The 72,089-nt window shown below is 46.2% G+C and overlaps 2 protein-coding genes, 1 long non-coding RNA gene and 2 pseudogenes across 3 annotated transcripts; 1 reads left to right on the top strand and 4 right to left on the bottom strand.

The window, feature by feature from the left end:
- Positions 1 to 19,215: 19,215 nt before the first annotated feature.
- LOC123050300 (uncharacterized) lies at positions 19,216 to 20,651 on the bottom strand. Its single transcript, XM_044473116.1, has 3 exons — positions 20,618 to 20,651; positions 20,451 to 20,521; positions 19,216 to 19,976 (listed from the first exon to the last, which is right to left on the bottom strand). The coding sequence occupies exon 3, from the start codon at positions 19,959 to 19,961 to the stop codon at positions 19,329 to 19,331; it is 633 nt and encodes a 210-aa protein (XP_044329051.1). The 5' UTR covers positions 19,962 to 19,976; positions 20,451 to 20,521; positions 20,618 to 20,651; the 3' UTR covers positions 19,216 to 19,328.
- Positions 20,652 to 42,679: 22,028 nt separating this feature from the next.
- LOC123054862 (uncharacterized) lies at positions 42,680 to 45,041 on the bottom strand. Its single transcript, XR_006426345.1, has 6 exons — positions 44,908 to 45,041; positions 44,513 to 44,774; positions 44,164 to 44,398; positions 43,938 to 44,088; positions 43,268 to 43,824; positions 42,680 to 43,186 (listed from the first exon to the last, which is right to left on the bottom strand). It is a non-coding gene; the product is annotated as an uncharacterized lncRNA (long non-coding RNA).
- Positions 45,042 to 45,244: 203 nt separating this feature from the next.
- Positions 45,245 to 47,739, bottom strand: LOC123056024 (putative receptor-like protein kinase At4g00960). The gene is made up of 8 exons (XM_044479794.1): positions 47,638 to 47,739; positions 47,033 to 47,294; positions 46,834 to 46,920; positions 46,692 to 46,758; positions 46,467 to 46,614; positions 46,042 to 46,356; positions 45,421 to 45,528; positions 45,245 to 45,334 (listed from the first exon to the last, which is right to left on the bottom strand). The coding sequence occupies exons 1-8, from the start codon at positions 47,737 to 47,739 to the stop codon at positions 45,245 to 45,247; spliced, it is 1,179 nt and encodes a 392-aa protein (XP_044335729.1).
- Positions 47,740 to 48,205: 466 nt separating this feature from the next.
- On the bottom strand, positions 48,206 to 56,490 carry LOC123054861 (putative inactive disease susceptibility protein LOV1; annotated as a pseudogene).
- Positions 56,491 to 63,074: 6,584 nt separating this feature from the next.
- LOC123054860 (putative disease resistance RPP13-like protein 3) lies at positions 63,075 to 71,301 on the top strand (annotated as a pseudogene).
- Positions 71,302 to 72,089: the final 788 nt, after the last annotated feature.

Below are 72,089 nucleotides of genomic sequence, written 5' to 3'. Positions count from 1 at the left end.
TCCATGCTATTATATTATCTGTTTTGGATGTTTAATGGGCTTATTCATACACTTTATATTATTTTTGGGACTAACCTATTAACCGGAGGCCCAGCCCAAATTGTTGTTTTTTTACCTGTTTCAGTGTTTCGCAGAAAAGGAATATCAAACGGAGTCCAAACGGAATGAAACCTTCGGGAACGTGATTTTTGGAACAAACGCAATCCAGGAGACTTGGAGTGGACGTTAAGGAAGCAACGAGGCGACCATGAGGTAGGAGGGAGCGCCCCCACCCTCGTGGGCCCCTCATGGCTCCACCGACCTACTTCTTTCGCCTATATATACTCATATACGCTGAAAACATCCAAGAGCACCACGAAACCTAATTTCACCGCCGCAACTCTCTGTATTCGTGAGATCCCATCCTGGGGCCTTTTCTGGCGCTCCGCCGGAGGGGGAACCGATCACGGAGGGCTTCTACATCAACACCATAGTCTCTCCGATGATGTGTGAGTAGTTTACCTCAGACCTTCGGGTCCATAGTTATTAGCTAGATGGCTTCTTCTCTCTCTTTGTTTCTCAATACAAAGTTCTCCTCGATTCTCTTGGAGATCTATTCCATGTAATCTTCTTTTGCGGTGTGTTTGTCGAGATCCGATGAATTGTGGGTTTATGATCAAGTTTATCTATGAACAATATTTGGTTCTCCTCTGAATTCTTATATGTATGATTTAATATCTTTGCAAGTCTCTTCGAATTATTAGTTTGGTTTGGCCTACTAGATTGATCTTTCTTGCTATGGGAGAAGTGCTTAGCTTTGGGTTCAATCTTGCGGTGCTCGATCCCAGTGACAGAAAGGGAAACAACACGTATTGAATTGTTGCCATCGAGGATAAAAAGATGGGATTTATATCATATTGCTTGAGTTTATCCCTCTACATCATGGCATCTTGCTTAATGCGTTACTCTGTTCTTATGAACTTAATACTCTAGATGCATGCTGGATAGCGGTCGATGTGTGGAGTAATAATAGTAGATGCAGGCAGGAGTTGGTCTACTTGTCACGGACGTGATGCCTATATACATGATCATGCCTAGATATTCTCATAACTATTCGCTTTTCTATCAATTGCTCGACAGTAATTTATTCACCCACCGTAAATTATGTTATCTTGAGAGAAGCCACTAGTGAAACCTATGGCCCCCGGGTCTATTTTCCATCATATAAGTTTCCAAACTATTTTATTTTGCAATCTTTACTTTCCAATCTATATCATAAAAATACCAAAAATATTTATATTATCTCTATCAGATCTCACTTTTGCAAGTGGTCGTGAAGGGATTGACAACGCCTTTATCGCGTTGGTTGCAAGGTTCTTATTTGTTTGTGTATGTACAAGGCGACTTGTGCGTAGTCTCCTACTGGATTGATACCTTGGTTCTCAAAAACTGAGGGAAATACTTACACTACTTTGCTGCATCACCCTTTCCTCTTCAAGGGAAAACCAACGCATGCTCAAGAGGTAGCAAGAAGGATTCTGGCGCCGTTGCCGGGGAGGCTTACGTCAAGTCAAGTCAAGATCCAGCAACTAGCCATTTTTGGCGCCGTTGCAAGTCAAGACATACCAAGTACCCATCACAAACTCTTATCCCTCACATACATTATTTTGTCATTTGCCTCTCGTTTTCCTCTCCCCCACTTCACCTTTGCCTTTTCTTCGCCTTCTTCCCGTATGTCTTTTTGTTTGTGTTTCCACGTGCCTTCTATTTGCTTGCATCTTTGCTTGCTAAAAATCTATTGATATGGATCCACTTAAAGTGTTCTACTTGGATCATCTTCAATCCTTATGTGCTCTTGCTGAAACCCCAACTAGTTTAGTTGAGGGAAAATCTTTAGATGAGCATGCTCATTTTGTGCGTCATCGTTTGTCTGAAAAGGGGAAGCTCTTATGGTATCAAATAAATAGTTTGCTATGCTACGCTTGGAATCTTTGTGAAATTTATGATTTTACTTGTTGCTCTAAGAACCCTAAAAACACCTTCCCTACCTATGTGAGTTTAATGATAATGAAATCTTATCTTCTTATGCAAAGTGTGTTTATAGTTATTATGATATCGAACAAATTGAAGAATTTTTCATTTTTAAGGGTGCTCATGAAGTTGCTTATTTGATTGAAAAATATGATATTACTTTCCACAAATCTGAAAATTCTGACATACTTAAATATTGCGATGAAAACTATGCCCATAATGTCTATGTCCAAGAATTTATTGAAAGAGTGACCGTTGCTTTGGAAGAAAATAATGATATGCATGAATCTATAGATAATGATTCCAATGATTTGATTGAAATATCCCTTGATGAACACGATGCTTGCTATTCTTGTGGCCATGATGCCAATATTTATGAAGACGAATTTGCTATAGTTCCTTATGTTAAAAATGAGATCGTTGCTATTGCACCCATACTTGATAGTTCCTTCGATGAAAGCATGATTGCAATGACTTTACTATAAATTCTCTTGATGTCAATTGTGCTAATAATATGCAAAACCCTAAGCTTGGGGATGCTAGTTTTGCTATGTCTACTATTTGTTGCAATGATCATGATTGGGGTGATTCTTCTTATGATCTTGAAAATTTATTTAAGCCCCATGATGAATATGAGATTGATAATAGTGTTATTATTGAAAGTGGATTTGGAAGAGTGTCAACTTTAGATCCCACATATTTGGAGAATGTTCAATCTTATGAAATTTTTGATAAAAGTGGGTTTGGAGAGGTCATGACTTTAGTTAATATTAATCCCACTATTTTGGAAGAGTGTCAACTTCGCATGCATGTGGATCGTGTTGAAAATATTTTATGTGATGGATATTTTTTGAATTTTCTTATGATCCCACATGTAATTATTATGAGAGAGGAAAATATGGTCGTAGAAATTTTCATGTTACTAAATTAACTCTCGTTATGTTGAGATTGCTATCATCTCTTTCTTCTTCCTTGCATATGCTAGTTTTTGCTTGCCTTGATAATTTGTTTGCTTATAAAATGCCTATGCATAGGAAGTATGTTAGATTTAGATGTGTTTGTCACGTGTTTCATGATGCTCTCTTTGCGCTTCAATTCTTGTCTTTCATGTGAGCATCATTAGAATTATCAATGCCTAGCTAAAAGGCTTTAAAGAAAAGCGCTTGTTGGGAGACAACCCAATATTTTTCCTTGCTGTTATTTAATAAATAATTCAAATAGCCTCTGATTAGATGTGGTTTTATGTTTAATTAGTGTTTGTGCCAAGTATAATCTTTGGGAAGACATGGGTAAAGTCTATATGATCATGCTGTAAAAAACAGAAACTTTTCCGCTCACGAGATTAGCTGCCATTTTTTACCAGAGAGTGCTTTTGAGTTGATTCTTTTTGCACCTGATTAATAGACAAATTCCTCACGTTCACCAATTTATTTCATAATTTTTTGATTTACATAAGTATTCGAAAGTTACAGATTGCTACAGACTGTTCTGTTTTTGACAGATTCTGTTTTTCACGTGTTGTTTGCTTATTTTGATGAACCTATGAGTAGTATCGGGGGTATGAATCATAGAAAAAAATGGAATACAGCAAGTTTAACAACAATATAAATAAAGAATGAGTTCAATACAGTACCTTAAAGTGGTGGTTTGTTTTCTTATACTAACGGAGCTCATGAGATTTTCTGTTTGAGTTTTGTGTTGTGAAGTTTTCAAGTTTTGGGTAAAGATTTGATGGATTTTGGAATAAGAAGTGGCAAGAGCCTAAGCTTGGGGATGACCAAGGCACCCCAAGGTAAAATTCAAGGACAACCAAAAGCCTCAGCTTGGGGATGCCCCGGAAGGCATACCCTCTTTCGTCTTCGTCCATCGGTAACTTTACTTGAGGCTATATTTTTATTCACCACATGATATGTGTTTTGATTGGAGCGTCTTATATGATTTGAGTATTTGCTTTTTAATTTACCACAATCATCCTCGCTGAATACACCTTTTGGAGAGACACACATGAATCGGAATTTATTAGAATACTCTATGTGCTTCACTTATATCTTTTGAGCTAGTTAAATTTTTGCTCTAGTACTTCACTGATATCTTTTTAGAGCATGGTGGTGGTTTTATTTTATAGAAATTGTTGATCTCTCATGCTTCACTTATATTATTTTGAGAGTCTTAAACAGCATGGTAATTTGCTTTGGTTATAAAAATAGTCCTAATATGATAGGCATCCAAGATGGGTATAATAAAAACTTTCATAAAAGTGCATTGAATACTATGAGAAGTTTGATACTTGATAATTGTTTTGAGATATGAAGATGGTGATATTAGAGTCATGCTAGTTGAGTAGTTGTGAATTTGAGAAATACTTGTGTTAAAGTTTGTGATTCCCGTAGCATGCACGTATGGTGAACCGTTATGTGATGAAGTCGGAGCATGATTTATTTATTGATTGTCTTCCTTATGAGTGGCGGGCGGGGACGAGCGATGGTCTTTTCCTACCAATCTGCATGCGCTTAGTACTTAGTTTCGATAACTAATAAATTTTTGCAATAAGTATGTGAGTTCTTTATGACAAATGTTGAGTCCATGGATCATACGCACTCTCACCCTTCCACCATTGCTAGCCTCTCTTGTACCGCGCAACTCTCGCTCGTGCCATACACCCATCATTTACCTTCCTCAAAACAGCCACCATACCTACCTATTATGGCATTTCCATAGCCATTCCGAGATATATTGCCATGCAACTTACCACCGTTTCTTTTATTATGACACGCTCCATCATTGTCATATTGCTTTGCATGATCATGTAGTTGACATCGTATTTGTGGCAAAGCCACCATTCATAATTCTTTCATACATGTCACTCTTGAGTCATTGCATATCCCGGTACACCGCCGGAGGCATTCACATAGAGTCATATTTTGTTCTAAGTATCGCGTTGTAACTCTTGAGTTGTAAGTAAATAAAAGTGTGATGATCTTCATTTTTAGAGCATTGTCCCATGTGAGGAAAGGATGATGGAGACTATGATTCCCCCACAAGTCGGGATGAGACACCGGACGAAAAAAGAGAGGCCATAAAAAATGAGAGAAGGCCCAAATAAAAAAATGAGAGAAAAAAGAGAAGGGACAATGTTACTATCCTTTTACCACACTTGCGCTTCAAAGTAGCACCATGATCTTCATGATAGAGAGTCTCCTATGTTGTCACTTTCATATACTAGTGGGAATTTTTCATTATAGAATTTGGCTTGTATATTCCAATGATGGGCTTCCTCAAAATGCCCTAGGTCTTCGTGAGCAAGCGAGTTGGATGCACACCCACTTAGTTTCTTTTGTTGAGCTTTCATACACTTATAACTCTAGTGCATCCGTTGCATGGCAATCCCTACTCACTCACATTGATATCTATTGATGGACATCTCCATAGCCCGTTGATACGCCTAGTTGATGTGAGACTATCTTCTTCTTTTTTGTCTTCTCCACAACCACCCTTCTATTCCACATATAGTGCTATGTCCATGGCTCACGCTCATGTATTGCGTGAAGATTGAAAAAGTTTGAGAACATCAAAAGTATGAAACAATTGTTTGGCTTGTCATCGGGGTTGTGCATGATCTAAATATTTTGTGTGATGAAGATAGAGCATAGCCAGACTATATGATTTTGTAGGGATAACTTTCTTTGGCAATGTTATTTTGAGAAGACATGATTGCTTTGTTACTATGCTTGAAGTATTATTATTTTTGTGTCAATATTATACTTTTATCTTGAATTTTTTGGATCTAAACATTCATGCCTCAATAAAGAAAACTACATTGAGAATTATGCTAGGTAGCATTTCACGTCAAAAATTCTGTTTTTTATCATTTACTACTTGAGGACGAGCAGGAATTAAGCTTGGGGATGCTTGATACGTCTCCAACATATCTATAATTTTTTATTGTTCCATGCTATTATATTATCTGTTTTGGATGTTTAATGGGCTTATTTATACAATTTTATATTATTTTTGGGACTAACCTATTAACCGGAGGCCCAGCCCAAATTGTTGTTTTTTTGCCTATTTCAATGTTTCGCAGAAAAGGAATATCAAACGGAGTCCAAACGGAATGAAACCTTCGGGAACGTGATTTTTGAAACAAATGCATCCAGGAGACTTGGAGTGGACGTCAAGGAAGCAACGAGGCTGCCACGAGGTAGGAGGGCGCACCCAGGGGGTAGGCGCGGCACCCACCCTTGTGGGCCCCTCGTGGCTCCACCGACCTACTTCTTTCGCCTATATATACTCATATACCCTGAAAACATCCAGGAGCACCACGAAACCCTATTTCCACCGCCGCAACTCTCTGTATCCGTGAGATCACATCTTGGCGCCTTTTCTGGCGCTTCGCCGGAGGGGGAACCGATCACGGAGGGCTTCTACATCAACACCATAGTCTCTCCAATGATGTGTGAGTAGTTTACCTCAGACCTTCGGGTCCATAGTTATTAGCTAGATGGCTTCTTCTCTCTCTTTGTTTCTCAATACAAAGTTCTCCTCGATTCTCTTGGAGATCTATTCGATGTAATCTTCTTTTGCGGTGTGTTTGTCGAGATCCGATGAATTGTGGGTTTATGATCAAGTTTATCTATGAACAATATTTGGTTCTCCTCTGAATTCTTATATGTATGATTTAATATCTTTGCAAGTCTCTTCGAATTATTAGTTTGGTTTGGCCTACTAGATTGATCTTTCTTGCTATGGGAGAAGTGCTTAGCTTTGGGTTCAATCTTGCGGTGCTCGATCCCAGTGACAGAAAGGGAAACAACACGTATTGAATTGTTGCCATCGAGGATAAAAAGATGGGATTTATATCATATTGCTTGAGTTTATCCCTCTACATCATGTCATCTTGCTTAATGCGTTACTCTGTTCTTATGAACTTAATACTCTAGATGCATGCTGGATAGCGGTCGATGTGTGGAGTAATAGTAGTAGATGCAGGCAGGAGTCGGTCTACTTGTCACGGACGTGATGCCTATATACATGATCATACCTAGATATTCTCATAACTATTCGCTTTTCTATCAATTGCTCGACAGTAATTTGTTCACCCACCGTAAATTATGTTATCTTGAGAGAAGCCAAGAGTGCAACCTATGGCCCCTGGGTCTATTTTCCATCATATAAGTTTCCAATCTATTTTATTTTGCAATCATTACTTTCCAATCTATATCATAAAAATACCAAAAAATATTTATATTATCTCTATCAGATCTCACTCTTGCAAGTGGCCGTGAAGGGATTGACAACGCCTTTATCGCGTTGCTTGCAAGGTTCTTATTTGTTTGTGTAGGTACAAGGCGACTTGTGCGTAGTCTCCTACTGGATTGATACCTTGGTTCTCAAAAACTGAGGGGAATACTTACACTACTTTGCTGCATCACCCTTTCCTCTTCAAGGGAAAACCAACGCATGCTCAAGAGGTAGCAGAGCGCGGCTGAAATAGTCGTGGCCAAGCCATGCGAAGGGCCGGTCTACCGCTTCAATGTGGCGTAGCTGCCGGAGTTGGTTCCCCAGGAACCTGCATCCGCATTGAAGCGGCGGCTACCGAGAGGTCACATAGGTCAGCGCCGCCCTCCCCCCTTTGGTCACATCGCGGCATCAATGCCGGCGTTCGCGTGCTCTGGCTGGCATGAATGCGGTGAGGTAAGCGACACATGCATCGGAAGGAAAGCGCGGAAGGGGCGGGTGATGGGTTTTGGTGGGCCAGGACAGTCGGAAGCGGGCTTGGAAGCGGGCCGAATTCCTGCAAACCTCCCCAACATTTGTCTCCGGTTTTTGGGAGAAATCACGTTTGGATCGCTCCGCACACCGATACAAGTCGGCGTTGGATGGCTTCCGTGGTCCGGACAGCCCATTCCAAATGGTTGCGGTAGGTTTGCGGGTCCGCCTTGGAGATGCCCTAAGTGCACCAACAACTTAATGTAAACAAGGTGAGCACAACAAGCATATTGACAAACACAAGTAAGTTACACAAGCTTACTTGAGCAATATATCACAATATATGGAAGTATATGACACAAGTTAACAATTCACACTAATCACAAGATATATCAAAGTAGCAAGTATAAATTGCGGAATATAAAGTGTAGTCTTAAATAATCTCTACAAGGAAATAACCGACATAATATAATGAGGACAACAAGATATAGTGAATGCGAGGTCAAGTGACCAAAGTAACCACAAATAAGGAGATATGGTTAAGCATAACTAAAGTCACGGAGACGAGGATGTATCCCGACGTCCACTTCCTTGGAGGGAAGTTAATCAACGTTGGAGGGATGGGTGTTACCACGAAGGCACAACACCATGAAAGCTCACCTTGTTCTCCTTGAGATATCACCATGAAGGCGATTCTCAACCACTATTGGTAGGACTCTCAAACCTCTAAGAGTAACAGGATCAATGGGAAAATGCTCAAGACTTGCTCAAATCACAAATTGCTTTGGTCAGAAGGAGAGAGAGTGGATCTATCACTTGGTGGAATCTCTCTCAAGAACACTCACTAATATCTTGTAGATCTAAAATTTGGTGCAGGAGAAAGTGAGAGGGAGCCTTTTTGTGTTCTAGGGTTCATATAAGTGTGCTGCTCGACCCCTCCATGAAGTGGTCAAGGCGTATATGTAGTGTGGCCTCAAAACTAGTTGTTTGATTGTAAAAGGTTGTGTAAGTACTGGGACATATGGTAGTTACCAGACATATGGTATGTACTGAACATCTGGTCGCTGTACATTTTGCACAGCTAAATGAACCAGGAGAGACAAAGTAATAGGGGCACCAGAAATCTGGTAGGTACCAGACATCTGGTATGTACCGGACATCTGGTGGCTCAAGGAGCATAGGACGTCTGGTAGGTACCAAACTTCTATTAAAATTTTGGCTATGTATAGGTTTATCGAATTTCTGGTGTTTTATCGAACATCTAGTCGCACAGACATCTGGTCGCTGGGGATAGCAATGGCACTTGAGCTTGATGTTGACATTATTCTTGGCTCAAGTTGGAAAGGCAATCCTGATCACGACTCTTGGTGAAGACATCAAATAGACCCCACATAACCATGTGGAAGCACAACTTTATATTCCATCTTCAAATACCCATCATGTGATCAGTCGCAAGCATCAAGCATGTAATCCTTTGGTATGCCAATCTTGAACGTTCCCTTTTCAACCATGCTCATCATCACTTGATGCATCCTCTCATGGGAACTTGGAATATTTCTCTTGATGCAAGCCCATGAGAAACACCTAACCCTCATAGACATAGACAAGCACATATCATGGGTTAGTACACAAAGCATATTTGACAATTTTTTACCATACCACCCATGTGGTATATTAGTTGCGCTTGTGTGTTTACCATTTAGAGTTCGATCTTCAAGCTTTATCTCGGTCAACCTTTATCTTTACTCCACGATCAAAACCTGATACTCTCTCCACCTTTTCCTCACTCTCTCTCTTCTGCTCCACACCCACCCATGTCAGTGCACACCACCTCCACCTACTACATGCACTGTCGCGGCATGCAGTAGCTCCTCGGCGAGCCTGGTTGCTGTTGTGGACGAGGCAGGGCGGGGCGCGCGTGGTGCGAGCTCGAGGCGGCGACGTCAGGACGAGGCGGGGCGGGGCGAGGACGAGGACTACGCAGCTTCCTCTCTCCCCATCGATGAGAGCTCGCGCTGGAGCAGGCCTTGGCGCGGGCGGGCACACGCGGTGGCTGGCGGGCAGGCGGGGAGGGGCGTGCGCGGTGGCCGTCGAGCGCGCGGCGGCAGGCGGGGCCGGGCGAACACTCAGGCCGCAGTGAGGCGGCACGGGCGTGGGTGAGGCGGCGAGCAAACGTGGCGGCAGGCGGTGGTGAGGCGGCGCGGGATGGCTAGTGGGCGGGCACGCGAGCGTGGTGCGCAGGCGAGGCGACAAGCGGGCGCGCGCTGGCAGGTAGGGTGCGGGCGCGGCCGAGGTGGCGAGCGGCGAGGCGGCGCGGGTGGGCGCAGGCTGCTGCTGCAGGGCGTCCGTGGGGCCCAGCGCGCAGGCGTGGCACGGGCGTGGGCGAGCTTGGCGGGGCGCGAGCGCGGGCTCTGAGGGAGGCAGGCGCATGGCCGAGGCCGGGGCATGGCGGGTGAAGTGCAGGCGGACGTTTTGGGGATGGTCGGCCGTGTTGGGCGCCTCCAACAAAAGCCGGACGTGTAAGTGTTAGAATTAATGGGCTAGGCCCATAGCAATTTCTTAAATCTCAAAGCCCATGTGTAAAATGGCAAGTGGTGGTGCTAAGTTTAGTCCCACCTTGGAAGTTGAAGAAGAGTTGGACCTCTTTATATAGTGGGTTCTCTCCACCACTCTAAGTGGTGTGTGAGAAGAGAAAGGGAAAACCACACGCGCGCGCTCGCTCGCCTCGCCTGGCCGGGCCGGGCCGGGCCGTGACAGACAAGTTTTTGATTTCTTGTCCGGTAAGTATACGAATTAGAAACCGAGTCGGTTTGGGATTGTGGTCGCAACACAATACCGCCTCTGGTCCTAATATATAAACAGCTACCGGCTGCGGCCAGAGACACACCGAAAAACACCTAGGGTTTTGCCTCATCTCACAACTTGTGCCGCCATCGTAGTCTACTCCATCCCAAACGCCGGCGTGCATCGGCGCGTGGGAGAGCAGGTCTCCGGAACCGTTCGTCTTTGCGATCCTGCACCGGGAGAGGACGAATTAGGTTTTTGGGAAGCGCTGTGCGCGACTGCTCAAATTCGTCATCACGGGTCGTCTTCCGTCCAAGTCGGGCGGTGCTACTCATCGTCGTATTCATCGCCGTCAGCAGCAGATCGTTGCCAACATCGTCATCAACCCTGTCGCACCCATAATAGCTAACGATCAGTACGTCCAACATCCTCTGTTCATGTCTGTTTCTACAACTATTGTTACGTGTTTGGTGCTGTTATGCATGTCTTGCTGTTCTTCTAGTTTGCTAGATTTTTGCATGCTAGTATCTCTTCTACTCATGAATTATTTACTGGAATTAATCATGAACTTGCCTAATATTCCAACAATCCAAAAACCTAATTATAGGCAATTTCCTGAGTTAACTATGGCTGGATTCGCTGATGCACTGAGGCCGGATAAGTTTACCGGTGTGCACTTTAAGAGGTGGCAGGTGAATACCACGCTCTGGCTTACTGCTCTAAAAGTTTTCCATGCCAGTGTTGGTGCTCCAGAGGGAATGACCGACGAAGATCGGAGAAAATTCCAGGAAGCCAATACTATGTTTGTGGGATGCATTCTGAGTGTTCTTGCTGACCGTCTGTGTGATGTGTACATGCACATAAATGACGGAAAGATTCTGTGGGATGCACTGAATGCAAAATTCGGTGCAACAGATGCAGGCAGTGAACTGTACATCATGGAGAGTTTTCATGACTACAAGATGGTGAATAACCGTTCTGTGGTTGAACAAGCTCATGAGTTACAGTGCATTGTGAAGGAACTTGAACTCCTTAAATGTGTTTTACCCGACAAATTCGTGGCTGGGTGCATGATTGCAAAGTTGCCTCCTTCATGGAGAAATTTCGCCACAACTCTGAAGCATAAGAGACAGGAGATATCAGTTGAAAATCTGATTGCATCTCTTGATGTTGAGGAAAAAGCTCGAGCTAAAGATACTACTGAAAAAGGAGGTGAGGTTCAGCCTACTGCTAACATGGTGCAGAGGTACCCACAGAACAAGAACAAAGGGAAGAACAAACCTGTTTTCAACAAGCCTACCAAGACTACTACCTTCAAGAAGAAGAAGTTCAACAAGGCTGAGCTAGAGTGCTACGCCTGTGGGAAGCCTGGACACTTTTCCAAGGAATGCCCTGAACGTGCAGACCGCAGAGGGAAAACAAGCTCCAAGACTGTCAACATGGTGACCGCTAGCAATACTGATGGGTATGGTAATTTACCTATTGTGCTTTCAGTATTTCAATCATCTTCGTGGTGGATTGATTCGGGTGCTAACGTTCATGTGTGTGCTGACATCTCCCTGTTTACTTCTTATCAGGTCGCAAGGGATTCTTCCGTCCTAATGGGGAATGGGTCACATGCTTCTGTTCGTGGCATTGGCACGGTGGATCTGAAGTTTACTTCGGGAAAGATCGTGCAACTAAGGAACGTGCAGCATGTCCCTACTATGAACAAGAATCTAGTTAGCGGCTCCCTTCTATGTCGAGATGGATTTAAGGTAGTTTTAGAGTCCAATAAAGTAATCGTGTCAAGATTTGGACAATTTATAGGAAAATGCTATGAGTGCGGAGGCTTGTTCCGCTTTTCTCTTTCAGATTTTTGCAATAAGTCAATAAACCAAATTTGTGCTAGTGTTAATGATGATGCAAGTATTTGGCACTCTCGTTTATGTCATATTAATTTTGGTTTAATGTCTCGGCTATCCAGCATGAGTTTAATTCCGAACTTCACAGTTGCCAAAGGTTCTAAGTGCCATAGTTGTGTGCAATCTAAGCAACCTCGAAAGCCTCATAAGGCTGCCGAGGAGAGAAACTTGGCACCTCTAGAACTCATACATTCTGATCTTTGTGAGATGAATGGTGTGTTGACAAAAGGTGGAAAGAGATATTTCATGACTTTGATTGATGATGCGACTAGATTTTGCTATGTTTATTTGTTGCAAACTAAAGATGAAGCGTTAGACTACTTTAAAATCTATAAAGCTGAAGTTGAAAATCAACTAGAGAGAAAGATCAAGCGTCTTAGGTCCGATCGTGGTGGAGAGTATTTTCCAAAAGTTTTTGATGAATTTTGTGAGGAACATGGTATTATTCATGAGAGGACGCCTCCCTATTCACCTCAATCAAATGGAGTGGCCGAGAGGAAAAACCGCACATTGACTGACTTGGTGAATGCCATGTTAGACACTGCTGGTTTATCTAAGGCATGGTGGGGGAGGCTCTATTGACTTCATGTCATGTCCTGAATAGAGTTCCCAACAATAATAAAGAGAAAACCCCTTATGAGGAGTGGGTTGGGAGAAAACCATCATTTTCTTATTTGCGCACTTGGGGATGTTTGGCAAAGGTCAATATTCCTATTCCTAAGAAACGCAAACTTGGACCAAAGACAGTGGATTGTGTCTTTCTAGGGTATGCTCAACGGAGCATTGCTTATAGGTTTTTAGTGGTAAAATCTGAAGTACCTGATATGCATGTTGATACTATAATGGAATCTCGTGATGCAACATTTTTTGAGAACATATTTCCTATGAAAGATATGCATAGCATTGCTAGATTTTCTTCTGAGATAATTCCTGAATCTAGTACAACTGATGAATATTTCGAACAATCACATGAGGAAGTCCTTGAGAAGGATAACAATGAAGTTCCTAGAAGGAACAAGAGACAAAAGATAATGCAAAGTCATCAAGACACGTGAAAAGACGTTTGAAGTCTGTCAGGAAGTTGAGAAACTCCGGAGTAATAACTGTTACGTATATACAAACAGACAAAAACCTGGCAGATCCCTTTACAAAGGGACTATCACGAAATGTGATAGATATTGCATCGAGGGAGATGGGTATGAGACCCATAGATGTTACACCATAGTAGTAACCCAACCTTTGTGATCGGAGATCCCGTGAATTAGGATCTGGGAAGAACAAGCTATTGGTTAACTGAGGAGAGTAATAACTTATGATTGTCTCCAAGTGAAGATGCAAAACTCTCAGAGCTGTAAGGCTCAGATCTGTAAGGCAGGTTGGCAACATGCCTTAATGTGGTTCTATTGGCTATAATTAGCAAAGATGCTGTCCTACAGAGCAGTCTTGAAAGAACACACCTATATGAGTTCTGACTGTAAACGTCGCAGTCTATGAGGTTTGGGTGATCTCTAGTAAGCTCACGAAGAGACCAGGGAGTATGACGTATAAGCTCCAAACCGCGGGGTAGCCTACTGGCAGTCAGGTACTGGTTAAGACTTTGAGTGAAACCTGTTCACACAAAACTAGCAATTCAAGGCATAGTCCATTGTCAAGTTGTGAATGGATGTAGCTTAAAGTTCTAGGCAGAAGTTCAACTTAACAGTCTCTGCTAAAACACTGGTATATTAAACAAGTGGTGAGAGAAGGCAAATCTCTAAATGGGTATTTGAGATCTGGTGGGGGATTGTTAGAATTAATGGGCTAGGCCCATAGCAATTTCTGAAATCACAAAGCCCATGTGTAAAATGGCAAGTGGTGGTGCTAAGTTTAGTCCCACCTTGGAAGTTGAAGAAGAGTTGGACCTCTTTATATAGTGGGTTCTCTCCACCACTCTAAGTGGTGTGTGAGAAGAGAAAGGGAAAACCACACGCGCGCGCTCGCTCGCCTCGCCTCGCCTGGCCGGGCCGTGGCGAGGCGGCGCGTACATGCGACATGCGCGTGAATGGTCCGCCGAAATCCGGCCCGTCTCCTTGCAGGAGCGCAGCTTCCTTTTGCCGTTTTATTTTTATGTCTTGGCAAACAAGTTTTTGATTTCTTGTCCGGTAAGTATACGAATTAGAAACCGAGTCGGTTTGGGATTGTGGTCGCGACACAATACCGCCTCTGGTCCTAATATATATACAGCTACCGGCTGCGGCCAGAGACACACCGAAAAACACCTAGGGTTTTGCCTCATCTCACAACTTGCGCCGCCATTGTAGTCTACTCCATCCCAAACGCCGGCGTGCATCGGCGCGTGGGAGAGCAGGTCTCCAGAACCGTTCGTCTTTGCGTTCCTGCACCGGGAGAGGACGAATTAGGTTTTTGGGAAGCGCTGTGCGCGCCTGCTCAAATTCGTCATCACGGGTCGTCTTCCGTCCAAGTCGGGCGGTGCTACTCATCGTCGTATTCATCGCCGTCAGCAGCAGATCGTTGCCAACATCGTCATCAACCCTGTCGCACCCATAATAGCTAACGATCAGTACGTCCAACATCCTCTGTTCATGTATGTTTCTACAGCTATTGTTACGTGTTTGCTGCTGTTATGCATGTCTTGCTGTTCTTCTAGTTTGCTAGATTTTTGCATGCTAGTATCTCTTCTACTCATGAATTATTTACTGGAATTAATCATGAACTTGCCTAATATTCCAACAGTAAGTCGATTTTGTCACCCATTGTCACCACAAACAGACGTCGAAATCCGAATGAAACAGACGTTCTTTTGGGATTGTGCGTTGGAGTTGCCCTAAGTGGTGCAAACATGAGGACATGACGAGAACATGCTAAAAACTATGGGCCCGCTTGCAACTTCTTTATGTAGCCCACAATGGAGCATCTTTAATTAGTAGAGTCCAGAGAGCATGCTCAAAAGTTATGAAGGGGTTGACGAAATTCATTTCCAAATATGTACTGTATTTCTTACATAATCATAATAATTCTATGGTAATCTAGAGTTCTAGACCAACCTAGTGACACCTTCAATGTAGTATGCACTAATCCAATATCGAACTGCCAAACAAATGGTCTAGAAAATTTCGTATTGACCTTTTAAATCTCTATTAAAGGTATGTGCAAACGAGGAACACATTGAAGAGCGCCATATCATCAACAGTACTACTCCCTCTGTCCTGTTTTTCTTGTCGCAGAGGGAGAACTATGGTAGTACAAATCGGGTATACAAATGGCGACAACAAAAACGGAACAGAGGGAGTATATATTTCTTAGGAACAATAGAACTAATCATGTGTGTCATTTGTGCTCGACCGATGTGCTAGGCTAGTAATTCTCCTACAATGCTTCAAACAAATACTTTGCATTGACAAGAGCTCCACTTATGACAGATTTTCTCAAGACAAAATTTCATGAAGATATGAGGCATTTCCCTCATGTTCTGCTTACAATTCTATATTATTTGCAGATGCAGAAAATACCCTACATACTAGTATAAATCAACATATTTTTTATCCAAGACAAAGGGAACATATACAGTAAGCTGTTTTGTAGAGCACCTAATTTGCAGGTAATGTAGTAGGATCTTAAATAAACATGTAAGAGAGATTATTCACCTCAATGGCAGAAGAAAACACAACGAAGGTTTATTGCAGGACAGCAGCAGGACTCCCGATCCTAATTAGCTCGCTGAGTATCCATCAGACAAAGATGCAGCACCGGTTGATTTGGGTATTGTGGTTGATCAGCAAACTGGCCACTTGTGCCCCGGGACCATTATATCAGAGGCTGCTGAGGAATCATCCTTCTTGCCGAGCCCATTAGCCTCTTGTAAGCTTCTCCTCTTTGCTTTACGGGTGATTAGTTGATTAATCGCTAGATTACCTGCCAAGCAAAGTACTAAAGCTCAACGAGAGGATAAATTAGTCGTTTGCTTCGGCCGCTGCAGAACCAGAATCTTGGGAAGACAAGAACCCGTCCTGCTCGAAGCAAGGCATAATTTTTAGTTTGGAGCACGAAAGGTATATCATTAATTCCCCTGATAATAATAAGAAAAATAAGAAGCACGGTCTAATTAGCAGACGGCATTACAATCAAGTTGGCAGGACCCAGCTTATACCTTGCGGACTCGTCTCCTCTGGCCACCGGTGGAAATGTGAACGCAGTGAGCTCCATCGGCTGGATCCAGGGCCGATTCTGCTGCAAAGGAGGATCCGGCCATGCGCCGTTTGGGGGCCGGCGCGATAAGGCGGAGAGGCGGGCAACCGGGAAGGAAAGGGAGGGAGGGAGGAAGCGGGGCGGTGGAGACCACATGGAGGACGGCGCACGGGGTTGGCAGAAGCGGCGGCGGCGGCGGCGTCGGCGGCGGCGGCACTGCCGTGCGCCGGGGGAGGGGAAAGGCGGAAGAGGGGGGTCGTCGGACTAGCCAGAGCCAATGGCCGCTGAATGGCATCCGCAGGATTTGCATATATTTTGTCGTTTAGAACTCAATCCTGTGTATTTTGGAACTTAATAGAAATTTCTTTCATATGTAACATATGCTGCTTCATATAAAAATATTTACCATGACATTAAATGTTATAAAATTATATATCAAAATATAGAATATGAGTCAATGCCATCAAATTCATCATGGCACTTTTCGCAAAAAAGAAAAGAAAATTCATCATGGCATATATTGTTGTACAATGCATATTTGGTGATGTAGATATACATAATTTTGTTTATAAACTTGGTCGAAGTTTGTGAAGTTGAATGCATACTGCCAAGGCAATCTTCGGCTTTGTTTCATCCCGCAAAAAAAAATATCTTCAGCTTTGTTTCGCCAAAGAAATTAAGCCGATTCATATCACTATGATTTAAAAAAAAGATTATTACATATCACAGTTATTGCCTGCGTGGATGCCCGACATGGCGATTCTTGTTTGAGCGGCAATGGTTGTTGCAGGCAGGTTTTATGGAGAGGGTTCACCACTTTTGGGAGTCGGGCAGATGGCGTCTGCCACACCGTATGGTCCACTTTGTGATGGAATGGATGTGTGGTAGCATTGCATTAGGCGGCTTCACCGTCGCCTTAGGGATAGGGAGCAAAGTTGGCAGAAAGGTTATCAAAATCATGATTTTGTTGTACGATTCTATGACTTTACGGTCCAAATTAACCCCTCTGATTCTACGATTAGTTTATAGAATCTATGTTTTCTACGATCCTGATAGTTAAGATTCTGTGATTTGCGATCTTACCATCGAAGCTTCGATCCGACTCGAGATAGCGATCTGGCAACCTCGGTTGGTACTGACCTGAAAGTGAGAAAGGAAAATTTTTAACAGAGGAGGGGATGCTAGATCACTTATATAAAAATTGATTTTAGTCATTTCAAAAAACGGATTCCCCTTATTTACAAAAATGAGTCACTCATCTCAAAAAACTAATTTTACTACATTCAAAAAACTGATCTCACTCATTCAAAATTTTTGAGTTCACTCATCTAAAAAAAGTGATTTCACTTCAATATAAAATAATAATTCACTCATTTCAAAAACCAAGTTCACTCATATTAAAAAATAACTGATTTCACTTCATTCAAAAATAATAATTCCACTCATTTATAAAAAATAATTTCACTCATTTCAATTAATTGAAAAAGACTGAAATAGTGAAATTTAGACTAATTTGAAATGTATCCGAGATTGATCTTGTTATGAAGATCTCGTTGCCAGGAATTCAAATTTACAAAACATTTCAAGAACGGAATTTCAGTTTCAAAGATATGAATGATCTAAAATATCAATAGGAAATTAAAGTGTATGGACTTTATGTGGGGATAGATCACATGCAGGCGTACCATTCTCTCTTTGCATGGGGACAAAAAGTAGTGTTGTGAGGCTGTCGACAAGACAAGCCGAATTGGCATATGGGAGGAAAAAATACTCACGCATCTCAAAGCATTTGTATGATGGATGCTTCGCCGGTAGGTGCTGGTTTCGTTGGGAACACCTTTGCAAGGAAGAAGAGCCCTTGGTGGCGTGGAGTTTCTGCACACAAGACATTTGCTCCTGGTGTAAACAGTAAAATCAAATCAAAAAATAGAAAAAAAAATTCAAAAAGTTCTGAATTTTTTATGACATACTTTCACAAATGTCTGTTATGCATGGGAAATTTCACCGCGAAATCACATTGGTCGAATGCGTGGTAAAAAAACAAAATCGATGCTCTGAAAATGTTACTTACAAAAGCATTTTGGAGCTCTGATTCTTTTTTTTGCACTTCCACCAATATGATTTCATGATGAAATTTTGCATGCACTAGAAATATTTGTGAAAGTATGTCAAAAAAATTACAATTTTTTTATGTTACTGTTCACACCAGGAGCCATTTGCTCCTGGGTGTAGAAAGATACTTTCGTTGGGTATATGTGCTGCGTGTGCACTCGTGCGCGCCCTCATCTCATGCACCAAACGTGCATTCACACGCGTACGTACATAGAATCCATGTCATTGCTTGATGAGCTGCAGTCATCTCCCTTTTCCAGGAAAAACACTGGTGTCGATTGGAAAAATTCGAAGTTGAAACACATCCGAAAACTGACAAATTCACGGAAACGATGATGGAAACATACGATATACCTTGTATGAAACAAAAACAAAAAGGATCTCAGGCATACATACAAATTCAACTAACATGATAGCAAAATGAAAGGGACGATTTTTTTTTCTTTCGAAAAGGGGACATCCCTATGGATCCTTTGCATCAATTAATCGTTTCGTTGCACATAACCATATGTACTTGCAGCGAATAAATGATGTATCATTCATAGTCTCTGCACAAATTAAGTGCACAAATGGATACAGATTTGTCATCAAGAAAGATAATATTACGCCAGATGCAATGAACGAGCACTAGCGGAATCCATTACACACATTGTCAAAGATCTTGTTGACGGTTGGAAGGGTGTAAAAAGAAGATAGATTGTAACCCGAGGCCGAGGGGGCTGGAGAAGCATGGTAGGGAGACAGAGCCGGAGTCCAGTGAACATTGACGGGAGCGTGCTGAGGCGGGGGGTATCCAACACAGGCGCTGCTGGAGGCACCTCCTCCTCCTTGTGCCTGATGCTGATAGTAGGAGCCGTGGTCATAAGTTTGAGCAGGGAGTGGGACTGCGCTAGGTGCTGCTACGTGATTTGTGCGAACTTGTCTGATGAAATTGAGGTCCGTGATGCAGTCGTTGATCTTTCTGTTAACCCCATCTAATTCGGCGGCCTTCCGGCTACGGGAGAATACAGTTACAGTCTGGCAGGACTGGATGAGCGTCAACGCTTCGTCGAGGGTCTCCTTGAGCCTCCTCATCACTGTCTCCGTCTCCTGGTCGTTCGCCGCCGGGTATTTGTAGTAGGGCAGTACGTTGGCTAGAGTGTACGTGCGCTCGGCGAGCTCCCAGCACTTCTTCTTGTTCTGCTGTGCCATCTTCGCGGCGCTTGCGATCAGTTGCACCATCGTTAGGATCATGCCCACCAGGCTCACTGTGTCCACCATCTCGAGGCGATCAAGCTGGCACAAATTTTGGTTAGCAAGACCCTGAGGAAGAGGTATAGAATCACGAGAAAGGTGTAACAGCTCCCGGGTGCCCCTACACCCTCATAAGCAGTAGTTTTGTAAAAAAAAGATTAAAAAAATTGAAACTTTCAGAGATCAACGATTTGATGTTCTTGCAAAGTTTCGGCAACAAATAACCTTCGTGGAGCCCTCACAAACAAAAACAAAATCACCGCTTAAAATGTAAATAAACTTTGAACAATGATTTTGCTTTTTCATGTGAGGGCTCCTTGAATGTTATTCTTAACTAAAACTTTCAAAATCATCAAAAGTTCGATCATGTTTGATGTCACAAAATTTTAGACTTTTTTTAATTTGTTTTGAATTTACTGTTCATAAAGGGTGTAAGCCGTAGGGGGCACCCGGCTGCTGAAAATCCTGCCTCATAGAACCGCCAATGGAAAAGACGATAAGGAGAGAGACACATACCTCGCTGTGCTCCACGACGGTCGGTGTGGGCGGTCGCCTACCTCGCCGCCGAGGGGGTAGTAATCAGCACTCTGAATACATAAAAATATATATACTCGAACTCAGTAAGACTTTGATGAGAGAGATGGAAAGGGAAGAAGAGGGCTAGATCGATGAGGAACACTGGCCTGCTGGTGACTACTGCTTTGCTTGAATCCCCCTACATTTCATAGGGAGTGAGTATCATTCATATATAGGGCCGGGTCCTCTGGAGTGCAAGTTGGGCATCATGTCACGTCAAGGGGCGTACGCGTACGCGTACGCGTAATTGCCTCGTGTCTACGACACAGCAAGTCAGTCGTCTCTCTGCCTGTTTCTAAAATCAACGTTATTCTGAAAAATTGATCACTCCTTGTCATTGTCTAGGTAGTTATCCGTCCGACTACTTAGTGGCCAGTGATCCGGAAAAAAGCAAGCCAACTCCCTAGAGCAGCCCATAAATCCGTACGAGAACCCAAACCTTGCCAATTCATGCGCTCCTTTCACCCCAATCCAGACGGACACTTACTGGGAACAAGAGTTACATCAGGTGTTGCCTTGCCACAACAGTGACCTAATGCTAGGTCTCGAGTAATTCACTAAGGCACAATAGTAACCTTAGTTTTGAACTAAGGTTAGTTCAAAACCACGACACTTATTATGGATCTGAGGGAGTAATATTTTTCTGTATATAACATTGGTCAAACCTAGATGTCATTGACTTTTGATAAAATTTATGCCACCTCCGTTCGGAATTACTTGTCATAAAAATAGATTTATGTTGACCTAAAATACATTTAGCTACATGCATTGCTCCAACCAGTGATTCTTAAGGAGGGAGTACGACTTATTCATTGGAACGGAGGGAGTAATTGAATAAATAGTAGTACGGTTCCTGGAATATAATACCTGATATCCTCTCATCTGTTTTTATTAGCCGTAGCTGACTACCATTTGCGTGAAGGAGCTAATCAAGCAATAGTGCATTTATATATATAGAAAATAAAAAATATATTAATGTGCTAAGAGCAAGTCTAGCAGACCCCGCATCCCGCCTCGACCCGTAAAATAACCGCCAAAATGCGGGTCGGGGCGGAAAAACCAACCCGATCAGACCCTGCATCCCGCCCCGGCCTGCAAAAATTTTTAGGGGGCGTGGCAAAATCCCGTCCCCGACCCGGGAAAACGCGGGTTTCCCCCTCGCGGCTACGGTGCCCTGCATATAGGCGGAAGCGGTCGGTGGGGGACATTTCATCCTGCGCTTTCTCCCACCAACCAAGATTCCGGCGAAAGCAGCCGGCAGGAGCACGCCAGAAGGCCGCCACACGCACGAGGCCTCCCCTCCCTCCTCCCCCCCCCCCCCCCCCGCATCGATGGGCCGCCGGATTTGCAGATCTGCGGCAATTCATCACGGGCCGCCAGATTTGGCTTTTTCCGGCCGCCGGTTGCTGCCCCAAGCGATGGAGTGGTCGGGGAGCCTCTCTCGCAGCCCAGGCAAGGGCGCATCGCCGCATGCAGGTACGGGTTCGTCCGCCCGCCGCCGCCGAAGGTTTGCGGGCATGGACTCGTCCGGGCGTCCACCGGACTCGGCGCTCGAGCAGTGTCTTTCTGGCTTGCCGATGCCGCTCATAGAGTGCGACGACTGCACGCAGAAAGTGCTGCGGCTCACTTCGGGCACGCCGAAGCACCCCGGATGGGTGTTCTTCAAATGCGAAAACGACGGGGTACGTGCACTTGCGGTAGCTCGTTTCATAGTTCATCCTTTATATCAATTGCGATAGCTCACTTCGAGCTTGCTCCTTCTTTTGTGTAGGATGATGCATGCTCATTTTAGTTTTGGGAAGGCCAATACATTGATTTGTTGATAGAAAGAAACTTAATAGATGTTGGTGCACTCCTTAGTTCAATCGTAGGCAATGATGCGACTGCATGTGCAATTAGAGGGGAAGCAACGTCTACTTCTTTCGAACCAAAGATGAAGAAAGAAGATTGCAAAATCAAGAATCCGCAGATAAACAATGAATGCATGGAGAATATATTAGTCCAACTAGTGGGAGCAGTTATGGAAGTTGGAAATCTTCTGAAATGCATACTTGTGGTTCTTGTTTTCTTTGGTCTTACTATTCTAGCAAAGATTTGGTGATGTCTTATGTATCAAATGTTGTTGCAAAAGCAAAGAAATGCATTATGCTAGATCAAATTAAGTTGCAAAGATTTCCAACTTATTTCTTTTCAAGTAGAATAGCAACTACTTGGAGTCTTATAGTGGTGAGTCTGGTGACCAAAGGAAACTATCCATACATGCAATTATTTCTTTTCAAGGAGATGCACACATATTGCTCAATTCATTCTCTACACAGAAAAATGTTACCCATTAATTCTTATTACACACATGAACGATATGGAGGAACTGGCTGGTGCCATCGTCGTAAATTTCTGAGTAAATAGCATAAAACTACTAGTTTACAGGCTATGGTTCCAAAACACTACCACTTTTTATTTTTTCTCAGATAACTACCAAATGGGCGGTCGGCTGTTTCAAAAAACCCAAATCATCGAGTCTTTATAAGTTGATCACGATTATGACAGGTTGGGCCCACAGCTAAACAAACCGTTAGTTTGACCGTTAACTTACATGTGGGGCCCACATGTAAGTTTCTTCTTCCTCTTCTCTTTCTTCTTTCTCTGCCTCCTGTACCAGACCTCTCTTCTCCCGAGCCGGCGACCCCCTCCCCCTCCCAAGCCGGCGACCCCCTCCCCCTCCCAAGCCGGTGAACCTCCCCCCAAGCCGGAGCTCCTGGTGGCGACGGTTGCAACAAGGCCGGCCTCGTCCGCGACACTCCAGCAGCGGCGCAGGCCATCTGCGTCGAGCTTGAGGAGCTCGGGCCAGGGGATGGCGGCGGCCGCGGGCGAGGCACGGCGTGGGGGCGGCGTGGAGACCTGAGCGGAGCCCCATGGCCGGCGGCGCCCCAGGCGGCTCCCATGGCGCGCGGTGGCACGGCGACCCGAGCCGGAGCTCCATGACTGGCGGCGCTCCAGGCGGATCCCGATGGCGCGCGGCGGCGCGGCGACCTGAGCCGGAGCCCCACGGCGGCGCGCCCGGCGACCACCCCGGCCACCCAGGCTGCGGGCGCGGCGACCACGGGCGAAGCCCCATGGTGCAACGGCGACCACGGGCAGAGCCCTTTGGAGGCGCGGCGGCGACACTGCAAGGACCCGATTGCTTTTTTAAAATGATTCCAGGGACCCGATTGCTTTTTAAAAATATTTGTAGGGGCTAATCTGTAAAAATTCTGTTGATGAGGCACTGACATGTGGCCCCACAAGTCAGTTAACGGTCAAACAAATGGTCAACCAAACGGTGTGTTTAGTGGCGGGCCCGACCTATCATAAACCTGTTTAATTTTTTAACAAAGAGAATATGGGGTTTTTTAAAACAGCCAACCCCTGACTTGGTAGTTATCAGCGAAAAAATAAATTCGGTTGTTTTTTGGAACCATAGCCTGTAAACTAGTAGTTTTATGCTATTTACTCTAAATTTCTAGAGATGTACGTGAATAGAATGAACAATCAGTATGATAAAGCATTCACCCATGGCTTACATGTGCATAACTTCCTTTGCTTAGTTGTCATCATCCTCACCTTCTTGCACCTACATGCTGCTATGAGGTTTTGAGTTGTGCTAGGAGGAAAGCACCAGAGTCGTAGCATGAGGCCTTCATGGTAGCATGTTCCTTTCAATCTTAGTCATGTCCATTGCTGAGGTTCAACATGGTTTCCTTGGTTGCACCCTGGCCTTCGCTAGAGCATCTGATACAGCTCCATAGTTCATGTCGTCTCTCATTGAACATGGATCGTTCCATCTCCACATGTTGCCTCGACACACAAACCGATAATCCCTTCACGAGCCAGATCCGCGCGCTCTGCCACCACCTCACGGCGGATAGCAGCTAGCTTGTCGGCCGAGCATCCGGAGTGTGGTCGCAGAACGAAGACATCCTTTCTAGCCAGTTGCTTGATTGCATCGAAGCTTCTGCACTTGCCGCCCATGGTCGGAAGCTTCTTGTTCCCTCACCTATTTTAGAAGCAGTAGGTGCAAATTCACCCGGGATGACATGAACCTATTGTCGCTTGTATAAGAAGAGCGCGGAGTACTCAGCAAATTGCACATAGTACAAGGAATGTGGGTAATAGAATGTAGAGGCCGAGAGTAAAAATAATTTGAGAAGTAGTGGCCGATGGTGATGAAAACTTCCTTTTAGAATCAGGATATAATATAGGCTGACAGGTCATGCTACATAAGCATATTGTTTCCCAAACACATAAATAAGGATCAACCTGTCAAAAAAAAATCCTAATAAAATATTGTAAGATACTACTCCCTCTGTTTCATAATATAAGAACGTTTTTTGACCAACGCACTTATATTATGGGGCGGGGGGAGTACAATGCTTGTGCGTCTAGGCGGAAGATCACATGCCTGCGACCTTCCTCCTTCCACGCGGTGTGCTGGAGCACACGGCAAGTCCATTTAGCGACTTTGGCGGAGACTTGGGAGTAGACGCAAGGTTCAACTTATGGCGGTCCAAACGCCCCAGGTTAATTGGACCGTAGCTTAAGATGTCCACGTCCGGATTTGTTGTATTACGTGGAGGAACAATTCGTGTGTGTGTGTGTGTGAGAGAGAGAAGACGTTGACACTAGTTTTTGACTCACAAAACTGTTCGATGAACTCAAAAAGTGCTTAACATGAAAGTTGTGTGTTTCGTGGAGTCAAACAACTTTGCTTTTTGATCATCTCATTCTAAGCATCTCTAGCTGATTCCTCAAAACTGGTTAACTCCTTGAAATTTTCGTTTTGAGAAGTTAAACCGGGCCTAGCTGATCACATATCCGGGTTTAACTTAAAAATTTTACTCGCCACGTCGGCCGCCGCTTATATTTACTCGGTCGCGGCTCGTTCTCAGGATAAATTTTCCACTCACCCCGCACCCGCCGGTCTCCTCGCTGGGCCGTATCCATTCTAGCGCCACCCTCTTTGCCTCCGCCGGCCATCACGCCTCACCGCTGACACCCTGTAGCACCTGGCGCTCCTCCGCCCACTTCAATTTGGTCGCTAGTCATCGCCGCCGCTGGAATCAACGCATCTACGCATGTCGCTGCTGTTGCTAGTTTTGGCGCACGTAGGCCCCTGCACCGCCTTGCGGTATGCCTTCCTCCTCTCGGCGATCACATCTCGTCGTTCGTCCGACTACCGGCACATCCTCATCCGCCGGTCGGCCAGACTAAGCCCTCGTCCAGCAACTCATCGGTTTGCCTCTGCCGATCCTCAGTCGTGATGAGTGTTGGCAGCTGGTGCTGCTTCTGGTCTCAAAGACTGAAGAACATCTTGGAAGGGTTTTCTACAAGTGTGAAATGAAAAAATTGAGTGCAATTTCGTGTGAATTTTCTTCGGTTTCAAAGCAATTTGAGCTCATTGTATGCTTAATGTTATGCAAAAAGGTTGCAAGTTTTGGTTTTGGGAAGGAATAACACATTGATCTTTTGATCAAGAGAGGTCTACTGGATGTCGGTGCACTAGCTAGTCGCGTGAGATGAGATTACGGAGAATGGAATTTCCAAGTTTGAGGAGGCAGAGAAGAAACAAGTGTGCAAACTAGAGAAATCAACAGAGAAAAGCAAAAATGTTAGCAAAGAACATAAGGAGATGGAGAAAGTATCGACTCGACTTGTAGGAGTTGTCAAGGAAGTTGTGTTCCTATTGAAGTGTGTAATTTTTCATGTCGTTTTTATTTGGACCTGTTCTCCTAGTGAGGAACTAGTAAAGTATGTGTAACACTTAATATGTGGTCCTTGTCCTCACCAAGACTTTGCAAAACCTGCTGAGGCTAGAAGCACATATTTGTCTCCCCAGCATATGACTTCATATCATACATTTATTGTCATATGCCGGTGTACAAGGTGAACATCACACCAAATATAACTACTCGTCAATAGAAGAGTTTAAATACGACTGAAACAATAGGGAAAACATATGCCAATATCATAATATAGCACCATTCAGAGATCAACATGACCCAACATTACATCATTAATGAAGCGGAAGAAACACGGGTCCAAGTATGAAAGAAGCAAATGTTACCTAAGAGGCGAGATAAATAAATGACGTCCACCCTGTAATCCCAGGCTGCCAAAATTTGAAATATTTTATACTTTTGTTTATACTTTAAAATATTTTAAATATATATATTACAAAAAACACACTACAAAAAAATTTGAAAAAATGTTGAAAAAGTATTTGAAAAACAAAATGTGGAACAAACATTCGGACAATGCTGAACGTGTATAGAAAAATTGTAGATCATGTATTAAAAAATAATGATTTTTTTTGATCATGTATATAAAAATGTTAATCAAGCATTTGCAAAAAAATATTGAACAAGTATTTAAAAAATATTAATTAAGTATTTGAGAGATGTTAAATGTGTAAGAAGAAAAGTGGACCATGCATTAAAAAATGATGAACAAATTTGATCATGTATATAAAAATGTTAATCAAGCATATGACGAAATGTTGAACAAACGTTTGAAAAATGTTAATCAAGCGATAGAAAAATGTTAATCAAGCGATAGAAAAATGTAAATGTGTATAGAATAAATGTTGACCATTTATTCAAAAAATGATAATATTTTTATTTGAAAACTATTAATCAAGCATTTAAAAACATAAAAATTTATAAAAAATGTTGAAAACTTAATCAAAAAATATTAATCATGTGATTCAAAAATGTTAATTAAGCATTCAATTTTTTAATATATGTGTATAGAAAAAATGTTGAACATGTAGTAAAAAATATTAAATATGTGTATTGGAAAAGTATTAAACGTTTATTATAGAAAATGTTGTTCACATAGAAAAAAAATTTATAATGAAAACCTAAAAGAAACAATGAAAACCAAAAAATGAAACCCAAAAACAGAAACAAAATAAACCAAAGAAAAATAAAACCAAAGAGAATAAATGAAAACCAAGAAAGAAACAAAGAAAACAAAAAAAACGAAGGAAAGAAATCAAAATAAAAAAGAAAACAAAAACGGAAGAAAACCATAAAAACCCGAAAGAACCGAAGAAAACAAAAAGAAACGGAAAAAAAAAGATACCACACGCTGCAGCGACTGACACACTCAAGCGAACCCAAGAAAGGCAATGAATGAAAAAAGAACTACAACGAGCGACACACTGGAGCGAACCAAAGAAACGCAGGGAACGAAAAACAAAGAAATCTTTTGCGAGCTGGAAGGTAGCCTCACTAAATGCGAGATATAGCGCTCGCGCGTGATATATGAGTTACCCAGTGTACAAGGGCGTCACAGAGATGCCGACCTAGGTCCTCTGGAATGCAGGCCCAGATTGCACAAAGGCTGTGCCGGGAAGCTGAAAACCAAGTGTACGTCTTCGCACTCGGTGTGTGGCCATGTGTCTCCTCTCCAAGCGGTGGTTAAACAACAAAAGACATCCTTTAAAAAACATATATATTATTATTTTTATAGCAAATTTCATAATACTCCCTCTGTCCCAAAATTCTTGTCTTAGGTTTATCTAGATACGGATGTATCTAATACTAAAACGTGACTTGATTCATCTGTATTTAGACAAATTTAAGACAAGAATTTTAGGACGGAGGGAGTATATGACATAAATCGGAAATATCACTTATATGACCCATCGGCCTCCCGTAGGCCGAAGGTGTACTTTTAGGTCTAGCCGAAGCCGAAGAGTGTTTTTCTTCCTCTTCAAGAGTAGAGTTTTTGGGCCAAAGAGCAGGCTGAACAGCACTCTTCTGTGTGTTGTAGCCCGAATAGTGTCTTGGGTCCATTAACTAATGTGCATACTAAGCTAGCAACTAATTATTTTATTTATTTGTGCTACCACGTTCTTATAGCAACAAATGTATCACTTCCAGTTAATGTACCCATGATATGTCTTACAACTTTTATTTGAATTTCAAATTGCTGAACATATACAGGATAGCATTGGATGACCGTCTCCCGCATACGTATCCACGGACGGATGCCGAGGGGAATTTGCGGGTCAGCGTTGAAGATGCCCTTATATGAACTTATTTAGGGATAGTCAGTCGAAATAAGGAGGGTCAAATTTCTTATCTTTGTTGGCGCAGTTGATAGAAGGGTAGGTCGACCTCCTTCTTCGGCTTTGGGGGCAGCATATAGCTTTCCCTGCAAAACAAAGCAGCGATGCAGAGCTGCCTTCTGCTATACTAACAGTGGTATCCTTCAAAAAGCCATCGAACGTAAGTTCTGTCGATGTCATTTTATCATCTGAGCTAATCTCACATGCTTCCAGATTTGATGGAAAACATAGGAAATGCCTCAAGATTCCATTTTCACCCTAGATTTATACTATACTGCCATACACATTGCATACTATCTACTCTATTGTCTCTGTTCAAAGCCTCTTTGATTCACATGATTCCCAAAACGTCAGAATAAAAAAATCATATGATTGAAATGTCATGGTTATTTCAATCCTATACGATTTTGGGTTGTTTGATCGGCGCCACGAGAGCTTGGGTCAGCGGCAGAGTCCGGCACCTCCGTTACTCTTTTTTTCCTGGGTTGCACAAGGAAGGGGTGGTGGCGAGGGGAGTCGCGGGCTGGAGCGATGCGCGAATGCCAGGTAAAACCAAGGTCGGAGCCTCTGAATTGGTTGGGGCAGAGTGCGTCCCCGCCGTCCTAGTAAAAAATCCTAAGAATCCTAAGAATGCTATGAATCAAACAACCAACATAGTAAAAAAATCCTAAGAATTATAATACTGAAAAATGCCTATGAACATTGTTTGAATCAAAGGAGCCCTTAGTTTGTTCCGAACCATATGATTTTTTTTAATAAAAATCGAAGGAGGAGGTCCTTCTTATATGAATAAAAAAAGGGTCTATCTACTCTACTTAGGAAAACACTTAGAAATCGGTGGGAAATGTTTTGAATAGGCAACGTGGGAGTAAATAAAAGCTTCGGTAGCAGCCGGCATCTTCTGCATCTTGCTTCCGCACGTGGAGGAACGGCGGGGACGCACACGCTAGCTCATCCTCCTCCTCCCACGGTGGCGGTCGCCTGCTCCACTGCTCGTCGGCCTTGAACCGATCACATACCCCGTGACCAAACCCCATCATATCCAGCGCAAGACTAAAGGGAGAAGTAGAGGCCCGCCGCTACATTTTGGTGGAAGGCACGGCGGCAGAAGAGGCTACGCCGTGAGCGTGAGAAGAAAGATGCAGCGGCGGTCGATCGATGCGAACGGAGAAGACGACAAGGGCGGGCCTATTTGAATTTGAGAGAGGGCGGTGGAGGTGTGCGTGCCCAGGGCCTCTCCCAAATACCGGCCCGAGTTTTAAGGAAGAGCGGCAAACGCCGTACGTCGGTGTGCGTGTGTCTCCGGATGTTGGCAAATTTGACAATTTTGACCTGAAAACGAAATAAATTCACAGAATGAACTGGGTGCGAAACTATTTCACACCCCTAACCCTTTTGTGTAGCGCCCGCCACACCGGCGCCACACCCTACGGTGCAGCGCCTAGCTCCGGGGCGTTGCACCTCTGTCCACCGTGGCAGCCATGGGCCCGCACCCAGCAGTGCAACGCCTCCGAGCTAGGTGCCGCACATGTAATGTGCAGCGCCTAGCCGCTAGGCGCTACACGTGTAATGTGCAGCGCCTAGCGGCTAGGCGCTGCACTGTGACTTATCTGCAAACGCGCCAGCCCTCTCCTCCCCCACCCACCCCATTGCCAGTTACAGAACAAACAGGGCGGCGGCCCTCTCCACTCCCCCTCTCAATCCCCTCTCCCAAATCCTTCCGATCCGACGATCCGGCAAATTTGGAACCCTTTTTTGAATCTTGCATGTATTAGATTTGGGGAACTTTTGTTTGAATCTTGCATATATTAGATTTGGGGAACCCTTGTTAGATTAGAATGTGGTTTGGATAGATAGGTTGACATGTTATTTATATAGTTTGGATATATAGATTGACATGTTATTTCTATGGAAAAGTTATTTGTATGAAGTAGGCCATGTTATACTCGTATTGAGAAAAATGCTTTGGATACATATGCTTTGAATCTTGCATGTAGTAGGCCTACTTTAGTTTTTTTGAATTGAAAAGATAATCGTGTTGACAAGAATGCTTTGTTGAAATTGTTAGGATGGTTTGGCTTCTCGATGATCATTGGGACAAACAACACCGGTCGTACGCTATGTCGGTGCAGCAGCGGGTAATACTGAAAGTGGCCGGTGTTATGAATTTCGTATGTTTTTTCAAACACAAATGCCCCATATGTAATGTTATGACTTGTTTGTTTGTAGGAGCTTGCACCTCTGAAGCTTCGGTCTCACGGGATCAGCCTTGGAGGGATGCGCTATGATGAGCGGTACACACCGTATGTTAGGGAGGCAGGACTTCTCCCTTTCATTGAGTTGGTCCGCCGGTCGACGCCACCCAACAATGCTGCAGCACTCACCGCGCTTATTGATCATTGGAGGCCGGAGACACACACTTTCCATCTTCGGACCGGGGAGATGACCGTGACGCTGCAGGATATTGCTATGATCACCGGTCTTCCTATCGATGGCAATCCTTTATGTATGAACACCGATTCTGATGGGTGGTGCGCGCAGATGCAAGCCCTTATCGGTATGGTTCCTCCGGAGCCTCGGGAGCCAGAAGCAGAAGATAAGAAGAAGGAAAGAGTCGCAGCGGGCGCTACTTTCACGTGGATATCATCGAACTTCTGTCATTGCCCCGATGATGCTAATGAGGACATGGTGAAGACATATGCTCGTGTCTACATGTGGTACGTGATATCCAGGACAATGTTTGCTGATGGCACAGGCAAGAATGCTCCATGGATGTGGCTGAAGGCGTTGACCGTCTTCGATAGCAAATGGAGTTGGGGTTCGGCGACACTAGCTTACTTGTATCGACAGGTATGAAGTTGTTTACTTTTCACTTCATTGATACATTATCAATGCGCTCTTGCGGCAAATTTGACCATCTTCTTTTTTATGTGCAGTTGGACGAAGCCAGTTGTAGGCACACTGGAGGTATTGGTGGTTGTCTGCTCGCACTTTCCATATGGAGCTGGGAGCGTTTGCTGGTTGGACGACCTAAGACCGTATGAGGATTAGGACGATAAAGACGACCCACTACGGCTCCCCACTTGGGCTTACAAGTGGGATGTGTTAAATGAGACGACGGATGATCCCTCGGTAATGTACAAGTTGTACAAGAGCGAGCTGGACGCGATCACGCCTGAGCAGGTGAACCGACCTTGCATAAGTGATTATCATGCTTGTATCTTCACTCGATATCAATTTTGCATTCAATCCCATTTTGCAGGTGGAATGGGAGCCATATGGAAAATGAGAGAGTTTTGGTAACCCTATAGAGTTCAGGCTTAATCCGATGTGCATTAGGGATAGGGATCTCTGGCATATGCAGTGCCCACTGATATGCAACTGGGCGGTTGAGCTTCACCTGCCACATCGGGTGTTCCGCCAGTTTGGTTTGTTCCAGCCACACCCGCCGGAGTGGGAGGACACGGACAAGTTGCTACACGCGTAAGATATAATTAACCTTGAGCACTTAGCAGCTTCTCGACGGTTTCGATGATGCTAATATTCTGTTTCTAACTTGCAGGTTGGATAGGAAAAAGCAGCGGAAGATCAAGGATTGGGCCAACCATCACAGGAAGTATGTCGTGCATTTCGCTCTTAGTGTGGAGCAAGCAAGGGCTGGAAAACGAGCCCAGCTTCGTGAGCACTGCCCGATCGCGTTCAACAACTATCTCGCATGGTTTCTTGCAAGTACCCACGTGGAGGTATGCCAGCCGGCGTATGCTGAGGAGATTCTGGAAGAACCCACCGTTTTTGATGAGGTAGCCCAGCACCAGTACAACGCATTAGTCAGGAAAGGCAACTCGGTAATCCCTTCAGCTCCAATGATGAACTTTGTGGTTAGCCCTTTTTGCTTTTCCATTCGCACTTTTCACATCTTCGCTTGCCTAACACTTTGATACCATTTCTGTTCATAGCGTGCCCAGATCAAGAAAGCAGCTGACGAGACTGAGACTATTCTGGAAACAACCCCGGCTGGCAAAAGCGATGGGGAAGGTGCACTTCGAGCATTCATTAAGGTTCACATCTCCTTCAAACTAGCACTTAACATTTGTTGGTACGTTCCATGTCTCATTCACTTGTACATGTTGCAGCGCCAGGGCCAAAAGTTAAGGCGGCTATCAAACCTTTTCGGTTGTCGTGACCCCGAGTATGTATCACCAGAACGGTCTAGGTCGGCGACACCATCAGATCCCGCTTCGGGGCAGAGCCATGGTGAACCTTTCGAGGATGAGGATGTGGGTGTGGTCACCCAAGAGGTATGTCATGACGATATATATCCATTTGTTGATGCATTGCTAACTATATCCTCACACATGGTCTTTCCATATCTTTTGTTGATGCATAGGTTGCTGATGATATGACCTTGGGGACGTACCAGACTCGGTCTGCATACGAGTTGAAGCCTAGGAGGGGAATCAACAAGTACACACCTGAAGACTTCACCCAAAGAGGCAAAAGGACGGTCGGCACCTCGCGGATGGCGGCTTTGGATGACTATTTGGATGACGATGTCGAACCGGAGCCGGAGCCGGAGCGGGTTCCTCTTCCTAGGAAGGTGAAGAAGATAAGCGTCAAGAGGGGGGAGGAGCCAACAAGCGTGGAAAGCACTAGTCATCGTAGTTTTTTTTATAATGTTGAACTTAGAGTGCAATTTGTTATGTCGTTGAACTTGGAGTGGTCGTACCTTTTATGTCGTTGAACTTGGAGTGGTGGTAGCTCTATGTTAAACTGGAACTTATTGTGATGGTCCTTTCTAAGAAATGATGTCTGTGGTGAATCCTTTTTGAACCTGAATGTTTGTTATACGAATTGTTGAACTGTGGCTCAAAATGACCCAGTAGAGGGGGGGAGGAGGCACAGTAGGTAGGCCTCAAGTTTGAGGCAAAAAAATTGCTAAGTGTTTGTGCAGCGCCTAGCTTGGAGGCGCCGCACTCTACAGTGCAACGCCTAGCTCGCAGGCGCTGCACTATAGAGTGTGGCGCCTCCAAGCTAGGCGCTGCATATGTCTGTAACTTGCCATACTTCTGTTGTTCTCTGGATTGCTACAGACCTGTGCAGCGCCTAGCCTGGAGGCGCCACACTCTACAGTGCAACGCCTAGCACGCAGGCGCTGCACTATAGAGTGTGGCGCCTCCGTGCTAGGCGCTGCATATGTCTGTAACTTGCCATACTTCTGTTGCTCTCTGGATAGCTACAGACATATGCAGCGCCTAGCTTGGAGGCGCCGCACTCTACAGTGCAACGCCTAGCTCGCAGGCGCTGCACTATAGAGTGTGGCGCCTCCAAGCTAGGCGCTGCATATGTCTGTAGCTATCCAGAGAGCAACAGAAGGTATGCCTCCAGTTTCAGGCAAAAATTTCGCTAAGTGTTTGTGCAGCGCCTAGCATGGAGGCGTCGCACTCTACAGTGCAGCGCCTAGCCCCCAGGCGCTGCACTGTACAGTGTGGCGCCTCCTAGCTAGGCGCTGCACAGGTCTGTAGCTATGCAGCCACAACAGAAGGTACTCTACAGTTTGAGGCACTTGGACTTGGACTTAGTGAATTTTTTAGCTATCCAGAGAGCCACAGCAGCTAGGCGCCACATGGTAGATTGCAGCGCCCAAATGCTAGGCGTTGCACTTTGACTTAGTGAATTTTTTAGCATATGCAAACATAGTAAGTAACAACTGTAGATTGCAGCGCCCAGATGTGAAGTAGGATTGATACGTAGCAAGCAAACAACTGTGAAAAGAACATATGCATGAAGTACTTCACGACACATAGTAGTTCATAACACATAGTACTTCACGACACATAGTAGTTCTTACAACCAAATCAAGGAGGAGACATAGTAGTTCACCGCACATAGTAGTTCTTACAACCAAATCGAGGAGGAGACATAGTAGTTCACGGCACATAGTAGTTCACAACCAAATCGAAGAGGAGACATAGCTCTATTGCGTAGAGCAAGGCCCCTTTCCCTTCTTCTTCTTCCTCTCTTCTTCCTCTTCCTCCTCCCTTTTTCTTATGAGGTGAGCCTCCTTAACCACCCTATCCATGAATATCTGATTGTCCCTCTCTTCTTTTTCAGCTGCAATTGCCCAAAGCTTTATGGTTCTTTCTTCAAAATCCTGTTGACGCTTCTTCTGTGCCTCCTCAACTTTCCTCATCAATACTTGCTCCCTAGCGCGCATCGCATTTGCCGCAGTCTGTTTTCGCTTCCTCTCCTTCTCAAGCTCCTCTTCCTTCTTCTTCTTTAGCTTGGCTGCATCCTCCTCTCTAAGCTTCTTCGCAGCCTTCTCCCACCATCCGGACATCTCATCTTCGCCATCCTCCTTCATCGTTGGTTTGTTGGGTTGGGAAGCCGCCATACCTACAATGAGTGAAACATAATGGTTAGTAAGGACAATAAGAACAAATGGAAGCACATATGAAAAAGAAGAATATATGAAAAAACAAGAACATATGATACATTATAGTTAGTGAGGAACATACGGAAACGGTCCATCTAGGTATCCAAACATTCCTCTATAACGAACTTGCGCTTGTCCATCACCACGGCCAAGTCCACCACCAAGGCCAAGACCATCACCAAGGCCGAGACGATCACCACGGCCATTACCACCACGTCGAGCTCTTCCACCACCACGGCCGAGACCACCACCACCACCTCTACCACCACCACGACCTCTTGTAAGTCCAAGTTGCCGACCTCTTTGTTGCCTAGATCCTCTTTGGCTAACACTTGGTTGGCTAGGCACTTGTTGGCTACCACTTGGTTGCCTTGGCACTTGTTGGCTACCACTAGGTTGGCTAACACTTGGTTGGCTAGGCACTTGTTGGCTACCACTTGGTTGCCTTGGCACTTGTTGGCTACCACTAGGTTGGCTACCACTTGGTTGGCTTGGCACTTGTTGGCTACCACTAGGTTGGCTACCACTAGGTTGGCTACCACTTGGTTGGCTCCCTTGTGTAGCTCCATGTTGGCTTGTGCTTGCATCATTTTTCTTGGACCTTTTCCTTGGTTTCGTACATTTTCTTTTGTTGTGGCCATGACCTTTGCACTCCCCACAACGGGAGCTCTCACGAGGCTCTTGGAATTGGTCGTTGCCCGCTTCGTGGCGCCCACCATGGCCCCATCCGTCCATGTCGCCTCTAAGACGCTTTGTCGTACGTCTACCCCGTTTAACAACCTTCAACTCCGGATCCGGCCATAGTTGAACTCCATGATACTCCGGCCATTGTGATTGGTCAAAGTATGGGTGAAAGCGGGGAGCCCATGTTTTCTTGACCGTCATGATTGAGAACTCCGACTCCCTCACGGTGCGTGGGTGCTTGATGTCCACATTCCTAACGCGGCCGGCGGCATACAAATGTGAGCATGGGAGATGAAGCAACAATGGCCTCCCGCAAGTGCAATCACATTGTGTTAACGACACCTTGAAAGCCCGACCTCCATGTTGCCGGCCATCGTTTGTGGTTCCTCCTGGCTCTTTCACTTCGTACTTCCACTCTTCATTGTCATATAATATAGCTTCTTCTGAGTCCGCCTTCCGTGATTGAAATAGCAACCATTCATCAACTTTGGGTGGGAACTTGTACTTGTACTTCCGTGGGTTCTCACCCGCTATCTGTGCATCGGTTTCCATCGAGTACTTTACAAAGTACGCATTCATCTTGTCAAATGTGTATTGAACTATTGTCGTCACGGGTAATCCACGTGCACCTTTGAGCACCCTATTGAAGCATTCGGCCATATTGCTTGTCATTTGACCGTATCTCCGGCCATCTTCATCAAAAGCACGTGCCCACTTGTTCCGGTATTGAATGTGCCTATTGAGAAACTCTTGACCCCCCGGGATCATGTTTTTTGTGTGCGAGCAATTTGTTGTACAAAATGGCGAAGCGCTTATCGGAGAAAGCGAGACAACAATCTTGAAGATCATCGGCCAACTCCTTAAGGCCACATGCCCTATAGAAGTTCGAACAAAAGTGCCTCATGCACCAGCGATGGTGCAACGGAGCATGCCCGGGAATGTCAATCTCCACGGCGTTAAGAATTCCTTGATTCCGATCCGATATGACACAAATTTCCCTTTGAGTGGGTAACACCTTCGTCCTCAAAAGATGCAGAAACCACTCCCAGTTGTCATTGTTTTCCACCTCAACCAAAGCAAATGCCAATGGCAACACCCGGTTATTGGCATCACTTGCTATCGCAACCAACAAGGTGCCCTTGTATTGTCCGGTCAAGAACGTGCCATCAATTGCGATGACCGGCCTACAATGTTCGAAAGCCCTCACACATTGCTCGAACGCCCAAAAAGCACGGCCAAATACTCTGACTTTCCTTCCTTCATGAACCGTTGTTTGGTGCCCATGAGGCTCGACCACATGAACCATGCCCGGGTTTGTCGCGGCCATGGCTAACAACAACCTAGGGATTTGGTTGTATGCTTCCTCCCATGTACCATACAACATCTTAAATACGGCTTGCTTTGCCTTCCATGCCTTGCCGTATTTCACCTTGTAATGAAAGATGGCTTTCACAAGGTCAATGACATGTTGGACGCTCATTGTTGGAAGTGCGGATATTGAGTTGGAGAGCCTGGAAGCGATGAACTCGGACGTGAGTTGTTTGTGGTCTTCGGACACAATCTTGCCATCCACCCTTTTGCCTTGGCACATGTGAGTTGGCACACAACTCACTACATGCCAAGTAGGACCTCCTTTCCCTGGTCTTGCACGCACAATCCACGGACAACCGCCACGGCGTCTTGCCACTCCTTGTTGGACCTCCTTTCCACGACCTCTACCACCACCACGGCCTCTTGTAAGTCCAAGTTGGACCTCCTTTTCATCTTCACATGCACATGCAACCGTGTAGCGCACATTGACGTCCGAGTGCACCACCTTGTGTGGACGATAATGCGTAACCGATTAGTTGTCAAGCCACATCTTCAAATCCAACAAGCTGTCGAACTTAGAACCTTTAGCAATCCGGTTCTTGTCGTCTACCAAATCACGGTGAGAGCTTGGCCTAACCCCAAGAGGTACACATTGGCCACCATCTACCACGGCTTCATCCGCGAGACTAACATCCTTGAACAATGTAGTCCGATGATCCCGACCAAATACCTTCTCGAAAGCTTCGGCCTCCTTCACCGTGAACCCCTCCGCATCAACTTGTTCATCGGGACCATCGTCATCCGAGTCCGATGCATATGCACGGGAAAAAGGGATGGAATGGTCCATTGTCTCTTGCAAATGATATTTGTCGAGATCACCCACATTGTTGTCATGGAGATCAACTTCATTGTCATCGTCCGCATACTCATCATTGTCCTCTTGCAAAGATTCATTTTGGTTGTTTCTATACGGGCTCAATGTTGGCCTCACTTCTTGGGTCAAAAGAGGTTCAACAATTTCATCTCGCTTCAAGGATGGGGGGCTACTAGCAACCAAAGGGGAGGGGTTCCGGTTCAAGTCCAAATGCAAACTTGAATCAACCTTCTTCGTTGCAAATAACTCAAGAGTCTTGTCTAGTGATTCGGCCACCGTCTCCTTGTATGCAACCCAACGTTGCTCCGAGTTTACACGCATTGTCTTCCAACGGATGTGCATTCCAAAACCAACATTATGCCTTCCCTCCAACTCAATGATATCACTAGGGTCCATCCAATTCAAATCTTTCCTAACTTGTTGCAAGAGCTCCGCATAGCTAGGACTACTATCAAACACCATGTCAAACTCATCCGGGTCCGGTTCTTTATTGCCTTTCAAAAAGGCGTCTTTGTCCCCATGATGAACAAACACACATGTTCTTCCCATCCCTATAAGCATTCAAAGAACACAATGTAACATTGCTTCCATGAGTACTAATCCATGGATTAACACCGAATACAAACCCTAATATATATATATGAAACAACAACCCTAACCCTAACCATAACCCTAACCCTAACCCTAACCATAACCCTAACCATAACCCTAGCCCTAAACCTAACCCTAGCACCAACATAAGACCACCCATAAGAATAACCCTAGCATACTAACAAAGCCTAATCATAGAAATTGGCAAACAAACATCTCACATCTCCATGCAAATCTCTAGATCCAAACAAAACTAGGGTTTCCCCAAACTACCAACAAATGAGCAATGGGAGAACTTTACTTGGATCAAAACAAGGGGATCGGAGATTATTACCTTGAGGGAGGGTTTGACTTCGAAATCCACGGACAAATTCTTCAAATTTGCAAGATTTGAAAGAAGATTTGAGAGGGGGGGAGAGTGGGAGAGGGGGCAAAGCTCGGGGAGAGAGTGAGAGAGTGTGTGGTGGGGGGGGGGGGGGGGGGGGGGGGGGGGGCCCAGCCAAGTGGCTGGATAAGTCACAGTGCAGCGCCAGCGCCTAGCGGCTAGGCGCTGCACATTACATGTGCGGCGCCTAGCTCGGAGGCGTTGCACTGCTGGGTGCGGGCCCATGGGCTGCCACGGTGGACAGAGGTGCAACGCCCCGGAGCTAGGCGCTGCACCGTAGGGTGTGGCGCCGGCGTGGCGGGTGCTACACAAAAGGGTCAGGGGTGTAAAATAGTTTCGTACCCAGTTCATTCTGTGAATTTATTTCGTTTCCAGGTTAAAATTGTCAAATTTGCGCCGGATGTTCGGGCTCATCGCGCAGGGTATCGACGTCGCGCGCCTCTTCCCGCAGGTTCGGTTCCCGTTGCTCTGGAAACTAACTCCCCTCCACTCCACTCGTCCGCGGCTCCCGACGTGATTTCGGCGACTGAATTGCGTGCGTGCGCGCGCGGGGCGCAGGTGGCCGAGAGCGTGGCGGCGAAGCAGTCGCGGGAGGTGAAGAAGCAGCTCGTTGCCCTCTCCCCGAGCCGGTGGCGCATGAGTCTCTCTCGCCCAGCTGGCCCAGCTCCTCCTCTCATGCCTCGCCGGCGACCGAGCTCGGCTGCCTCCGATGCCCGCCAACTGTTCGACCGAATGCCACGGCGGGACCTCGACCTCGTCTCCGCCATCTCCATGTACGCGCAGCACTGCCATCAGGAATACTCCACCGCCCTCTTCGTGGCCTTCTTGAAGGCCTGCTGCGCGCGACGGCAAGGCGCTCAACAAGTTCCTGCTCGCCAGCACCCTGAGGGTCTGCACTCAGTCGAGGGCGGTCGTACGTGAATCATTTACTGCCAGCCAAAGCTGTTTGAGCCAGATCAAGATATATAATATGAGTCAAAGCCAAACAGTTCGATCAAGTCCTGCTGCACAAATGCATGTATAGGGTGCTTTGGTCCTGTTTGATGTTGGTGATCACATGACCTATGCATGCCCACCTTATGCTAATTATTCATTAATCATTACCTCGCCCTTTCTGCCATACTACATTTGCAGCTATTATTTAAAAACCTATATATGATGGCGCTCATGCTTCAAGTTCCACCTATAGAATTAACAGTATAATACTCCTTTTTTTACTAAGATGGAAAAACCAATTCACTACTAATATCTGGTACTGATTAATCAAAAAAATTAATTAGAAAAGCTACCATAAGACACATTAATGATGTCAGATCGTGTCATGGAGATTGATCTTGCAAGCTTGAGCCAACTGCAATCTCTGCTTCAAGACACGGCATTGAAGTCTCTTAGAATTGAAGCTGAGATTTCCTTGGTGCAGGCACCTTAGCTAGATAACATAGACTACACACTGAAATCAAACCTCCACTGGCCAATGGAATAGACAGCATGCATCAACCTTCTATGATTTCAAAAAACTGAGAGTCTTATTGTGGCAAGTTTTAGATACACATCTTTTAGTTCTAGATACACCCCTTTTTGTCCATTTTGATGACAAGTTTTTTCGGACGAAGGGAGTAGGCAGTAGCATTTGGTTGCTGCTATATGTGCTCGCCTTGTTGTAGGATAACACATAATGAATCATGCCCGTCACCAGTCAGGTGTTCCATGTTAGTTCTGGCCATTATGAATAACTATCAGATGTCCTGTGCGAAGAAAGCTAACTCATCTGATCAAAAGTGGTGCAAGCCAGAATCGAAGTTTATAAAGTTGAATGTTGATGCAGCATATTTTCAGATGAGAGTGTTGGTGCAACAACTGCTATCTTAAGAGATGGAAAAGGGAGGTTTTTGGCAGCCCATTGAAACTTTATTCCGCAACGGATGTGCTGACCATAGAGGCAATAGGATCGAGAGATGGGCTAAACTTTGCGAACGGTATAGGATTCCATCAAGCGGAGGCTGAGTCCGACTCTCAAGATGTTATTCAATTTTTATAATGGGCACACAAGATGGTGGGATGGGGCAGATGCTATTTTTGCAAAATGTGTTGACATTTGAGCAACGATTGAGAAGATCATATTTAAGTAATTCATTCGCTAATTAAACGGCGCATGTGCTAGCTAATTTTAACTATTATTATTATCGATCCCTGAATTGACTGGTGAGTAAACTCATAAACGATAATTCGCAAAAAAAAACCTCATAAACGATGTACTCCGTATCTATGTGTGTGTTGTGATTAATAAAGGCGCTCAACAGGTTCCTATGACTGGAAGGCGATTAATAGAGTCGTAAACGTGCCATGACTGAAAGGCGGAAAACCCATTCTACGTCTTCGCACCTTTTTTCTGACAGAAATGTCTTCGCACCTGATGTGTGGCCTCGTCTCTCTAACTCTTCTCGGTTCAAAGCGTACCTCTAAAAAAAACAGTCCAAAGCGGAACACGGCGGCCGAAGAAGCCTCGCCCAGCTCCTGCTCTCATGCCTCACCGGCGACCGCGCTCCTCCCGGCGGCGCCGTCGTCACCGAGGCTCTCCGGACCTCTTCCACGCCAGCCTCCTCCTGCGTGGCTGCTCTGAGCTGAGCCGCCTCCGGCGACGCCTGCCACCTGTTCGACCGGATGCCACGGACGAGCCTCGTCTCCTGGGGCAGCGCCATCTCCATTTACGCGCAGCATGGCCGCCGGGAATACTCCACCGCCCTCTTCATGGCCTTCCGGAGGGCATCCCATGGCAAGGCGCTCAACAAGTTACTGCTCGCCAGCGCCACAAGGGCATGCGCTCAGCCGAGGAAATCATTTACTCCCAGTCCAAGCCGTTTAGGTGAGATCAGCATAATATGGTACAGAAGTGGATTGATTATGGATCCCGCGGCTACCGACTTCCTGCTATGCCGCGTGTTTTAAGCCCAGCTCAGGTACATGATTATGTGCCTGTCATGAATCTCTGTCAAGAGTCGATGATAATCCAGGGGAGCTGCCCATTCAAAGAAACAAGTATGTGTGCATTTGATTTTCTCTGTAACCTTTTCAGGAGATCAGGAGAATTCATCAGATGTTTCCAACATCAGCAAAACAGCTGCAAGCTATGCTGAAAACCGGAAGTCGGTCAAAACCAAACGGTTTGATGAAGCTCTGCTGCTCAAACGCATGTATAGGGCGCAGGGAGGTGCGCCGATGTGCTTTGGAGTTGGGACTTGGGACCCAGCCGCTTTGGTCCTGTTTGATGATGGTGATCACATGACCTATGCCGACCTTATGATAATCATTCATATTTGCGAATAACTATTAGTAGCCATACAATCTCTGTTACTAATCAATCAAAAAGTATAATTAGAAAGCTACAGTAGGACACATTAACGGATCAGACCATGTCAAGGAGATTTGTCTTTTAAGCTTGAGCCAACTGAAATCCGAGCTTCAATTCAAGGCACCTAAGCTATAATTTCCTTGTATTGAAGCTGAGATTTCCTTGGTGCAGACACCACCTAAGCTAGATAACATAGACTATGCACTGAAATCAATTATCCATAGGCCCATGGAATAGACAGCATCAACCTTCTATGATTTCATAAACTGGGAGTTTTATTGTGGTGTGTCTGGTGACCAGAAGAAATTACCCATGCATGCAATTATTTCTTATCGAGGACCTGCACACATACGTCACACTCTATATTGTCTAGAAAAAAAATTGTTACACAAAAACAATACAGTGCAACTGGCTGGTGCCATCTTGGTAAATTTTGAGAGATGTACATGAATAGAATTGACAATCAGTATGATAAAGCATTCGCTCCTAGCTTATATGCGCATAACATCCTTCGCTTAGTCATTGTCATCCTCACCATCTGCAGCTACATGCTATTCTGAGGCTCCGAGTTGTGCTAGGGCGAAAGCACCAGAGTCGTAGCATGAGCCCCTGGTGGTAGCATGCTGCAACTTGTGGCAACTCAGCCATGACATTAGGTAAGGGACCTTCGTGTACCATTCTTCGCAGATGTCTAGATGTCTCTAATGTTCCCTTCCAATTTCAGTCACTTTGTTGCTGAGGTTTGACATGATTTGTAGTAGCTTGGTTGCACTGTGTCCCTGATTGGAGCCCCTGATAACCTAGAAATATTCTCTTCTGCGTCAGTGATGAACATCATTCCCTTCTAGGTCCAGACAGTTAGTCTGTATTGCCAAACATCTCTTGAACCCTTGCAGACGATTCGGCTGGTAGGTCCTCCTCCTCTCCTACACCTGCCACCTTTTTGGCCACAAATGACAGGAAACACTTAGTTTCTGCAAGAATAAGTTGATTGCGATGGCAACTAGGATTATAACATACCTCAGCTTTGGAATTCTCAGGGAATTGATCTTTAGCATCCCACGTTACATCAATTTCATCATGGCCTAGCGTCAGAACGTGGCAATGGCAGATGGTGTTGGAGACAGTGGCGGAGGCAGGGGGGGATCAACAGGGTCCCCAGCCCGCCCCGACATTAGCCACTTCTTTGCATTTTGGGCGTGACCAGTAAACTTTTTGTTATGTTTCGTTAATTGGCCCCCCCTCAAGATCATAAATTTACTATTCCTGCCTCCGCCACTGGTTGGAGAAGGTGGTGGAGATTGTGTTGAAGGTGGAGGTGATGCTGCAGGTTGAACACTATTTGAAGTGGAAGTCAGCAGTGATGGATCTTGTTCACAATTGCTAACCTTTTCAATAAAAGTTTCTGTCTCGTTAAGGTCGTTTATGATATCCACTATACTTGGCCTTTCGTGCCTATCCGTCTTCATGCAACTCAGTGCAATCTCAGTGCATATTTTCACTTGCCGGCATTGTGCGTCTAGTAGCTTGGGAGAACTCCATGTTTCTTTCAAACTTTTTCTCCAATTTCCTTCTACCTGTGTAATCGAAGTGTAAAGCTAGAATCACAACATACAAATGTACATCATATCATAATATGGTTCAAAGTAAACATGATCCTTTTGTCCAATCGTAGGGATAGCTCCCTTACTTGATCAAGAAACTCCTGATGCTGCATTTCAGCACATTTGGTGTGGCCGCTAGGCCCTGCAATTATCTTGTTCATGACAACACCCAAGCTGAATATGTCAAACTTCTTTGAGACCGTGCCTCCATTTATGTATTCCGGTGGCATGTATCCACTACATACAACAATATAAATATTAAAGACATATATTCATGAAAAATGAGTTCATTTGCAGGAGGCATTTACTTACATAGTTCCTGCACGTAAATTTTGCGTCACCCTGCAGGTTTGTTCTTCGTTGAAGAGCTTGGACATACCGAAACCGGCAAGTTTTGGAGCCATGTTTTCATCTAGAAGTATATTGCCCTATTTTAGGTCCAGATGGTAAAATGGTTTGTCCAATCCTTCATGAAGGTATTTTAGACCTTCACAAGTCCCTTTGATAATTTTGTAACGTGTTTGCCAATCAAGTCCATTACATTTATCTGCAAGTTTATTATACAAAGAGGTTGTCAATGGAATCCAAACATAAGTAACATTTTTCTTCACATGCTTAATACGTATGCATGAAATATTCATGAAGTGGAGCGGCCTCATACCAGAAAGACGCTCGTGAAGGCTCCCCTGAGGCATATACTCGAAGCAAAGTGCTCTGTGTCTTCTTTCACCAAAAGCAAATCTTCCTTGGAAGTCCATAGGTTGATGTTGTGTTTCATAGCAGTAGCCAACTAACCGTACAGTGTTTGGATGCTTTAGCATCATAAGGTTATGAAACTCACGTGTGAATTTTTCATCATCAATTGTTTGCAAGCTATCATTGAGCAGCTTGACAGCAATCTCTTGTCCGTCGTCATGCACACCCTACACAAAATGTTTAAACTATCAGAACACAAAGATAGTATGTGAAGCAGAAAATGTAATTAAATATCAAGCTTTGTTTGTCTATTGCGTGTCACATGTATTTTTAGTACAAACTTAGTGTCCGGAATCTTACCATATAAACCTTTCCATATCCACCTTCACCAAGTAGTCGCTCCTTGGAGAAATTATTTGTGATTTTTCGTAATAATTTCATCGGTAGACTTGTGGGCTCCATGGCTTCACAGGGTTTCCTTTCTCCGGTGGTGGTGTGCCTGCTGGTACAAATTAAACCATGATGCACAACCATTTTAGAACATAGTACAGATTAACAATATACCAATATATACATATTGATATGCGGGTCGGGTCAATCGAGCGAGCGCCAAGGTGGACAGTACAGTGCATCATGATGACTAAATATCAGCCATAAAATCTAGATGGAGTGAGATAGTGAGATGTATTAAGCCGCGTCAGAACCTGCAATCTAGGTAGCCAGCTTGTGGGGTGTCGCAATAGCCATCGGAGGGAAGATGACCCACTGTACTGCCGGCCGTGTCGACCTGAGTGTGTATGGACAAGGGCAAATTAAGAACGCCCGTCAGGCTGGTACGGATCAAACACCACAGAGTTGTTAGATGGTACTTACCCGAGGTGGATGTGGCTCTCCACTGGTTGTACACTGGTTACTGAGACAAGCTGACAGGCTGTCGCTAGAGACTTGTCCTTCATATTCAGAACCACTCCAGCTCGGTCCCTGCATATACGTGCGGTTAAAATATAAATAAATAAATAAAAATGCTAGCTAAGCTAAAGAAGAACTGCTTGTTACAAGTGAACGTGGACAGTTGAATTGCTACATCACTTGTTGCATGAGTATAGGTATATACTACTCCCTCCGTCCCATGATGTAGTGTCAAAAAATGTCTTACATTATCACTAGTGTCAAAAAACGTCTTACATTATGGAACGAAGGGAGTAGATGATACCCCGCGCATTGTTGTGGTAACTTTGTTTAAAAAATGCGTAAGTGAGTGCTAAAAAGTACGGAGTAACTAAATCTAATGAAAAGAAAATGAAAGCTTGAAAATCAATAAAAGAAAGTCTTTAAAAATAGAAAATAGACTTTTGAATTACTGTTAAAAATATCATTTTCTGAAAAAAATGTGAAGGATGATTAACATGCATGTATGATGTGGCAGCGTTACATGCATAGAGTAATGCAAAAATAATTGTAATTTATAAGTTCATCATGGTCTATCACCAGAACCTCTGAGAAGGTGGCAATGATACATGGTGGTGGAAATGGTGTGGTTGGTGGAGGTGATGCTGCAGGTTGAACAACGCTTGAAGTGGAAGCAATTGGTGGTGATGGATCTTGTTCATAATTAGTAGCCTTTTCAATGCATTTTTCAGTCTCATTGAGTTCATCTAGGATATTCACTATGCTTGGCCTTCTGCGCCAATCCATGTCCATGCAGCTCAATGCAATCTCAGTGCATCTTTTCACTTGTTGGCATTGTGCTTCTAGTTGCTCAGGAGAACTCCATGGAGTCTGTAACCTTTTTATCCAATTTCCTTGTACCTTTGTAATCCAAATGTAAAGCTAGAATTACGACATACAAATGTGGAACATCATAATGTTGCTCAAAATAAACATATCTTTTTGTCCAATCGAAGAGATATCATTCTTACTTGATCAAGAAACTCCTTTTGCATTTCATCATGTGTGTCGTGGTCGCTAGGCCCTGCAATTATCTTTGTTATTACAACACCCAGGCTAAATATGTCAAACTTCTTTGAGACCTTTCTTCCAAATAAGTATTCCGGCGGCGTGTATCCACTGCATATGGCAAGGTAAAAATTACAGAGAAATTTATTCGTTAGAAATGATTCCATTCGCGGGAGGCATTTACTTACATAGTTCCAATGGGACTTTGTGTCATCCTGGTTTGTTCTTCGCCGTAGAACTTGGACAAACCAAAATCTGCAAGTTTCGGGGCCATGGTTTCATCTAGAAGTATATTATCTGGTTTTATGTCCAGATGATAAAAGGGTTTACCCAATTCTTCATGAAGGTATCTTAAACCTTCACATGCACCTTTGATAATTTTGTAACGTGTTTGCCAATCAAGTCCATTGGATTCATCTGCAAAATTATAATACAGAGAGGTTGTCAGAAGAATCCAGATATCGGTCGAAGTTGTCTTCACATCCTTAAGTATGTACATATTATAATTAAAGTGGGGCAGACTCATTACCGGACAGATGCTTACGAAGGCTCCCCTCGGGCATATACTCGAAGCAAAGTGCTTTGTGTGTTGTTTCAGCAAAAACAATGGTTCCTTCAAAGTCCGCATGTTGACGTTGTGTTTCGTAGCAGTAGCCAACTAACCTTACGATGTTCGGATGCTTTAGCACCATAAGGTTTTTAAACTCACGTATGAATTGCTCATCATCAATTGTTTGCTTTAGATTATAGAGCAGCTTCACAGCAACCACTTGTCCGTCATCGCACACACCCTGCTCAAGATATATTATCAGCATACAACACCAATTATGAGAAGCAGAAAATATAGATACCAAACTTCTTTTGTTGGTTATGTGTCACAACTATGGTTTTGAATTTTGTCTTCAGAAAGATTTTGATCAAAGGACCAACGTTTTTTTTATTATAATTCAATTGACAACCAACACTTCATTTTTTGAAAATAATTTAAATTTTTGTGCACTACTGTAATAACAGCTAAACTATTTCAATCAAAGGGCTATTATTTCAGTATCTATTGAAATGACTGAAATATTCAGAAATTCAATGAAATCCCATTGAAAGTGAAAACCACAAATGAAATTTCCTGAATCTTACCCTGTAAACTCTTCCATATGCACCTTGACCAAGTACTCGCTCCTTGGCGAATTGCTTCGTGATTTTTCTTAATAATTCCATCTTTAGACTTGTTGGTTCCATGGCTTCAGCATTGTGTAACCTTTCCCCAGCGGTAGTGTCTCTGCTCATACAAGTTAAACCCATATGCACGACCGTTTTAGAACATGCAAATTAACAATTAACCAATATATTGATATGTGGGTCAGTCGATCCAACGCTCAGCTAGGTGCATATTGAATAGTACATATAGTGCGCAGCATGATGGTGAAATAACAGCCATAAAATCTGGATGGAGTGAGATGAGATGTATTAAGCTGCATCAGAACCTGCAATCTAGGTAGCCAGCTTGGGTGATGTAGCAATACCCAGCTTGGGTGATTGTTAACTTGGCAGCTTCTTCCGACAAAAGGTTGGCTCCATCCAAGTTGTTAGGCATGGAGAGTACACTGGCGGTGTCGACCTGAGTGTATATACATACATTTTTTTTTAAACGAAGACGCATAGACGCGTCCGGCTTTAAATTAATAAAGCCACAACGGCAGCGTAAACAAGTCATATTACAACCCCACAGACCTACCCGGCCAGCGCAAAAGGATCATCGAAAGTTTCATGCACGACTCAACCGAACCGAAGACACATTACAGGGCATAGCCCGTACAGAGCGCGTAGGCTCGTCAAGCAACAAAAGGGACCATGGACAGCACCATAGTCAAGGCTCCCTAGCCATCACGTAAACTTGCAGCAAACGTTGTTGAGCGGTGTTGATCAACTCAGTATCCCTGCGCCTCCCCAACGGACTCCACTGCTGCAATAGAAGGTTGCATTTGAAGAGGATGTTAGCCGGATGCGAAGGAAAGCAACCCTCAATAGTAAATTTGTTTCTAGTAAGCCATATAGACCAGAGAAGTGCCCCGACACATCTCCACATCACCCGTTTAGCACTCCCGTGAATCGTATCTAAAAGGTGAGTAAGCTCTGTGGCCGATCTGGGATCCCACTGAACACCAGCCGCGGACCGGACTGCGCTCCAAGCAAATCTAGCAAGGGAACACCTGAAGAACACATGGCTGGCGTCCTCAGGCTCCCCACACAACGCGCAAGGGCCAGTGGCCGGCCCATTGCGTTTGGCCACATTTAAGGAGGTCGGCAACTTATCGCGAAACAATTGCCACATGAAGAGTTTGATCTTCAAGGGCAACTGCGCTTTCCATAGCCCCGCGATCGCCTGCTGTGCCGTCCCTCGGCACAACCTACGGTACAGTGAGTTAACCGAGAACTTGCCAGAACTGGTGAGCGCCCAGCTGACCGTATCTGGTTCGTCCGCAAGGGTGATCTGGTTAATAAGGTGCATCAGAGCCAAGAGATTGGTCTGCTCTAACCCGTTTAGTTCTCGTTTAAAATAGATCACGGGAGGACTAGCCGCGAGCGCAGCCGCCACCGTGATGGATGGACCGACGGCCAGCTCGTACAAATCCCGGAATTCCATCCATAGAGGTTGGGCTCCCAGCCACCTATCCGTCCAGAATCGGGTCGAGCGTCCGTTCCCAATCGAAAATTTCGCCCCCAAGGCGAACGCCGGTTTGACCGACTGCAAGTCGTTCCAGAAGGGGGAGCCCCGTGCCCGCCCTTCAAAAAAATTTCCTCCTGGAAAGTACTTGGCCTTGAGGAGATCAGCCCAAAGGCCTGAAGCACCTTGGGCGATTTTCCAAATCCACTTACACATCAAGGCGATGTTTAAGAGTCTGGAATTGGTGATCTCGAGGCCCCCCAAGGCCTTGGGCCGACACACCGAAGCCCATTTAACCATATGATATTTACGGTTTGGGCTGGTTCCTTCCCAAAAGAACTTGGCTCGGGGCGTGTCGAACTTCGCATGAACCCCTTCTGCGAGAAGAAACAAACCCATGGCAAACATCGGCAAGGAGGACAAACTGGAATTCGTAAGAATGAGTCTAGCCGCCTTGGAGAGGAATTTCCCTCGCCAGGGGCACACCCTCCCGCGCACCTTGCCGCACAGCGGATCCCAATCCTCTATCGTGGGTCGTTTGGTATCAATCGGAAGCCCGAGGTACGTAAAGGGAAATTTGCCAACTTTGCAATTAAACCAATCCGCTATACGTCTACCCTCGTCCGGCTCCACCCCCATCGCAATCACCTCACACTTGTGAAAGTTGATTTTGAGACCGGACATGAGCTCGAAGCTAATGAGAATCGCCTTGACCGAAGCTATACTCTGAAGGTCCGGGTGAAACATCAAAAGCGTATCATCCGCATATTGCAAATGAGTCACTCCCCCTGGAATGAGATGGCCTACCAGCCCTTGGATATGGCCAGCCGCCGCTGCTTTCGATAGCATAGCGGACAGCGCATCAACAACAAAGTTGAACAGCAGCGGCGACATCGGGTCGCCCTGCCTAAGGCCGCGTTTGTTCCTGAAGAAATGCCCTATTTCTCCGTTCACCGACACTGCAGTTTGGCCACCCGAGACCAATTGCAAGACACGATGAACCCACACCGCGGAGAACCCACGACCCAGGAGCACTTGGCGCAGGAAATCCCAATTAACCCGGTCATACGCCTTCTCGAAGTCTAGCTTCAACAGAACGGCTGGTTCCTTCGTGCGTTTAAGCTCGTGGACAATCTCCTGGAGAGCGAGCGGACCCTCCAGGATATTACGCCCACGGATAAACGCGGACTGGTTACGGTGGATCGAGCGTTGGGCAATCGGACCTAATCGCGTAGCGCTCTCTTTGGCGCAGATCTTAAAAGGCACATTAATCAACGCAATCGGGCGATACTGTCTAATGTTGTCAGCCCCCTGAACCTTCGGAATGAGCGAGAGCACTCCAAAGTTAAGGCGGGAAATATCTACCTGGCCCCGCATGAAACCGTTACATATCTCGAAGATCGGCCCTCTAAGGGTGGGCCAAAATCGCTTAAACATAGCAACCGGCCACCCGTCCGGTCCCGGTGCCGTGTCCACTTTCATCCCCATGAGAGCGGCGTCGATTTCTTCAGGGAGAAACGCGAGTCCCAACTCGTCGTTCTCCGTTTCTAGCACGCGTTGGGATCCCTCCCACACGTCCTCACGAAGGCCCGCTCCCTGGGCCTCACTTGTTCCCATCAGGTTGATGTAGAACTCGTAAATGTGTCGCGAAATGTCTTCTTGGCGCAGCAAGAGCCCCTGCTCCGATTGAAGCCTGAGTATAGCGCATTTACGACGCCGACCGTTGGCGTATGCTTGGAAATACTTGGTATTGGCGTCACCCTTAAGGGTCCATTTTAGCCCACTACGCCGCCGCCAGTATTCCTCCTCGGCGCGAAGTAGGGCCTCGACCTGCCCCTCAAGAGCGTATTGATAAGCCCAGTCCTGCTCCGAGAAGACACGAGCATCAGCTTGCGCATCGATCCTGGCGATCTCGTCCGTGATCAGCGTTCTGTGCTCCTTGTCCATCCTCCCTAGGTTGGCGCCCCACCCCTTGAGGCTCGCTCTCAATCGGCCCCCGACAGCATTCCAAAATTCCATCGGGCCACGCTGGGGTCCGACCTGCTGCACGCACGCTAGCCATTTCTCTTTGAAGAGCGACTCGAAGCCTGGCACTTCAAACCAGGCCGTTTCAAAGAAAAACCGTGGGCTGCGTCGCAGCCTATCCTCCCTCGAGGAGTAGACTAGCGGAACGTGGTCTGATCCAATCCGTGTCTCAACGACCAACACGCACATAGGATAGCCCATTTCCCACTCCGGCGACATAAACACCCTGTCAAGCACCGAACGAACCGGGGCAAGCGGCTTATTAGCCCAAGTAAAGCGCGCGCCCGTTCTGGCCACTTCCCTAAGTGCCATGGTGGCAATAGCCGCATTGAACATGGCCACCCTCGGCCAGTTAATGATGCCATTATTCTTGTCGGCTCTGGACCTAATTAGGTTGAAATCCCCTCCCACGAGGACCGGGAGTGCCGCGGCTGTCACCGTAGTGACTTTCTGTTGGAGTTCTCCCAAGAACTCCGCCGATCTGGAATGATCGGCAGGTCCATAGACCTGAATAACTACTAACTCGCGAAGCGTAGCACGAATGCGAAAATGAGCAGCTAAGAAGAAAGAGCCCCTATCCCAGTTGATAATGTCATACGCATCGCGGCGTAGACCCATCAACATGCCCCCCGAGCGCCCTACCGCGGGAGTAAAGTGCCACTCAAAATGTTCTAACGGATCTAGCGAAAGCAGCTCATGAAAGCGGAAATCCGTCTTAATAGTTTCCTGCAAACCTACGATGTCCACGTCCTCTTTGCGCATGTACTCTTTGAGGAGGGTGCGCCGACCCATGTGGCCAAAGCCACGGATATTCCAAAATAGCGCTCGCATCTAAATGACACGATTGCGAAGCCGTACACCCCTAGAGGTGACCGCTTTCGCCACACGCCTCACCTTGCCCCTGCAAGGCGAGGGAGAAGGGGCAACCCCTGTTGCCTGTCCCTCCTCCTCGGGCACAGAAAGAACCGCGACGGCCCCTCCCTCGGGGCCCTCCGTCCTCTGTTCGGCACGCGCTGCAGCAACAGCCGCGAACGCGGCCTGCGCCAGCTCCTTAGCGCGCACCAGAGTAATCAGCTCTCGTTGACCACCCACACAAGCGGGGTCAACACCACTTGCATCTAACACCTCCATCAAATGATCATCCGAAAATGAATCAAGCACCGTGAATCGGGGGGTGGATTACCTGAAATTTCCATATTCTTCTGGGCCTGAAGAAGTTGCGCCCGCTGCAAGGAAGGCATGTTGCCCTTGGCGCCCTTGGAGCGTGAGCTCGTGCGCACCGGCACCGCCGCCACCGTCTTGGTACGCTTGGCCTTGGAGCTCCGCGCCATCAAGGAGGCCTCCTGCAGCAGCGGATCAACGTCCGGAGGAGCCGTCGGGGCCGCCAACGCTATGACGGACTGCCTTGGGGTGGGGTCAAGAACAAATGAAGACAACCGCGCCGGCCGGTATGGATCAAACACTACAGATGGTGGATGCACACATGGTTCTGTTAATGGTACCTTAGGTGGCGCTGGCTCGACATTGTCTGTAAAATGGTCGTTGAGACAAGCTGACACGCTATCGGTAGAGGCTTGTCCTTCATATTCAGAATCACTCCAGCTCGGTCCCTGCGTGCGTGGTTAAAAGCAATCAGCGCAAGTATGCAGATGCTAGCTTGCTAGAGAAAGAACTACAGTACTAATTTAATCAAGTGTCCGTCGACAGTTGAGTTGCTACTTCACTTGCTGCATGAGTATAGTTAGTTCAAAATCATAATCTACCAGCATTTTCATACCTGAAATGAAATGGAACATACATCGACGCCGTCCCATCTCTTTATGGTGAAGACTGGACTGTTGGGGTGGGCTTGGCTCGCCTGCCTTAGATCTTCTTCTGCCTTGTGCACCTCCACGGGGCTGCAACCCAAGTAGTCGAGATGGTAGCTGACCCTCTCAAGGAGAGGCATGTTCCCCCGCAGACCAACGTCCGTCCCCACCCTGATTCCGCCAACCTCCAGCTCCTGAATCCTTGGAAGCGCTCCCTCTCCACATATCAGCTCTATGTTGGTTACGTAGAGGTATGCCAGCACCATGAACTCGTGCTTGCCGGCGGTGTACAGCAAACGGTTGCCGTAGCAGTGGATGTGGAGGCAGAGGGAGCGGAGGGATGGCATCTGCCCGAGGATCTGCACATGTTGCACCTCCAGGGTCTCCACCTGCAGCACCAGCTTGGAGAGTTTGGGGACACGCGAGTGGTGGATCCACGGCATCGGCCTGGGTAGGATGATCCCCAAGAGGAGCAGCTGCCGGAGCTGCGAGGATGGCACGCTGCCTTCCCAATCGCGGCTGCCGAGGCATGCCTTCTCCTCTGCGTCGGACCAGACCTGCAGGACCTGGAGCTTCCTCAGTTTATGAAGGGACACCACCAGCTTCTTCTGCATGCCCTCGTCCACCTCGTCCAAGTGGATCACCAGCACCCGCATCTCGCTCAGCTTCTGGAGCTCGGCGGCGAAGTCCGGGGACTTGTCCGCCGAGTGCAGCCACAACTCTTCCAGGCACGTCAGCATCCCTACCCGACCCATCATCCTTGTGCCCTTGCCAGCACGCAGGCACCTAAGCTTCCTTAGCTCCTCGATGAACAGTGGCAGCTCTCTGATGCCAGTTGCCGTCACGTCGAGGATCTCTAGTAGCTTGAGGCGTCCTATTCTCCTTGGGAGCTCGGCCATGTATATGCCGACAAGCCCAACATACTTGAGCACTTTCAATCTGCCGAGCTGCTCCAGATTGGAATCTCTCAAGGATAAATCACATCTCTCCAGATCCATTACACACAAGTTTTCAAACTCCCGGAGTGGTGGCAAGCTGCTGCCGGGGCATGTGCTGTCATACAATGACAGCACCTCCCTCACTTCCAGCAGTCTACTGTTTTGACTTCGACCCACCATTGCTTCGCCTTCGTGGATGGCTAATCTATGAATGGGTATGGTTCTGGATATGCTCTCCTGCTTCATGTCTAGGCCTAGCATGGTGGAGAAATTCTCGCTGCTTGACAGGTCACGGATGACGCGAAGCATCAAAATGTGGACACGGCAACCACCTTGGCTGGGGTCATGAGGGCTCACTGCCCACTGGATCATGCACCTATCCATTAGCTCCTTGAAATAGGTCTCCCCAATCTCAAATGACCTCTCAGGGACAAGGCCTTCTGCAACCCACCTCCATATCAGCATATTCTTCTCGATCCAGTGGTCTTCTGGGAACAGGCTTAGGTACAAAAAGCATCTCTTGATATTATAGGGTAGAGCATAATAGCTATATGATAACACCTTCCTTATGTGCCGGAAAGCCCCATCCTCCTTGTGCTCATCAAAACCAATAGAATCATACACCCCATGCCACTCTTTGCTTTGATGTTCTGCAAGCAACACACCTATCATAGTGATAGCTATTGGCACACCACCACATTTACGCAAAACTTGATCTGACAGTGTATCAAATTCTGCATCATGGCTTTTAACTTGAGCTTTGGTTCGGAGCAACTCTTTCGAGTCGGCAGGGGAAAGTGGTTTCATTGTGTACACTGTGACACCAACTCCTTTGACAATATTTCGGTTACGAGTGGTGGTGATGATTCTAATTCCAGCACAACCCTTAAAAACAAGTTCAACAAAGTTCCATGTTTCCTTATCCCATATATCGTCGATGACAATTAAGCACCTAATCACACCAGAAAGACAAGAGGCCAGAATGAATGATCATGACAAAAAAAATCTGCTTCACGAAAACTGAAAATGCAGGGGAGAAGGCAGGAAGGATAGGAATACAGAGATGCAGGTGTTACCAATAACTCAGTACATTGTTTCTTTGTAAAATACTGATTATATATAGTTGTCAAAAAATCTAGACAAATAATAGCCCGCCTAACTAACATATGAACTTGATTGATGGGATGAAATCTTTAAAATTTATTCACTATTTGACATTGTTTAAATAGTGGGCTTTGCTAAATAGCTGCGGTCCTCCAAATCAGCTATTGGTGAGCTATAGTGGGCTATTTGAGTACTTTTTTGGACAATTGTACATGAATCCTATAGCCGGTCATTTACCGGCACCGTGCTCAAAACACTATAGCGGGGCTATACGGAGGCTATAGCTGGCTATTTGAAACTTTGCTATTTAATTACATGTAGGAAAGGAAACGCACATGCACATTCACATAATTTCTGTATTTATGTGTGTTCTATGTGCAGATAAGATCATATGTACATACAGTTTGTTTCTCTTACTAGCTTGTTTACAGAGATGGTAAATGAGGATAACTTGCATACACATAAAAACATTTCATCAGCTCACATTACTAGCAAGCATAGATATATTATCAGAATAACCATGCGTACCTCTTATCCACCAGGAAATTTTGCAGCTGGTTGGTTAGCTGGTGTTGGTCTGGTTCGTGACCATAGATCTCCATTTGAAGTCCATCGAAGATGTACATCAGAACCCTCTTCATGTCGGCTCTCTGACCGATGGGAACAAAAGCTCCACAATCAAAATCACCTTTCATCTTGTCGTAGACTGCTCGAGCAAGGGTGGTCTTGCCCATCCCCCCCATCCCGACAATGAAGACATGATCACTCTTGGACAGCTTCTTGGTTAGCTCGGCAATTGCCCCTTCTAGGCTAACATGGTTAGATTCCCTTGTGTCCGTGGCAAACATACGTGTGCTGACTTCCAATGAGGATGTACTTTCCAGGGCACTCTTCAAGGATAAGGGCCATACCGTTTACTCACCTTCTCCACCTTCTTCATGATTTCTTTGACGTATCTGTCCATCTCTTGCTGAATGTTCACCTTGCTCACGCTAGGAAGGAGGGCGCCCTTGGTTGACTCGATGCGTGCCATGAAGGAGTGGAGGTGTGTCCCGATGGCATGCGACAGCTCCCTGACCTCGCGGGCCCTGAGCTTCACCTGCGACTCAAGCTGATCCGGTGGCACGCTGGAGACATCCTCAAGGAAAGCGTCCATGTTCATAAGCTCGTCGTAGAGGTTCGTCAGCTCGTCCTTCATGGTCTTTTCCACGCACCACTCGTTGACGACCAACTTCACAAGAGAGGACATGATGCCGCTCAAAGAAGTTGAGACCACCGCCTCCATGGCCATGCTTGCACGGTGGACTCTCACCCTCTCTTGCTAGCTTACATCTTCTTCTTGGATTGGGAACGTATAGATACTAGTCTGTAGTCTGTACTACCTTTGGGAAGCTCTTGCTTGGATTGGGAGCGTATAGATACTAGCTAGATCCAGGCATAAATATTTTGTTGGTGAGATCTGACCCATGGTGCCTCGCGTTCTGCTATGCAACGTCTAAAAATACAGTGACTCACTGATCTAGGCGGTAAGTGAGCACAGTTCACGTGCCTCTGCAATTAACCTGATATTTACTCCGAGATTCCCGCCACAACAAAAAAAAGATATTTACTCCCGAGGTAATCAAGGAGCAGTACGTCTTTCCACGCAGGATCATCTTATAAAAACACAGTTTTCGTTGCATTTTCAGTTTTCGTGAACCAGTTTTTCGGGAGGGTATCCAATGCATTCCTATCCTCCCGTTGCGCAACGGGATGGTTAAAGATAAACTTCGGCAGTGCCGTTGATAATGCCAATGGCAAGGGAGCCACAGGAATGGTTACTCGTGATCATGATGGTGCTTTTCACCAGCAAGATGTGCCGGCTACATGGGTGTCACTGACCCTCTTAGCTTGGAGCTTTTGGCGTGTCGCGATGCCGTGCTGTTTGCAAAGGAGGAGGGGTACCAGTCCATTATCATAGAGACGGACTGTTTCAATGCCAAGAACCTATGGGAAGAAAGGCAAGTGGATAGATCAATTGGCTACCACATTCTACAGGAGATGCAAGAAGAGATGATAAGTTTCCACGGATTCCAGCTTCATTATGCTAATCGACATGTTAATTCTGTTGCACATATGTGCGCCAAGGAGGCTCTAGTGTTAGATGATATTGTAACTTTTTCGGGTGTAATTCCTGGTTTTCCGAGGGGCATTTTGCACTTAGATGGGCTACTGAAAGCTGAATAAAACTGTTGCTTATTGATGATTTGGTGCGGCATACAAGAGTATATAAGAGGGTACAAACCGACTTGGGGTAGGGGTACAAAACTGACTTGGACTAGAAGTCGTATACCATAATGACTACTCTAACATCCCCCCGCAGTATCAACGGCAGGCTCGACGACGTTGAGACTGAAACAGATATCTTGAAACGGCTTAGTAGGCAGTGCCTTGGTGAAAATGTCAGCAAACTGAGCCGTAGAGGGAACATGAAGCACCCGAACCTGACCAAGAGCAACCTTTTCACGAACAAAATGAATATCAATCTCAATATGCTTTGTGCGTCGGTGTTGAACTGGATTGCTGGTCATGTAGACTGCTGATATGTTGTCACAGTAGACAATAGTGGCCTGCTCAATAGGCCTGTGTAGCTCGGAGAGTAACTGCCGAATCCAGATAGTATCTGCAACGGCATGTGCCACAGCGCGATACTCAGCCTCGGCCGACGAACGTGAGACTGTAACCTGTCTTTTCGAAGACCAAGAAATCAAATTGTTACCAAGAAAAACACAAAAACCGGAAGTGGACCTTCGAGTTTCAGGACAACCAGCCCAGTCTGCATCAGAGTATGCGGTAAGCGAGTTTGGAGAAGAATTATTGAGGTGGAGACCATGATTGAGAGTTCCTTTTAAATACCGAAGAATGCGTTTAACATGATTATAGTGAGGAACCCGGGGATCATGCATATAGAGACATGCTTGTTGAACAGCAAAAGAGATTTCAGGATGAGTAATGGTGAGATATTGGAGAGCACCTGTTAGGCTACGATAGAGAGTAGGATCGAAAAAGGGTTCACCGGTAGCCGAAAGTTTAAAACTAGTATCGATAGGAGTGCGAGATGATTGACAGTCAAGCATACCAGCACGATTAAGAAGATCAAGAATATACTGGCGTTGGGAAAGAAAAAGGCTGGAGGAATCTCGAACAACAACAATGCCTAAGAAATGATGAAGGAGTCCTAGGTCAGTCATAGAAAATTCAGATCTAAGAAGAGAGACAATATGATCTAAAAACTTTTGAGAGGAGGCGGTGAGAATGATATCATCTACATAGAGAAGTAAATAGGCAGTGTCAGAAGTTTGATGATACACAAAAAGAGAGGTGTCGGAGAGAGATGGAGTGAAGCCTATTGTTTGAATGAAGGAGGAGAAGCGTTGAAACCAAGCTCGTGGGGCCTGTTTAAGACCGTAGAGAGATTTCTGAAGAAGACATACATGAGTTGGAAAGGATGGATTTTCAAAACCCAGAGGTTGCTGGCAGTAGACAGTTTCTTGAAGGGAACCATGGAGGAAAGCATTTTTAACATCAAGTTGGTGAATGGGCCATGAAGAGGAGAAAGCAACACTAAGAACGGTGCGAATGGTGCTAGGTTTAACAACAGGAGAGAAGGTTTCTTCGTAATCAATTCCTTGTTGCTGAGAAAAGCCACGACAAACCCACCTGGCTTTATATCGTGAGAGGCTCCCATCGGAGTGGAACTTTTGGCGAAAAATCCATTTGCCAGAAACAATATTTGTATTGGGAGGATGAGGAACAAGTTGCCAGGTGTTGTTTTGAAGTAAAGCATTATATTCTTCTTGCATGGCAGCGGCCCAATTGGGATCAAGTAGAGCAGTTTTGTAATTCTTTGGAAGAGAAGTGAGAGATACGGAGGTATGAAGGTTTAGGCGGTCTTGGGGTTGATGAAATCCTGATTTGGCCCTAGTACGCATGCGATGATCATTAATCGGGGCTGCTGTAGGAATAGCACGAGGGGGTAAGGTGGGTACTGGTGAGTCCGGTGCAGCGGAAGAGTCGGACGAAGGAGTAGGGCTGGGTGGTGGAGTGGGAGCAGGGTTGGGTGGTGGAGTGGGAGTAGGGGCCGGGGGTGTTGGGGAGGGAGCAGGGGCCGGGGGTGTTGGGGACGTCTCGGGTGGGGTGAGTGTATGGTTGGGATTGACTATGGTGGGTGTTAATGGTGGTGGTGATAAGTTGTGTTCGGCAGGTAGGGGAGTATATAGTTGGAAAGGACGGGGAGAGGGGGTGTTTGTGGAGCTAGGGGTGTTGGATGGTGTAGTAGTGCGTTGTGAGAAAGGAAAAATGTGCTCAGCAAACGTGACATGACGAGAGACATGAACGTGTCCGGTGTGAAGGTCGAGACAGCGATAGCCTTTGTGCTCGTCAGAGAAGCCGAGAAAAGCACATGGGATAGAGCGTGGTGACAATTTATTTGCAGAAGTGGTGTAGGCATTGAGAAAACAGAGACAGCCGAAAACACGAACCGCGGAGTAGTCGGGGTGGGAAAGAAAGAGGGAATAATAGGGAGTAGTGTTGGGTTTAGTTTTAGAAGGTCGAATATTTAGAAGGAAGGTGGCCATGTGTAGGGCTTCAGCCCAAAACGTGGGAGGCATAGATGATTGAATGAGGAGAGTGCGAACTATATCATTGAGGGTGCGAAGAGAGCGTTCTGTTTTACCATTTTGAGGGGATGTGTAGGGACATGAGAACCTAAGCAGGATGCCATGTTGTAAGAAGAAAGTACGATTTTTAATGTTATCAAACTTGCAACCATTGTCACATTGGATAAAGCGAATTGGGAGGAAGAAGTGAACAGACACATAGCGTTGAAAATTAAGGAAAAGAGAATGGACCTCGGATTTGTTGCGTAAAGGAAAAGTTCAGACAAAGTGGGTGAAATCATCTAGGATAACAAGGTAGTATTTAAAACCCGAAACACTTGCAATGGGAGAGGTCCATAAATCACAATGTATTAATTCAAAGGGATAAGTGTTACAAGAACTAGAGGAACTAAAGGGAAGACGCACATGTTTGCCTAATTGACAAGACTCGCAAAACACAGAATTATGAGAGTCCCTATTACATGGTATGGTAAATTCACTAAGCATAGAAGCTAAGACGGCGGGGTTGGGATGGCCCAAGCGATGATGCCAGAAATCGACGGAGGCCAGCATGGATGTTGGAGGGGTGGCGGCAGGAACTCCATTAAGAGAATAAAGATCACCGGAGCTATTGAAGTGAGCGATCTCGGCCTTGGTCAGGTAATCCTTCACAGATAAACCAAAAGGGTCAAATTCAGCCGAAACTAGATTGTCGCAAGTAAATTGGCGAACAGAGATAAGATTTTTAATGAGGGCGGGTGCAACTAGAACATCGCGAAGTAAAAGAGGTTTGGTGGAAGAGGGAAGTTGAGCCTGACCAACACAATATATAGGAATAGATGATCCATCTCCAAGGATAATGGAAGGGAAAGGAGATTTAGTGCAAGAAGATAACCAATTACTAGATGCAGACATATGACTAGAGGCCCCTGAATCAAAGATCCAATCCGTACCTGAGTTTCCTTGTGTAGCAAAGTTATTCATGGCCTGGAGAAAGGCAGCTTGATCCCAACTCGTCGTCGCAGGTGAGGGTGGCGTCGGAAGCAGTGCCGGCGGATACGATGGTGAAGGCAGTAGGGCCGGCTGGGGAGTGTAGTAGGCATTGGCCGGCTGTGGTGGGGGTGGCGTCGGGAGCAGGGCCGGCTGAGGTGTGTAGTAGGCGCCGCCGTCGGTGGTGTAATGACCATAAGGAGCATACGTCGGGGCGGCGTGATAGGCATTGGCCGGCTGTCGGGGGTTGAGAACCCCGGGAGCACCAGTAGGCGGCCGAAGGCCGGGTTGCCAGGCACCTGAGTATGCCGGCGGAGCACCGAGGGTGGACGGAGCGGACCAGGGCATGGGCCATGCTTGAACAAGCCCCGTCCAAGGATCATGAGGAGGCCGCCATGCAACCGCAGATGGAGCACTGGTGGGTGGTGTAGGACTCGGTGTTGGTGATGTCGTAGGCGGAACCGAACGAGTCGACGGCGGCCTGTAGATAGGAGTTTTGCCGCGGTAGTTCGGACTAGGACGTCAGCCTGGGGGCGGTTGAACGCATGACGATGCGGACGGCCCGGCGGCAGGAGCCGGCATGGAAGGCGGCGCTGGTGTAGACGACAGAGGAGGACGAGCCGCAGCATGAAAGACCTTGGGGCGAGAGTCCTTGCGAGCTTGTGTTTCCGCCGCGAGTTGTAGCAAGGAACGAACTTCAGCGAAGGTAGGAGGGGGCCGTATCATCGGTATGAACGAGGCTTGCTTGTCAAAGTCTTCGCTGAGGCTGACGACGACGATATTGATTAGCTGTGAGTCGCTAACTGTATCGCCGAGTTCGCGGAGCTCATCACCAATGGTCTTAACGCGCTGGCAAAACAGGTTCACCGGGGCGTCTCCTTGCACCATATTGCGAAGCTCGGTGTGGAGAGCGGTTTTCCGAGCGTCGGTGTTGCTTTGGAAGAGTTGACGGAGGGAGTCGTCGTGATCGAGCATGTTGAAGATCTCGGTGGTGATGCGGGTGTAGAACCACTGGACGATCGCGAGATCGTCTTTCAACCATTGCGGATCGTCGGGGCGGGGAAGACAGTTGGCGGCGACATGCGAGCGCAGGTTGCAGCGGCCGAGGTGGAGATCGAAGAGATGTCTCCAATGGTAGTAGTTGTGGGCGGCGAGATCAAGAACTATGGGGATGTAGGGGTTGACGTCGGAGATTGTGTCAGCAAGAGATATTGGTGCGGCGAGGATGGGTGCAGGGTAGTTTTGTGGAGCTATGGTGAGGGCCGAGAGAGAAGCGGCCGCGGCGTTGGCAGCCTTGGCGATGAGTGCGGCCCGGCGCTCGAAGTAGCCGGGCGGCGGCGGCGGCGGCGGCGTTGGCGGAGCCATACCCTAAACCCTGGGACCGGTATCTGATACCATGAAAGCTGAATAAAACTGTTGCTTATTGATGATTTGATGCGGCATACAAGAGATATAAGAGGGTACAAACCGACTTAGGGTAGGGGTACAAAACTGACTTGGACTAGAAGTCGTATACCATAATGACTACTCTAACAGCTACCGCTAAATGAATAAAATCCGGTGTTTGTGAAAAAACCGGACCAGGCGCCGGTTCTGGTTTTCTCTGGTCGAACGGCCTGTTTAGTCAGGTTTTCAAAACTATAGGTGACAAACTGGACACATGGTGCCCTATGCTAGCCCCGCCCATGCCCGCTGATGGGCTTTTGCCTACACAATTTTGCTGAGTGCCCGCGTCTACTAGACACTCAGCAAATCATGGACACATGGTGTGCTGTTGTGCTCCCAGTTTTGCTGATTGTCGCTGGGACGGCACTTGGCCTTTGCCCACTGGAAAGAGGCCTTTGCCCAGTGTGCGCAACACTCGGCAAAGCACCCGGATCCTGTAGTTGTAATACTTCGTTTCTTAGATTGTAGTTTGATAGTAGTGAGAGATGTTTTGGTTTCTGAGACTGTTAGTAGTACTAGTACTTCTGAACATTAAAGAGATCTCAAAGTAGTACTAGGTATGAACAAGTTGGAACTGTCATGGCAAGGGGTAGCCACATGCCCGCATATGGTTCAGGAGCCTACAGTAGGTATGAACAAGGTCTTCACGCCCATGTGAGTGGCTGTATGCCATGGCATGGAACGACGTGCGGCTCCTTGATTATCTCACAATTAATATATGTAGTACAAGTATATTAGCTTAATAAATTGCAGGCACGTGAAGTGCACTCGCCTTCTGCCTAGATCAGTGAGGCAGTGTCTTTTTCGACGTCGCGTAGCGGCACGCGAGGCACCATGGCTCCAGATCTGGTCAAATGCCTCGATGAAATCCCCATGTGTCCAGATCTGATCAACAAAATATCTATGCATCCACATCCACTAAACAGGCAGCTCTTGTATATCTTCCTAGCTCCAGCAGCAGCTAAGTTATAGCCAATATGTATAGAGAGAGGTATAGAGAGAGCCAAGCAATCCCGCTACCAAGCAAGAGTTTCTCAAAGGAGGTATAGAGAGAGCAGTAGGAAAAAAAGGGAGAAGAAATTAGCTAGCAAGCGAGGGTGAGAGTCCACCGCGAGATCGAGCATGGCGTTGGAGGTCAGCTCAGCGGTGCCGTCTCTTGATAAGCTGCTCAAGGGTGACTGGGGCATGGACAAGACCGTGAAGGGCGAGCTGTGGAACCTGCAGGCCGAGCTGAGCAGCATGCACGATTTCCTTGATGATGTATCCAGCATGCCGCCGAGCCAGCTCGAATCGAGTGTGATGCTCAGGGTGCCCCAGGTCAGGGAGCTATCTTGTGCCATCGAGACACGCCTCCACTCCTTCATGGAGGACACCTTTCTTCCTGGCGCGAGCAAGCGCAAAATTAACCATGAGATAGCCACCTACATCAAAGAAACACTCATCAAGTTTATGGAGATGCATCAACAGTATGGTCCGTATCCTTGTAGGGGTTCCCTGCATAGTACTTCCACATGGGACCCTGGTATGTTTGCCATGTCCCCCGGGGTAAGCGAATCTAGCCTGCTTGTTGGTATGGAAGGGCCAATTGCCGAGCTAACCAACAAGCTGTCGAAGGGTGATCATGTCTCCATTGTCGGGATGGGGGGAATGGGCAAGACCACCCTTGCTCAAGCAGTCTACGGCGAGATGAAGACGAAAGGGGGCTTTGATTGTGAGGCCTTTGTCTTCGTCGGTCTGAGAGCTGACATGAAGAAGGTTCTGACCAACATCTTCGACAAACTTCACATAGATATTTATGGTCACGAACCAGACCAACACCAGCAAATCAGCCAGCTGCAGAACTTCTTGGTGGATAAGAGGTACGCATGGTTTCTATTCCCATACATAGATCTATCGTTGCTAGCCGCGCTTGAGTTGATGAGGGTCATCTACCATCTCAGTGAAGTGTAAAAAACTAGGAGAATACATGGTCTACATATATGATCGTTACAGAAATTAAGAATTCAGAACTGCGCATAAACACGGATAAATAATGAAATTGCATGCATCTCATTGCTAACAATCATTAGGTGGGTTATTTATCTGATCTTTCTGACATTCATTGTGGTTGTGCGGTACATACATGTGCACAGTCAATCTTCCGTGGTCTAAATCATGGTCCCTCTTACCCTCACTTTTTTACATGTGAGGTAAAAAAAATAAGAGTTAATCAGACCACTAATTAATAAGATCAATGGCTCATATCTATTTTATACTTGTGCTTCTCATATGAAAAGGAGCTAAGAGGGGCCATGTTAAAACTGCTCAAATTGTTAATATGTGATTTTGATTATATGGCTTCCCCTATATATATGAAAGTGATACCGCTTGCTTGCTCGGCTCTCGCGACCCGACAGGCGACCCAGTGCCGCTCCCTTCCTCCACCTACCTCTCGCTGCCGCCTGAGGGCGCGACCGGGCGAAGCCCGGGCGGCGGCGGCGGGAGTCCTTCCTCCTCCCTCAGCAGGTGGTGGCGCGGGACACGGCCGCTGGGTGGAGGCGCCATGTTGGTGCGGGACATGGCGGCGCAGTGGCACGTGGCTCCAGCAGCTGTGCAGGTGCTCGTTGGCGGCATGGCGGCTTCACAGCGGCGGGGATGAGCGTGCTCTGCCGGCCCCTTCGGTCGGGTCTGCTAGGGCTCACCCTCCATAGATCTGACGCGACGGCTGCCATGGTGGCACGAGGCAGCCTCCCTTCCGGTGGTTGCGTGCATGCCTCCTGGTGGTGGCGCGCTGCGGGGGTGGTGCCTGATCTGGTGGTCTTGCTTCAGCAGGTGACGTGGGATGACCTAGATGTAGCGGCCACCATGGCGGGCGGCGCGGGATGGCTTGGGCTGTGGTCGGTTGCTTCTTGCTGCCGGGCGGAGGTAGCAGTGGAGTGGTGGCGGTGGTGGCAGTGCGGACCAGCTTCGGGCGGCTGTCTGGTGGCGCGGGTGCGTGCTCGGCGGCTCCTATGCTTGGAGCTTGCCGGGCGGCGCAGGTTGGGCAGTGGCCTAGTGTGTGTGCGGAAGGTGGGGTCTTTCCGCTCGTCTCTTTGGTTGGGGTAGCGGCGGGTCTCGGGTGAGGTGATGTCAAGGTCTTGGATGCCGGGACGGCGGCCCTAGTGGTGGTAGTGCGGTGCTCATGGCAGAGCCCGTCGCTTGGTGCTGCCCGATGACTATGGCCGTGCGGGCAGCGTGGTAGTCAGGGTGTGGCATTCAGTGGCGGTGAGTGTCGGCCGGGGGTGAAAACATGTTCTATCTTCGGATGGACCGGCGGCGGCGAAGCTCGTTCCTTCTTGAAGGCGTCGTCGCGACTCTCATTGCCCGTCGTGTTGCTCCAGAGGAAACTCCGATCCTCGGATCGGACGGTGGCAGCGCTCCGGTGTCATAACTTTTCTGAAGGTGCCGCCTTGGAGCACATGGTTCGTCGTATGTGGCTTCATCACTTCGCGGCAGCATGTTCACGATTGATGCCCCCAGTTGCTCTTATACTGCTAGGGGTGGTGTTGCTGCGCCCAGTGCCTATGATATATATACTACTTTTTCATTCTAAGTATGTATATATAGGGGTAGTTACCCCATATATCTCATATACTACCATGTGGTAATATATATACTACTTTATCATTCTAAGTATGTTCATATACTATACATAAGATAATTCAAAGTGAGTTACATGAAAAAATTGCAAGTATATAAGATAATTCAAAGTGAGTTGTATGTAGTATCTGTCAAATTAAAGAGTATATACGTGAAGTATGTAGTATATAAGAATGTTTAGGTAGTATATATACTAATTTTCAGGTAGTATGTATCGTATTTTAAGTACACTCTTTTTTACGTACAAATATTATGTGTTTCACAAATATAATAAAAACCATGGGCAACTTGCAATTTTTTCATGTAACTCACTTTGAATTATCTTATACATAGTATATGAACATAATTAGAATGATAAAGTAGTATATCCAACATCATTGGAAAGTGACACTAGACTCGTTGGAAAATGTACCTTAACTTTGTGATGACACCGATAATACCATGTTAACAACAAACAGTAAATCCAACATCATTGTATATATTTTACAATGAACCGAGGTATTGGTAAATCATGCATCTCTTTATTCCTCTCTTTATTCTCTCCCCCTGCATTCAGAGTTTAATCGATCAGATTTTTCATGCATGTTGATTCAAGCCTCTGACCTTCCGGTGTGGATAGGTGCTTATTTGTCATTGATGATATATGGGATATGGAAACATGTTGCTTCGTTGAACGTGTTTTAAAGGGCGGTGTTGGAAGTAAACTCATCACCACGACTCGTAACCTCAATATTGCCAAAGGAGTTGGTGGCGTCGTGTACACACTGAGGCCGCTCCACCCTGTCAAGGCGTATGAGTTACTCCGTGCCAAAGCTGGGGCTGAAAGATATGAACATCAATTTGTCATGGTGCCAGATAAAAGAATGTTGCTTAAATGTGGTGGTGTGCCAATAGCCATCATTATGATAGGTAGAGTGTTTGTCAGAAATCAATTCAAGGGGAGGCGGCGGTGTGTAGGGTGTATGAGCACAGGGAGGACGAGGGCTTTCCGGTACATAAGGAAGGTGTTGTCTTATAGCTTTTATGATCTACCCTATAATATCAAGCAATGCTTTCTGTACCTAAGCCTATTCCCAGAAGACCACTGGATCGAGAAGAATATGCTGATATGGAGGTGGGTAGCAGAAGGCCTTGTTCCTGATGGGTTATTTGAAACTGGGGAGACCTATTTCAACGAGCTACTAGATAGGTGCATGATCCAGTGGGCGGTGAGCCCTCTTGACCCCAGCCAAGGTGGCTGCCGTGTCCACGTTTTGATGCTTGACCTCATCAGACACCTGTCAAGCAGCGAGAACGTCTCCACTGTTATAGGCATAAATCAGCAGGAGAGCACATCCCAAACCGGATCCATTCATAGATTAGCCATCCACAAGGGCCAAAATCAAAACACTAGCCTGGAAGTGGGGGACGTGTTGTCACTCTATGCATGCGCCGGTAGTAGCTTGCCACCGCTCCGGAGGTTTAAACGGCTTCGTGTAATAGATTTGGAGAGCTGTGATTTATCCGTCAGAGATTGCAATCTTTAGCAGCTCAGCAGATTGAAAGTGCTTAAGTATATTGGGCTTGTGGGCACACCCATAGCCGAGCTCCCAAGCAAAATAGGACGCCTCCAGCTCCTACAGATACTCGACGTGACGGCGACTGGCATCCGAGAGCTGCCACCGTTCGTCGGGGAGCTAGGGAAGCTTAGGTGTCTGCGTGCTGGCAAAGGCACGAGGATGATGGGTCGGGCGGGGAAGCTGACGTGCCTGGAAGAGCTGTGGCTGCACTCTGCGGACAAGTCCCCGGACTTCGCCGCCGAGCTCCGGAAGCTGAGCAAGATGCGGGTGCTGGTGATGCACTTTGACGAGGTGGACGAGGGCATGCAGAAGAAGCTGGTGGAATCTCTGGTCCATCTGAACAAGCTCCAGGTCCTGCAGTTCTGGTTCAGCACAGAGGGAAAGATCCGCCTCAACAGCTGGGGTGACAACGTGCCCTTCCCAGAGCTCCGGCAGCTGCTGCTGTTCGGGGCCATCCTACCCAAGGAGACACCGTGGATCCATCACTCGTCTGCTCCGAAACTCTACAAACTACTGCTGCAGGTGGAGACCTTGCAGGCACAACACCTGGAGATCCTTGGGCAGATGCCGTCACTCCGCTCTCTCTACCTCCACATGGAGGAGGACAAGTATCGCCTGTCGTACACCGCCGGCAGGGACGAGTTCAAGGTGTTAGAGTGCCTCAACACCAACATAGAGCTGGTATGCGGCGATGGGGCGCTGCCACTAATTCAGCAGCTGGAGGTTTGCGGCATCATAGGGGTGGACGTTGGCCTGCTGGGGAACATGCCCCTACTCGAGAAGGCCACATACCACCTCGACTGCAGGGGCTGCGGCCCCGCGGAGGTGCGTGAGGCAGAGGAAGCGCTGGGACAGGCGAGCCAACAACATCCCAACAGACCAGTCGTCACCATAAAGAGATGGAACGACGAGTTATGTTCCTCTTCATTTCAGGTAATCAAACAAAAATGTAGATGATCATTTTGAATTATAATTATGTATACTCATGCAGCAACTCAACTGTCCACGTTCAGTTGATTAATTATTAGCTAGTTCTTTCGCTACCTAGCTATCATCTGCATACATACTTGCGCTGATTGTTTTTAACCACGCACACAGGAAACGAGCGTTAGTGATTCTGAAAGTGAAAGCCAAGTCTCTACCGACAACATGTCAGCTTGTTACCACGACCCGTTTGCACGCCATGTTGAGCCATCGCCACCTCAGGTAAGTATCATTGACAAAACTCTGTATGCATGCACCATCTCTAGTGTTTGATCCAGACGTCCTTATCTTAACTTGTCCCTGTCCATGTATGTATACACACTCAGGTCGACACCGACGACAGTGTACTCTCCTTGCTTAACAGCTCGGATGGAGCCGCTCTTTTGTCGGATGAAGCGGCCAAGTTAACAATCGGTCCTCTTCTCTCCGGTGGCTATTGCTACATCACCCAAGCTGGCTACCTAGCTTGCAGGTTATGTGCTACATCTCATCTCACTCCATCCAGATTTTATGGCTGTTACTTCACCCAAGCTGGCTACCTAGATTGGTTCATTGTTAATTTATATTTTCTAAACCGGCCGTGCATGTGGGTTTAATTTGTACCTGCAGAGACACTGCCGCTGGGGAAAGGTTACACAGTGCTGAAGCCATGGAGCCAACCAGTGTAAAGATGGAATTATTAAGAAAGATCACAACGAATTTCGCAGAGGAGCGAGTACTTGGTAAAGGTGCATATGGAAAAGTTTACAGGGTAAGATTCAGGAAATTTCATTTGTGGTTTCCACTTTCAATGAGATTTCATTTAATTTTTAAAATTTCAGTCATATCAATAGATACGGAAATAATAGCCCTTTGATCAAAATATTTTTGTTGTTACAGTAGGACACAGAAATTTAAAATAATTTTCAATTTTTGAAATGTTGATTGTCAATTGAATTATAGTGGAAATTTTGGTCCTTTGACCAAAATATTTCTGAAGCCGAAATTCAAAACCATAGTTGTGACACGTAACCAATCTAGATTTTCTACTTGTCATGATCGATGTTGTATGCTGCTAATTAATACATCCCTGAGTAGGGTGTGTGCGACGACGACGGACAAGTGGTTGCTGTGAAGCTGCTCTATAATCTAAAGCAAACAATTGATGATGAACAATTCATACGTGAGTTTAAAAACCTTATGATGCTAAAGCATCCGAACATCGTAAGGTTAGTTGGCTACTGCTATGAAACACAACGCCAACATGCAGACTATGAAGGAACCATTGTTTTTGGCGAAACAACAGACAAAGCACTTTGCTTCGAGTATATGCCCAAGGGGAGCCTTCATAATCATCTGTCCGGTAATGAGGCTCTGCTCCACTTCAATTATACTATGTACATACTTATTAACGATGTGAAGAAAAATGTCATCTATATCTGGATTCCAATGACAAGCTCTTTGTATAATAATTTTGCAGATGAATGCAATGGACTTGATTGGCAATCACGTTACAAAATTATCAAAGGGGTTTGTGAAGGCTTAAGATACCTTCATGAAGGATTCGAAAAACCATTTTATCATCTGGACCTAAAACCAGACAATATACTTCTAGATGAAAACATGCCCCCAAAACTTGCAGATTTTGGTTTGTCCAAGTGCTATGGCGAAGAACAGACCAGGATGACACAAGTCCTATTGGAACTTTGTAAGTAATTGCTTCCCGAAAATGAAATAATTTCTAGTGAATAAATGCTCTTCGTAATATTTATGTTGCCCTATGCAGTGGATACATGCCACCAGAATACTTATTTGGAAGAAAGGTTTCAAAGAAGTTTGACATTTATAGTCTGGGTGTTGTAGTGACAAAGATAATTTCAGGGCCTAGCGGCCATGACACACATGATGAAATGCAACAAGAGTTTCTTCATCAAGTAAGAATAATATCTCCTTGATTGCACAAAAAGATATGTTTATTTTGAACAATATTACGATATGTTCCACATTTGTATGTTGTAATTATAGCTTTACATTTGGATTACAAAGGTACACGAAAACTGGAGAAAAAGGTTGCAGACTCTATGGAGTTCTGCGCAACTAGAGGCACAATGCCAACAAGTGATAAGATGCACTGAGATTGCACTGAGCTGCACAGATATGGATCCGCACAGAAGGCCAAGTATAGTGAATATCATTGATGAACTGAACAAGACTGAAAAATGTATTGAAAAGGTTACTAATCATGAACTAGATCCATCACCGTCACTTGCTTCCACTTCAAACGTTGTTCAACCTGCAGCATCACCTCCACCTTCAACGCCATCTCCAGCACCATCTGCCATTGCCTCCTTCTCCGACGTTATGATGCTAGACCGTGATGACATTGACATAACTTCAGAAGCCAAAGATCAATTCCCGGAGAATTCCAAAGCCGAGGTATGTAATAATCCTTGTTGCCATCACAATCAACTTATTCTTGAAGAAACTAAGTGTTTCCTGTCATTTGTGGCCAAAAGGATACATTTTCAGAAATGGTCACAAAGGTGGCAGGTGAAGGAGAGGAGGACCTACCAGTCGAATCATTTGTAAGCGTTCAAGAGATGTTTGGCGATATCAACTAAATGGCTTGGCTCAGAAGGGAATGCTGCAGTCCAGTTCATAAAAGCCGAGACCAAGGTCCAAGCAGCATCCCTTGACCAAGTTATGAAGAAGAGGCATGGAGGCTTACCGGGAGGTCTGTCCACACTGGTCTCCTGGTGGGTGGACGACACGAACGGGCAGGGAGACGGCGCCACTGGGTACGCCATAAGCCAAGCAGCCAACATGAGCGGGCCCCTGCGGCCACGCCATTGCCCCTATCCTGTATCATCAAAGAGCAACTCGCCATGGCTACGTAGGTCCCTCACCCTGGAACCAGCAAGGTGATGCAAATCTTGTTGACGTAATTTTTGGACAAGTCGATCTGTATTTGTGTGCATGGGGAACAATGTGCTTATGTGGCATGGCCTGTGGTCTTAATTATGTCCTAATTCTAGATGAAAATTTTCATTAATTACCACCAGCCTCTGTATCACCGTGTGCTGCCCCTAGAAGACCACTGCCCCGTTCTCACTCCCCGACCTACTGTTGGGACAAACGCGAGGCTACACGCGCGAACACGGTGGAGACGAATGAGGGAGAGAGATGAACACGAACACAGAAGCACCAGTGTTTTTGCGAGGCGCAACTGCTTGCCTCTTTTCTTGCTTTTTTCTCTTCTTATTTTCTCTCCCGTAACAAAATGGCAGATTACAAAGCTAACGGCTGGACGTCTCGACCAACTACAGCTCCACGATCCATCAATATCGTGCCATCCCACGACGTGGTGATCATGGCCTAACAACCCACGCGCTGCCGCAACGTGAACAAGCACGTCTCTGGCTACTACTTCTACGTACATTCACCTATGCCACACGTACATGCAGCGACTCAGCCAGATTACTAACACAAACACCTACCAGCCGACGAAGGTAGCCACGCTCCCCTTAAATGCCGACCTCAGCCGCCGACAGCCGACAACAGCCTTGATCCCCAAATAGGACAGCCAGCACCGCTGGTGGCCGGAGGAGATTACGCTACCGCCACCACCGAGAATGCCGGCAAGACGCTAGATCTAGACGTACCTAGGACTCCCTGGCAGCCCAGTCACCGCCGCACGCTGAGCCAACCCGGCCGTTCAGCCTCATCGCTTCACCGCCGCCACAGTGTCTCGCTGACGTGCCACTTGCTGACGCCTCATCCCATAGAAAACCACAGAACCACCTGGAGCTCTGCCGCCACCGCCGCGGGCCAAGCAG

The sequence above is a fragment of the Triticum aestivum genome, chromosome 2D (genome assembly GCF_018294505.1).
Source record: "Triticum aestivum cultivar Chinese Spring chromosome 2D, IWGSC CS RefSeq v2.1, whole genome shotgun sequence".
Classification (NCBI taxonomy): domain Eukaryota; kingdom Viridiplantae; phylum Streptophyta; class Magnoliopsida; order Poales; family Poaceae; genus Triticum; species Triticum aestivum.
The sequence above is the reverse complement of the archived record's forward strand: the minus strand, read 5'-3'. Positions and strand labels throughout refer to the sequence as shown.

Coding starts and splice junctions, on each gene's coding strand:
- LOC123056024 (XM_044479794.1), bottom strand. CDS start 47,739: ATGGAACCAACAAGTCTAAAGATGGAATTATTAAGAAAAATCACGAAG. Junction 47,295..47,637: donor CATATGGAAGAGTTTACAGG/GTAAGATTCAGG, acceptor TATCTTGAGCAG/GGTGTGTGCGATGACGGACA. Junction 45,335..45,420: donor GAGAGCCACATCCACCTCGG/GTAAGTACCATC, acceptor ATACACACTCAG/GTCGACACGGCCGGCAGTAC.
- LOC123050300 (XM_044473116.1), bottom strand. CDS start 19,961: ATGGTGGACACAGTGAGCCTGGTGGGCATGATCCTAACGATGGTGCAA.